We start from the raw sequence: 60,112 nt of genomic DNA, 5'->3' as shown, positions 1-60,112 counted from the left end.
CTATATGGCTTCCATTAGTTCTGTATAGCATAGTTTGAAAGTCGAGAAAGTTCGAAACTGACTCAAAATCAGATTCCTTCTGGAAGCGTAGAATAAAGTTGCATAAGAGATGAGACGTTTCTCGTGTTTCGCCTCGAATGTATTGTGAAGGGGAGGCAGGGGATAGAATAATTATTTTAAAATACATCTGTACTGAGAAACCATTATCATCACTTGTTATTTTAAAGAAGGGTTCTCCTACCAAGACAAGAAAATAGGTACAATTTAACATTGTGCATGTCACAATGACATATATAGTTCTCAAATAATTATAACAAATGCACACACTACTTCTAAAGGCCGCACTCAAATGGGCTATTGTGGGTTAGAACTAAGGGATAAGTTTAAAAGCAAGTCTTGGATTTGCAGATTGGGTGTCAGGAGACTATAAGGGTGTATTATACCTGTTAGCTTATATTGTAACTAGGTAACTGAATTTTAGTATTTTTTAAAACATATATGCACATACAGTATATATTAAGAATCAACTATTCTTTGAATCTAATTAATAAATTGTTATTAAAATATATCACTTTTTAAAAATTAAAACAACATTAAGTATAGACACATAGTTTCTATTATGATATTTAAGTTCTGAAGTAAATCTACAGTCAGGAAAAGCAATTAATGCAGTAAAGGAAAATTACAGCATTCACATTCTTTATTCACTGTGAAAATTGTGTTCGTTTAGCTAACATAGTTTCAGCTTCTTAATGAATGCTTTCAATAGGTATAACTTTAGCCTTAAATCGCTCCCTATTTATACACTCCACATTCAACTTTTTGTTTTATCAGGTGAAAGACAATGTTGAGAGTTTAGGGATAGGCACGAGTCGAGCTAAAATTCGACTTGACTCAAGTTTCGAGCAGTGTTGAATTCAGACATTTCCACCCGGGGGGAATGTGAACTCCTCGGGGGGGGGAGAGCTGTTTTTCTGTATTTTTGCAAGAAAGCAGCATATTTAACAATTCCATTTGCATGTACATCTTAGCTAATATTGAGACTAATTGCTGATAAATATTCAATGTGAGATTATAATTAAAAAAACAATCGTTTAATTTTATCTAAAACATTAAATATTTTAGACTAAACTTTAACTCCTATTTACAGTAGCTATTTTAGTTATTTTTTCCTATATTTAGTAGTTACTGTTTGTTACTAATGTAGAAGTTTTTAAAAAGATTTAAATTAACTCAAATATTTTTTGTCCTATAACAAACATACATAGGAATATCTTAACAAAAAGTAATCATTCTTTCTTACACTTCTGATTCTAAATCAAGTAGGCTATATTAGCCTTGGTTTCTTCACTGCATACACATCAATAGTTTAGTTTACGAAATCTTCATTAGGATTAGTGCGGCGGCTCGTGGAAAATCAGCGCTTGGGGCGAGAGTATACGACGGCACCCTCGAACATATGAGTGAGGTCAACAGATCAGCTGCGAAAGGTGAGAAAATTTTAAAAAGTAAACCTTGCTTCTCCTTGATCTTGAGCACTTTTTATTGCTTTTTTTTCTTTCATTTTATATATGTGCACATGCCCACATGTGCACATGCGTTTCATTCCTCTCTTTTTTCTTTCCTTCTTTTCTTTTTCCCTCCCAATCATGCGCCCCTTACTTCGGTGCCCGGGGCCGTCGCCCCGCTTGCCCCTCCTTCGTCACCTTCAATACAATCATTCACTTATATACTACTATTATATTGATAAATTCTGTATAAATCTCTAACAAAGGAGGGATAACTGTTCCTCCCTGATCCCTCTAAATGACGTCCTCTGAATCTCCCCCTTTAACTGACTTATTTTTAGTTAAAGAAAGGTGTGTTTACTTTAACAATCGTAAAGCACATTTACGTCTGTTACTTCCCATGCCAGAAATGGGATTTAGGCGCTCTATTTCAAATAATGCAAGAACTGTACATTTTCAAGAACTGAATTCTGCTGACATCAGAGATCATATGGAATGAGCGAAAGATCTTCCCTATCTTTCCTTTCCTATCTCAATCTGTGCTAGTGCTACCTACTAATATATAATATAGGGCGAGAGTATAGTACCTACTAAAATACAAACCTTTCTTCAACAGTTGACAATTTCATGTTCTGCCAAACTCGGTCATAGCCTTAAGAAATACATGTTTTATTGACTATTTTGGTATTCTATCTTAGATGTTACATTTTTAATATTTATATAGAATGGGTCTGCGTCATTTATATGTATATTGAGAGATCGGATTTCGGCTGCATGTGCACGGAAAGAAAAACAAATAATTGGGTGAAGTAATTTCTACATTTTGTGACTGAAATTTTGAGAGTTTGTCCGGGGGAATGAATTTTCTTCGGGGGGAGATTGTCCCGGGCTATTCCCTGAATTCATCCCTGGTTTCGAGTCGAGTCAAAGATAATTTTCTCGAGTCGAGTTGAGGTCGCGTTTCTAGTCGAGTTTGATAAATGGCTCGCTCCTTCAGCTTGTTTTAACTCGTTTCGAAATCATGGCTTGATAAGACTGGAAAGCGAAAGCCATGAGAAATGTAAGCAGTAATGTGGAATAATTTTAGTGTTGCTCACGAGAGGGGGGACACTGTTCGTATCTCGTCTCGTCCCGATAAAGAGACGACAATATATTCTTATAACGAGACAGCCTCAAATCTCGTGAGCACCAATATAAGTATATACTGTAGTTCTTAGCATCAAGATTGAGACCTGCACGGTCGAATTTTTTAGCTCAACCAGAAGTCCAACCCGGGTACTGATATCAATCGGCTCGCCTGAATTGAGCGAATGGTTCGAGCCAGCTCGGCTGGGATGAACCATCGGACGGAGCGAGCTCAGTTGAAACAAGTCCATTGGCTTGGTTCAACTCCTCAACTGAACCAATGGCTCCACCCGGCTCGGAGTCGAGATATCAGCTCTGTTCAGTTCGTCTCGGATAAGCCATCGGCTCGAGCCGGCTCGGATGGGTAAACTGTTGACTCGACTACTTCTCGGTTGGCTCGAGACTGAATGAACTGTGAGCCGAGCCGCTCAAGCCGTTGACAGCAATAAGCCTGGGCCGAGCAGTTTTGAACATGTTTGGCCGACGCCCTACAACTTTTAACCATTTTTGGCTCTAGCCCGAATACTTGCTCCTCCGGAACTCAAACCCAGAACCTCTTGAACGATATCCTTGCCTCCTGAAGACTTCTCAATGACTGAGATCGGCAGTGTTTAGTTTTCAGACTCAAACCGCCTATCTTTAAAGATGCACACGAGACGAGTCGAGACAGGATTTTCCTGACAGAATTCGAGTCGAGACACGGCTCTTCCAACAGTGAAATATACATTTTTCGAGTGGAGGCATCACTTTTATAGCACATTTTCGAGACGAGATAGCCACAAATCTTGTCTCTTGCGCATACCTACCTATCTTTCATAGTTATACACGTTGTAATAATAATAATAATAATAATAATAATAATAATAATAATAATAATAATAATAATAATAATAATAATAGCCTAATAATAATAATAATAATAATAATAATAATAATAATAATAATAATAATAATAATAATAATAATAATAATAAAAGTTGTAGTAGTAGTAGTAGTAGCAATATCATTGATTATTATATTGTCTATATAGGATATTTGAAAAGAGAACTTGAAACTGCACACAGGTTTTAGCTCGTTTTGGCTCGACTCGAGTCGAGTTGGAGGAAATTTTTTCGTGCCGAGTTCAAAGATGTTTTCTTTCGAATCGAGTCAAGTCGAATTTCAAAGAAAACTCGCTCAAACTCGCTCGTGCCCATTCTTATGAGAGTTCCTAAGCTGTGTTTTCAACTCGACCATGCTTCCCTTTTTTTTTTTTTTTTTATCTGAACCAAGAAAATATTTTCGCACAACTTAACAGAAATCGTGTTTACATTTCAGCAGTGGTTCACTAACCATCAGTAATATGCATATCACAGGTTGTGAAACCATGATATAGAGCATTTCTCTTTGAAACCATTTAGATGGAATAGTTTACTTCGTAGGATTTTTTTTTTTTTTGGTCTGTTTTAGCAAAAACTTCTCGGGAGAATTTGTCCATATTTCATAATACTCGTAAATATTTGATCAATAATCGTACAATTGTCATACATCATTGTCTCAAGAAAAGAAAAAGTCGCATGTAGCTTTGGTACTGAAAAAACCGAAACTTGTCAATCAATTAATCAAAAAAATGAATAAAGAATTTATTTAAACTCGTGAGGTAAGTTCTTTTTAGACAACTTTTTGTAAAATGACTATAATGATCTTCACGCCATAAATAAATATTTCATTACTAACTCAACAATACGACATAAATCTTTTCTTCAGAGAATTTCAGAAAGAATGTTATAGAGATGTCGTGAGTTTTCTTCGAAAGAATCTTTCCGTAAACATCTATAACAATTTTTGTTTATACATATTTTATCTACAGTATTGAAATTATCGGAAATGTTTTTGTCCAAAAATGGAATATGCAACAATCAATAGATCTTAGTGAGCTGAACAAAAGATATACGTAACTGTAAAATATCATGCGTAGGTTTCGAGAAAATGGACAAAAACGAATTTCTCTGTAAGCGTAAAAGTTGATGCTGTAGAGGTAGATGTGTTAGTTCTTAATTGTTTCCTTATATACCCTATTAGATTTATCAAACTATAAAACAGCTCTCACAAGGAAGAGAAAAAGTTTTAAAATTTCCATGTTGCCCAGCAACCTATGATTGAGGTGAACAAGAAGAGAAAAGAATATTTTAAAAATTGACTTTTAAGTTTTTTGTTCAGGTTTTTATGAAAACTTTAACTACAATATTCCATAAAATTATTGTTAAAATATAGACAATATTGAGCGACGTTAAGAATGTGAAAAACAACTAAAATCAAAGGAAGTCATTTTGCAGAAAAAAAGGTTTGTTCTAGTAATATGAACCCCTAATGAAAATAAAAATCAATGGTTTAGAAAATTGTATGACAATTTTTTTCATAGAAACATTTTATTCATTGCAAAACTTGAAAAGAAAGATATTATGAGATGATAAACGATCAAACAACGTTCATTTATTACAAGACAATTGAGAAAGTAATTATAAATCAAATGGAAAGGACAATTAAAATACATTGAAAGGTTCAGTCAGAAACAATTTAAAAAGTTTTATGAGATTTATTGTGTAATGTCTATTCTCAAAAAGTATGAACACTATTCTGGCTTCGAGCGCAGTCGTGTACCCACATTTCGCAGATTGCCTCATTGCACTTACAGTTCTTTTCGGTTACCTGCCGAACATTTTCGGGATATTCATTCCAATTGGTGTTTCTGAAACATATTCCTCAGAGCCAATAACTGATTCAATGATTTGTTTCCTGAATATTCCAGAAGCTTCCATTTTGCTGCTTTCCCTTCAGCTGAGCCTGCTCTCTCTGTTTTTCTTTAGCTGCCAAAGTTTTAGGAGCTCGTATACCGTATCAAGTACTTCTGGGGGTTTATATTGAAACCATTGCCATATTAGAATTGTGATACTCATAATCAATCATGTAACTTGCAAAGTTACATAATATCTACATAGGAACATTCTTTCGAACAAGCATTATGCATTACAATTAGCATGAATTTAAATGAGTAAGCACTGTAAATGAAAGCAAAGCAATAACCCTTCGATTTTTTTTTTTCAGATCGGGAAAAGAACAAGACGTTCATTCGAAAACTACAAACCACAACCGAACAAGAACACTCTGGTGGCGAAAGGGATTACTAAACTAACAGTTCAATTCATCACCGCCAAGTTGAGACCTCCTAAAGAAAAGATAATGAGGGGCTTATAAAACTTCCCTCACCTCTACGATAACCACACTATGAAAATGAAATAAACGCTCATAGTAAGCTCTTCATTATGACACCAACAAAATGACAATACATAATATATGATTAATGAGATATAGCGTTCAATTAGCATTAACTTCGAAATTTTAATCTATGTTTAACTAAAATTCAGTCGAACTATATATTTGGTCTAGGAATTAATTCGTGCGGGGGGACAAGAGATGGCGCAACGAACGGAGCGTCCCACAGTTCCGTGTATCCACACATGTGTTGCAAACCCCTGTCATCGCGTATCGTTCGTAGTATAGGGCAGTGGATTAAAGCGTCAACAACGCCAGTTTGTAGTTAAGTGAACATGGCGCAATTTGTGCCTGATAAAGTGTTTTTGCGGGGTGTCCTGCTGCATTACTTTAACATGCAGAAAAGTGCGACTGAAAGTCATCGTATTTTGGTGGAAGTGTATGGTGACCATGCTCTAGCTGAGCGAACGTGTCAGAAGTGGTTTGCACGGTTTAGAAGTGGTGATTTCGGCTTGGCAGACCAAGAGCGAGCTGGACAGCCAAAAAAATTTCAAGACGAAGCATTGCTCGAGCAGGATTCGTGTCAAACGCAGGAACAACTTGCAGCAGCATTAGGCGTTGATCAAACAACAGTCTCCAAACGCTTGAAAGCCATGGGAATGATTCAAAAGATGTCACATTGGGTTCCACATGAATTGAAAGACAGAGACGTTGAAAGACGAAAAACCATTTGCGAATTGCTGCTTCAACGACAGAGCAGAAAGGGGTTTCTGCATCGAATTATTACGGGTGATGAGAAGCGGATCCATTACGAGAACCCTAAACGAAAAAAGGCCTGGGTGAAACCAGGTGAACCAGGTCCATCACAACCAAAACGAGATATTCACTGTGCAAAGGTTATGCTGTGCATATGGTGGGATATGAAAGGTGTGGTGTACTATGAGCTGCTGCAACCGGGTGAAACTATGAATGGAGAACGTTATCGACGACAATTAATGCGTTTGAAGCAAGCTCTGGCCAGAACACGACCAGAATGGGAGAACAGACATGATAAACTTATTGTTCAACATGATAACGCTCGCCCACATGTCGCAAAACCGGTCAAAACCTATTTAGAAAATGTCGGATGGGAAGTTTTACCCCACCCGCCGTATTCAACAGACGTTGCTCCTTCGGACTACTACTTGTTCGATTGCATGAACAACAATTTGATTGGACAGCGGTTTACTTCTTCAGAAGATATCGAAACATGGGTCTCTGACTGGATCGCTTCCAAGGATGAGGACTTCTTTCGCCACGGAATCCGTACATTGCCTAACAGATGGGCGAAAGTGGTGGCTAGCGATGGACAATATTTTTCTTAAGGTATTTATGTATTTTGTGTTTGTACTACAGCTTCAATGTGTGCGTACCAACCGCACGAATTAATTCCTAGACCAAATACTAGCTACCATTCACTTGACCATATCGAGATGGATAAAATAATGTGCTAGAGGCCAAATTCTCATGCATAGTTTTTGAGAAAATAAAAATAAATACTTTTGTGGTGCTAAAATAATTTTTCCTTTTATTTTGTTGGAATAAATAAATAATAGTTTTTAAATTTATGTACTGTGTACGTAGCAAAAAAAAAAAACTGTTAACCAGCAGATTCTTGTTTGTCTTTTCCTATCTGTGACATATGTAGTATTTACGCACTTACTACTTGTAATCTATTGCAAAAAAATATAAAATAGCTATTAACCGTATCAGATTACCAATGAAAACATACTTTTTAATGGCATAAAAATTTGTTTTTATCGATTTGCTCGAAAACTGTGAAAGAGAATTTATTGTTAGGTATATCATTTTCTTCCGCACAATATGTTCTATCGATAACAGTATTGCAGTTTAAAAAAATAAAGTTTACAAGTAATTCATAATTTTGGACTATATCTTGCCAGTGTTATAATGAAATGCTTAATGAGAGTGTCTTCAGTATCAGTTTCGTGTTAATAGATGGCGTTGTTAACACACATCAATTTTTAGGTTTATAAAGAAAATTGTTTTTCTTGAAAACTACTCATAATGATATACAGTCACCAGTGGCGTATTTAGGGGAAGGGCTTCCGGGCTTAAGCCCCCCCCGAAATCTTACTTACTATAGTAAAGTATATGAAATATCTTGCTGAATTTTCACATTTTCTGGCAAAGCCCCCCCCCCCGAAAGTTAGCAAAGCCCTCCCCGAAACAAAATCGTAAATACGCCACTGACAGTCACTCATATCATTTTGGTGAGATCGATGTGATCTATCGATTGGCATTTTAGAGCTCGTCCGTGGCTAAGCGGTTAGCGTACGCGCCCTTGGCGCGAGAGACCCGCGTTGGATTCCCGGCCGGAGCTCATGTGGTTCGGATTCCACGTTAATCAGTAGGTTCACGTCTCACATAGCCTCGCTGCTGAAAGGGACCCTAAAATGAAATTGAACTCAACTCGATTGGCATTTTTTTTCGTTAAACGCTAATAATAGGTCATATTGTAGCATTTGTAATATTGGCACACAGGCCCGATCCACGGAGGACACGGGTTCCGACCCCTTAAATATTTATTGCCCCCCTAAAGTTTTCACGGTAGGTTTGCAAATGAATTATAATATGATTGGATTGGGCCCCCAACTTCTACCGGCCCCCTACATTTTTGGGCTGGCTACTGGCCTGTAGCACACAATACTGGTATTTCGTACAGAGGAAAACAATACGCAATTGTGATTAAAGTGATTATTGACATGCTTATTACTGTTTAGTAACAATTACCACATAGAACATATTTATATAGTTACCTAATGAACAATATATTGTCAAACAGTTTTCATTTTTGTACGCATTCAAATTACATAAATGCTGTACATCGAGTATAAGCCATCATTCCATAAGTAGCCTTCATACAATGCACTATTCATCTTTGCAATCCAGCCTTCGGTGCTAGACGAAGACTGTGGAATAAGTTCTTATGTAATCGCAAGAGATTCCCATCAAAAGGGCTGTTTAGAAGGATTAAGATGAATCTTTCTTAGGATATGCTGTCCCAAGTGACTGAAATTTTAGTAGAAACGTCATTAGTTTGAATGTTACCGGCGCCGAATCTAAATTTTTGCGCAACACTAATCATGACATCACTGGATTTGACAACACAGAACAAGATTTCTGAATATGGATAGCCAAGATCGAGGAGACGCCGGAACTACGACACGCAAGTCGATTAAACAATCCAGCTACTCTTAAAAGAGCGAATGTTCCACATTCTATTTATTGATTTGATCCTACCTACCTGATATGAGTTAATCTATGAGGTAACTTGGATGTGACTTACTCTGATTCATGGACCGTAGAATAAACACTATGTGCTTGGAATGGGCTAAAAAAAATTGAAGAAACAGACCATGCCTCAAGGATTAAGCTCTCAGATTGATTTGATCTAGATATTGGTGTCTCAGGTTGACAAGATTTTACAAGATACATGCGGTAAATAAGTCCACATGAAAAGATCTGTAAATTAATCTTGATCTACCTTCAGACGTTCTGCCTGATACTACTGCATATCTGTAACATGATCTCTTTGTGAGCAGTAGTGGAGCAAGGAAGTAAACATTTCTTGGTCTACAATGGAGTTTCATGTTACATCGTCTACTCCGACAGCCAAACAATCAAATTCGAATATGGATTGGGATCTCAAGAATCTGTTGCATGAAAGTTAATAATGAGTCTTGGACTACCGCATTCCTTTAATTCCGAATTCCTCCCCACCCTCTCTACTTATGACAAGGTAAAAAAAAAAAAAACTTCACATAAATGTAACTTGATGATTTATCTAGAGAAGTGCGATCAACATCCATGGTATTTCACTTTTTTGATTGTATTGGTACACTGGGTCTACTGAACAAATTTTAAAATATTGACATTTTTTAAATGAATTTACAAGTATTTGTGTAATTTTTACTTCAATAAAAAACAATTTAGTATACTTGGTGATGTTAATTATTTTACAACATGCAATATTAATTTTTTTAAGATTAGATTATGAGGCACTGGATCCAGGCATTGGGTTTTCAAAACCACCTACAAAACATATTTTAATTGCTTCTTCTAAACTAGCCATAAAGCACTGTTATTCAACAGCGAGGACACTAAACCACCAATGTGAAGTGATATATTTTCTAGATATAAAAGAAATGTATGATGCAGTAAAACCTGTCTTTAACTGAGTCGAACGGGACTCGCAAAAATTTCCGTTAAAGATGGGTTTTCTAGTTTAACGAAGGTAGAACTATGCAAAGAAGTGTATGCATAAATTGATATACTGAGATAAAATAAGGTGCTGTACGTATCTTAGCCAATTTACAGTATTTATTTCTACTACGCATTAATACACGCAAAACTTATAATGAACTGAAAAAATACTGTACACACTTTAACTTAATTTTTCCAATAATCAGGAAGGTTTTCTGTACACCGCTGCTTGTCTACTCAATTATGCATATCAGTGTAATTTCGAAGAAAGACAAATGTTGCAGTTCCTTTAAACTTTTGACAGAATATTGGTACATATTTATTCTACACTCTTCTTCCTACTCATGCTGTATTTCTCTTCTTCCTCCACCTAGTCTTTTAATTGCATACTTTCTGTATAATTCTTAACTAAAGCATTATATATTCGTCATGTCTGCTTCGATTTGCACCCCACTGTATGTTTTGCTAGAAAATAACCTCTCATAACTAACTAACTAACTAACTATATGACCTATGGAACCCGGAGGTTCAATGCCGCGTTCACAAAAGCTCTCCACTGACTTCTATCCTTAGCTAACTGCATCCAGTTTCTATTTTGTATTCCAATCTCTGCGAGATCCATCTTAATATTGTCCTCCCATCTGCGCCTAGGTCTTCCTAATGGTCGTTTTCCGATTGGCCTTCCATTCAAGACTTTAAAAGCGTTTCTACTTTGTTCCATGTTCTACATGACCCGCCAACCTAAGCCTCCTAAACTTGACGACCCTAACAATGTTGGGTAAAGCATATAACTTATGTGGTTCCTCGTTATGAAGTTTCCGCCATTCCTCATTCCCGTTCCTCTTGGGTCCGAATATTCGACTCAGGATCTTGTTCTCAAATGATTTCAGTCTATGTTCTTCCCTCAGAGTAAGTGACCATGTTTCGCAACCATACAGAACAACAGGCATGATTATAGTTTTATATATTTTAAGCTTCAAATTCCTCGACAGAATTCGCGACGACAAGAGATTTTGATCCGAATAATAACACGAATTCCCTGCTTTTAGTCGACATTTAATTTCTTCGTGAATATGATTTTCCTCTGTTAATATTGATCCTAGATATTTGAAACTATCCACTTTGTCAAAAGTATTATTTAATATTTTAACGCACCCATAATTTGCTGTATTACGGTCCCGACGCACTTCCATGTATTTAGTTTTCTCTGCATTCACTTCTAAACCCATGTCCCTGCAAGCGTTTAACAAGATCTCTGCATTTATCTCTATTGTTCTCCTATCATCCCCTATTAAATTTACATAATCAGCATATGCCATAACCTGGTGAATACCGTTCAACTCTAGGTCCTGGTTGCTATCTTATAGCGGTTTCCTTATAGCGGATTCCAGAACATAGTTAAATAATAATGGTGAAAAAGCATCTCCTTGTTTCAAGCCATTTTCGACGTGAAAGCTCGTGGACTAAAATTTTCCTACCCGGACATTACTTTAAGATTCATTTAAACAAATCTTAATTAATCTAATCAGCTTTCTCGGTACTCCAAGTTCTGTAAGAACGTTGTACAATTTGTACAATGTTGCTCTCCTAACCGAGTCGTACGCTTTTCTAAAATCAATAAATAGTTGATGTACCGGGGTATTGAATTCCCACTACTTTTCAAATATTTGTCTAATGGTAAATATTTGGTCGATAGTTGATCGATTTCGTCTAAATCCGCACTGACAATCTCCAATAATTTCATATGCGTATGGGGTCAATCTGCTAACAGAATATTTGAAAGGATTTTATAGGATGTTGACAGAAGAGATGTGCCCCGATAATTATTACAGTCAGTTTTGTCGCCTTTCTTCTGAATTGGAACAATGATTGATTCTTTCCACTCTTGTGGCAATTCTTCCTTGTTCCAGATAAGGAGAATGAGTTTGTGTATCTTGTTCCACAATTTTTCGCCTCCAGCTAAAATTAACTCAGCCGGAATTTCATCTACACCCGGAGATTTGTGTTTCTTTAATTTCTTTATAGCGGTTTCTACTTCTATTCAGTCTGGTTCTGGAATATACGGTTCTGCGGTGTGTATCTCCTTTTCCCCACGCACACTAGTTTTTGGTTGCATGTTAAGCAAATTGTCAAAGAAATCTTTCCATCTATTTAAGAGGCTATCCGTATCAGTGAGAACTTACCGTCAGATTTCTTTAATATATAAGCACGAGGTTGATAGCCTTTCTTAAATTCGCTGATCCCCTTATACATGTCCCGGATGTTTTTATTTTTACTATTATCTTCAAGTTCCTTAATTTTAGCTTTCAGAAAATCGCGTTTCTTTGTTCTAAAAGTTTTGGAAGTTTCCCGCCTGATATCTGCGAAATTTTGTGTAGTTATTTCATTCGGATTTTGTAGCCAGCGTAATTTTGCCTGTTTTCTCTTCTCTGCTAGTTTATGCATTCCTGGTCGAACCATGGTTTGTTCTTACGTATTTCCGCGTGTCCCAATTTTTCTTTTGCTGAACTTTTAATGCTATCTCTAATTTCAATCCAGGTATCCTCAACACTAGTGCATTCCGAATCTTCTAAAGCCGAGAATCTATTCGAAACTTCAATCTGGTATTCTTCTCTTACCTGGCTCTCTTCTAATTTCTTTAAATTGAATCTCTCCGTTTTCGGACAATGAATATTACCTTTATTCAACGGTAATCTCTCTCGTATTATCGCTGCTACCAGGTAGTGATCAGTGTCACAATCAGCCCCTCTAAACGACCGAACATCAATTATGCTAGATTGCCTTCTTCTATCTACTAACACGTGATCAATTTCATTATGTGTTTCTCCGTCCGGCGATGTCCAAGTGTATTTATGAACATCGCGATGTGGGAATTTTGTACTCTTCACGATTAGGTTTTTGGATGTTGCAAAGTTCACGAGTCTAACACCGTTGTCATTACTTTCCTTATGCAGACTTTCGTTCCCTATAATCGGTTTGAAAATATCCTCTCGTCCTACCTTCGCCCTAATAGAATTGAAATCCCCTAATAGAATTTTCATTTGGTATCGCGGGAGTTGGTCAAATATCCGTTCCACTTCGTCGTAAAAACTGTATTTTATATCGTCATCCTTATCTTCAGTTGGGGCATGTACATTTAAAACAATAATATCACACCACCGTCCCTTAAGAGCAATAAAAGAAAGTCTATCAGTAACAAATTCAACCCGTTTAATTGCTGGTAATATTCGTTTGTGAACGAAAAACCCTGTTCCTAACTGGTAATTTTTATTTCCTTCCCCGTAAAAGAACGTAAAATTTCCGGAACTCACAGATCCATTTCCTTCCCACCTAACTTTCTGAACTCCTACTAGGTCCATCCTGTATTTCTCTAACTCACTCGTTACGGATTTTAACGCGCCTGCCCTATAAAGACTTCTAATATTCCATGTTCCAAATCTCATGTCCATTTTCTTTTGCTGAGGTCATGCCAAGTTATCAGTCCTTGTCCAAGGCTTTTGTGAATATTTCTGAACAAGTGATTTGTTTTACAGAATGAGGTTGTTAGCCTTACCCAAACCCCCAAACTGGAGGACCACTCCTAGTCGGCTGTCCGCGACTGCTTATTCAGTATATTCGCAGCTAACCTCTATATCTAGAGGCCTTCTCCTCAATCCGCAACCTGAGGACGCGCCATGCCGTGGTGACAGGAACCCACGTTACACGAAATGGGATTTTTAAATATTTTCTAAATGCTGCACTCCGAAAATTGAAATTTTCCGTTAAGAGGTTTACTTTGATTTCCGTTGTCCGCGTAATACAGTTTCCGTTTACCGAAAGGAATTTAACACGATTTTCTCCAGTAAATTCATGGGACCGTGAAATATTTCCGTCTAACACAAGTTTCCGTTTAATTAAGGGTCCGTTAAAGACAGATAGTGGAGAAAGAAAAGGAGTTGCAGGAAGAACTTTCAAACTAAAACGACCGACTGGAAAAAATACCCAAGATGAAAATAAATAAGAAGAAAACCAAAGTGATGAAGTGGACAAGAGCAGGACAGGAAGGGGCAAACGTATGGCTAGAAGGAGAGAAAATCGAAGACATATAAGACGTAGCCCTGTTTAGGAAGTCTAATATCCTCGGACGGAAGAAGTAAAAAAGACGTAAGTTCCAGAACAGCGCAGGCTAAACAAGCATTTAATAGGAAAAGAGGGCTACTAACATCAAGAAATGTGTCGTTAGACGTTCGTAAACTATTTATGAAGACCCTGTTATGGAGCTCGGCGCATTATGGATCAAAGACGTGGATACTGGGAAAAGCTGAAATATTCTAGCTGGAAGCATTTGAAATGTGGTGTTGGCGCAGAATAGTGCGCATATCATGGACTGAAAGGAAAAGGAATGAAGACGTACTAAAGGAAACTAACAAAGGAAGGACAATGAAGATAATAGGTAAAAGAAGAAACAGCATGCTTAGCCTCTTATTCGGCACTCCGATTGGATCACCGTGTTGATAGAGGGAAAAGCAGAAGGAAAACCAGAAAGAGGAAGACCAAGGATAAAACATCTAGATCCAGTCGCGAAGAAGAGACCTTATCAAAATGTAAAACAGCTCTCCCAAGAGAGAGAAAAATTTTAGTTTCCATGTTGCCCACCAAGCTATGGTTGAGGTGAACAAGAAGAAGAAAGGCAGATTTTACTGTAGTATGTTCCACGAATCTTTATTGCAAGCACAACCTGAAAATTTGTGAAGATCAGAAAATAGATGATTTATTTTCTTATTTTCTGGCATAGTAGAGCCATCGAGTAAAACTAAGGACTGGCCTCTAAGATAAACGTACGTACGTGGGATGACTAAAAAGTTCTCGGCCTACCCATGAAATGCTTATCCTAGCCAAATATCCTTTTAGCAACTAATAGTATGTATTTTTACTAACTTAAATACCAAATTTTACATTAACATATTTTTGCTTGTTTCAGATATTGAAGATTGAAGTTGCCAAGGTGACCACATTTTGAAAAATGGATAAAGCGAGCAAACGTGAGGTCATCCAGTATCTGCTGGAAAAGAGCATGAATACACAGGAGATCTACAATGACATGGCGCAAACATTAGGGGAGGGGTGCCCCTTCCTATTCTACTGTTAAACAATGGTGGCTTTAGCCGGTAGACCGGGTAGACACAGGCCTACCCAAAAATTTTGAAAAATATATAAACGCTAAAAGATAAAGAATAATTATGTTTTCCATTATTTATATTAAAGTTAGATAATTATTTAAGAAATAGCATCAACCAGAACTGTTAAATTAATTTCCTACTGTCATTAATCATCAAATGTGTATATGTATGCATAAGCGAGGGAGCGGGCCTACCCAAGATTGAAATCCTAAGCCCGACCCTACTGTTAAAAAGTGAAAACACCCTTCCTCCCGCACCCCAAGAAGTTCAAATCAGTCCCATAAACTGGAAAGGTGATGGTCTCTGTTTTTCGGGATTTGTGGAACATTATTCTGGCTGAGTACCCGAAGAAAGGTGAAACAGTGACCGGAGCATATTATACTGCTTAACTGAAGCGTTTAAGGGATGCAATCAATTTGAAACGCCCAGAAATGTTGACAAACTGTCCTTTTCATCAAGAAAATGCATCCGCGCACACACCCACCATTGCGATGTTTGTTATAGAGTCCTGTGGCTTCAAGCTGGTTCGAATCCTCCTTATTCCCCGATTTGGCTCCCTCATACTTTCATCTTTTCCCTAACCTTAAAAAAATCTAGCAGGTACCCACTTTCCATCAAATGATGACTTCATGGCTGCGGTGGAGAACTTTTCTAAATGCAGGAAGAAACCTTCTACAAGGAGAGTATAATGGCGTTGCAGCACCGGTGGAAAAAGTGTGTGGCACTAAACGGGGAGTATGTCAAAAAAATAACCATATACATTTGGGCTACTGACAATCTTTATTGGTTAGGCCGAGAACTTTTCAGTCATCTCACGTATATACCAGGATATCGCAATGTAAACGACGTTCTTGTAGTAAAACATTGGTAAAAGTGAGGGGGAACGCGAAGGACGAAGTTCCCCCACCTCGAAAACTATGTACAGCGTTCCCCTAGTTTCTAAAAAATACAATCGACAAAGGCAGGAGGAACGGCGTGTCGTCATGCCAACCGTCCCCCCACCTTTTCATATGCATTTTACCCCTAAGTAAAACCACATAATTTACCGCTTGCCACTTTCTTTACGCATAAAATTAGGCCTAATAAAAGATTTCGTTACATTTATTGATAGCTTGACATCCGCTAAAACTTACGAGATGTGAGTGACAACCGAGAAGAAAGATTCTATCATAGTTATCAGAAAATGATATAGAGGTAATGTAGATGGGATCCTCACGTGATGGGCAACTACTTCTGGCTTTTAGTTATACAAAGTGATGCGTACGTGTATTACAAGTAAACGAAAGAACTAAGTTTTGAAATCATTGGTCAGTTTTATAATACGTTGTATATTAGCTGCATATTTTAGTAGAGTACCACTACAAACATTATAAGAACATTTTTCACAAAGATAGACTTAATGCACTAAATAAACATTGAAAAATTGTAATTTAGTTCAACATTTGATTTGTTTTAATATATTAAAGGAAATTTAACACTTTCAACCCCATGTGTATCTTTTTGATACACAGTGAGGGTTTACTGATGGACCACGTGTATCAAATAGATACACATGGGCTGACAGTGTTCATAGTAAACTGTAGTCTGGTCCCGGGATGAAATTTACTCAAACAGGGTTGGGGCTGAGAGTGTTAAAGGAGCAGTTTGACTTAGAAATGCATTATTTACAATTTATTTCCATTTGTAGAGTTGAAAATTCGAAAAGGAATGGTGTTTGTTTGATCGCGATACGTTCAGTCGTTAGCGAGTAACAGAGGAAGAAAGATTTTGTGATGACGTCATAGGTGGTCAAGGAGCGAGAGCAGGCACACAATGCCAAGCATTTCGTTTGTGAGTGGTGCGGTGGCACGCTCTAAGTGCGGTTTCCTTTTCCAGAACTGATTGCAGACTTTACAAATATCTGCATATAGAAAATGATATCTGATGGTGGGCTGTACAAACGTTTTTATAATATTATAAAACGTATCCTATAAAGCATAAGTTTAGCGTTTCAAAAAAAAAAAAAAAAAAAACGAAACCAATATCATGTAAATAGATGGCGGACGAGATTGCTGCAACACCTAAGTAGCTACATTTTCTTTAATCATTCTTCAGATTCCCAAACATAAATATGTTCATTTTCACGTTTTGTTGCAATTTTTAGCGCTGAGCCTATAATTTTGTGCTTCAAGGTATGTACAGGAGCGCAACATATGAGACAAAAATAAAATAACATCTATAAAGTTTGCCAGAATATGAAAAACACTTCACCGGTTAAATTTCTTTTATTCTCATAGCTGTACGCGGAACAACTCTCATCACCCGTTTCAGCATCATTGTCACATGATACAGAGAAATTAAACGATGAATCAATGTCTTGAGGAACAGTCATTGTCACTGATTCCTTCTACAAGCCGGTATATTTCACTTCCTAATTCACATTGTATAGCTTATTTCGAAAGCAGTATCTTCAGAATCATAAGTGACATCGTCTCTATTACCCTCTAATGCCTCGTCTTGACTACAACCATCAATTGCGTCTTGTACGATGTTTGTACGTTGGTAACTGGACATAGATCGGTGCTTGTTCAATGGCTCGGATTTTAAACCTTTCAATAAAAAAAAAAATACTTGGAACAGCATTCTTTCTCAGTTTGCGTGCAAATAATTCTCCTGGCATTAGTCAGAAGTGGATCTAGACGGTAAAAACTCAGGGGAGGTCAGAACCCAGACTATGATAGGTATATCATGTTTACTAAAAACTTCCAAAAATATCTAAATAATAGCTTAAATCAATTTTGTCACTCAAAAATTGGGGGACCTAGGCCCCCGGCCCCTAGCCTAGATCCGCCACTGGCATTAACTTTTATTTCAGTAAACTTGACTTCTCGAAGGCAGGCTCTTCAAGATGTTTGGAACACGAGTGATTTTATTTGGTACATTTTTTCCCATTGATTTTCTTGAGCCATAATTTATATCGATTTGGTGATTTCTCACGACTTGGAAACGTAAAAAAAGATACTTTATGTCCTCAGCTTTAATTGCGCAAGAATTACAACCGACAACACAGCAGGTGTTAGGCATTTCTACTTCACTTCACAGACAGCACGCGCTGTACTAACACGTGTTTTCTACTTCACACTAGTGTTTCTTTCAGGAAAAAAATCGGGGGGGGGGGACACATAGTATCCGGAGAAGCACATTATTTTTACCCAGTACTATTATATTTATTATATTATAGACGTATTATTTTGGTCTACTCTGGGGGAATCTCTCAGAGCTCGTGGAGACAGTACCGCCCTAAAAACATGTCTGCAAGAAACACTCCTTCGTACAACAAACGTAATTACTGCTCTCTCTCTACTCATTTTTTATACTAATGCTGTAGGAAAAAAAACTAACAAAAACGTCCCTCAAGAATTCAACACAGAGCAAGACTGCTAACAAATCCAAAACGCAACCTATTAAATCCAATCTATTAAACGTTTATCAGCTGCGTACAAGGGAGTGGTTGCTGACTCACATTGAGTTTCTCGCGTATCCCACCAGTGACGTCAGCATTTACGATTCATCAAAAACAAATGCCTGTGGAAGCTGAACGAGACGGCCTATCAAGATATAAAAAAAATATGGGTCTCTTATTTTTTGTTACTCTTTCTATTGCACCAAACTTGTTTTTAACTCGAACTGCTCCTTTAAGTAACTGTTTCAGAATAATTTTGAGAGAGCAAAATTAGTTTATTACGTTGTTATCATATCTGCAAAATAAATGTATTTTTAGACAAATTTCGTAGTTAAATTAATGCATTAGCTACGTAATTAAATTTTGTAACTAAAATTAATTAGAAACGATTTGTAGTTTTCGCCAGAATTTAAATCGCTTCTATCACTCAGAAACATTAAGCCTTAGAAACATGTATTTCCATTTTTGTGTTCAGGAGGGTAGATTTAGTTAAAATATCCTATTTTCGTCCATGTGGCAGACAAAAAGTTTAAAGCTGTTCACTAGTGTTATTATTATTAGAATTTAGTTCCTACATTATTATACGGGGCCTTCAAAATAAAAGGAAACTTAACAACAGCAGTAGGAATATCTTGTAAAGGCATTGCACGTTATGAACACTAAAGTTTGAAAATCACCTATCAACGGCACACTACAGCACGTGTTGTTGTACTGTATATGACGGCCATCCCGTCTAATGTATATACAACCGTAGTGGCCGTGTCCACTTCCATTTTCGTGAAATGTGGTCATACCCGTTCTGAATGAATTTCTGTAGGTGCCTTACTAAATATCTGTAAATTCCGACTACGATTCGATGATTTGTTTAACTTGATACACTTTCTAGCGCATATTGATACTTGGATATGCGATACATCTTTTTTTGTGTGTTTGATAGCTATAAGTAATTGAGCTCTACTTTCAAATATCTCTTAATTATGACCAAGATTCTATGATCTATTCGACTTGAGATATTTTAAGCGCACTTGGAAACACGGATATATGATAGATCTTTGCTCTGTCTTTGAAATAAATCATTTAATTTTGCATTCTAAGGGGGGTCAAAAGAGGTATAGGAAGAGATTCACAAACAATATCTTCTAAATACCTGTAAGGTATAACTAGGATTCTATGATCTGCTTGACCTGGATCCCTTATGAATGGATATTGATATTCGGATATATGATAGATCTTCCCTCTGTATTTGAAATAGTTCATTGAATTCTGCATTCTAAGTGGAGTCACTGAGAGTAAGAGATTCACAAAGAAATATTACATAATATCTGTAAATTATTTCTAGGACCTATGATCAATTTTGACCTTATATAATTTTGAACGTAAATTGATACTCGGACATATGATAGATCTGTCCTCGGTCTTTAATAGCAATTGAGCACTACATTCTAAAGGGGTAAAAGAGGGCCCAAGAATTAGAAAAAACAACTTTTCTAGGGGACCCAAATACGTGTATTAATGCTTGCCTCCCCCCAGAATAAATCTAAGTTACGGCGCTGGTTTTGAGACACATTGATACTCGGATATATTATAGACATATGTACTTCTCTATTATATAAGTATTTGGGCTCTGCATTGTAAGAAGAGTCACCTGATATGTAGAAAGAGATTCACAAATAAACGTTACTAAATATCTAAATAATGACGAGGATTCTATGCTGTATTACACTTGATACACTTTTGACTACACATTGATTCTCGAATATATGATAGATATGTGCTCTGTCTTTGAAATAAATCTAATGGGAATGACGTTCTGTGTTATAATGGGAATGACCTGAGAAATAGAAAGAGATTGACATGAAATGTTTCCATATATCTGTAAAATATGACTAAGGTTCTATTGTCTGTTAGATCTGATATACTTTAGAGATATAAGTTATTGAGTTCTGGATTCAAAGAGGGATCACCTGAAATATAAAAAGAAATTCGCAAAGAAATGTTACTAAATATCTGTAAGTTACGTCCAGGATTTGTGGTAAAATCGACGTGGTGAGCTAATGAGTGCACATTGATACCAATATATACTATAGATTTGTTCTTTGTCTATGTAATAATAAGGCAGTATTATTAAGAATTTTCTCTGTGTTTATAAAGGAAACCAAGAAACTTCTGTCGCTTTTTGTGGAGGTATGTGTACAATTAGCCTCACACCATGAGTTGAATGCTAATGGAGATAAGGCGAAGATCAGTTGTTGGTGTAGGTATATCCATCATACTACCTGGTTGTGGGAGTTCAGTTACATCGTCAACTTGCATGAGAACAGAGTGAACATGGGACCTCCACAGAGCTTATAAGGGCGTGTATGCTGTACGAGTTCAAACTGCGGTCAAGCACCAATGCAGCGAGGCGGAAGATATGCCAGACCTTTGGTGAGGGTGTCGTGACTTAGAGATCTGCACGGGCTCAGGTCGAGCCCGCGAGCTTAAGCCCGACGGCCCGTGGGCCGGGCTCAGGCTTACAGAGCATATATCACTTCGGGCCCGGGACGGGCTGGTCCGTGAATTTTTAAATATACAACCATATTTCTCGAGCCTTTCGGGCCTAACTTTGTAAATATACTGTACAACAATATATATTGCATCGTTCTTTCTGGAGAACCCTTAAAGCACAGCTGTAAAACTAAACGTCTAATTGCTGTAAATAAAGATACAATTTTGCGTTAATTATTAAGTTCCTGTAATTCGGCCTTATTTCGGGCTCATTTGATTATTACACGAGCTCGGGCCGGGCTCTACCTTATATGCTAAAACATATTTCGGACTCGGGTCAAACCTCACATTGTAAATTCACGGATCGGGCCTAGTGGCGTCTCGTGACATAATTTTTCGGTAGTTCACAGTCGTTAGAAAATTCTATTCTGGAATTCTTTCAGTATTCTAAATAAGAAAGTAATCATATATATATATTTACACGTAATGAAAAGTACCAATTTATAAACAGACGCTCCATTTCATTCGTAATATGAAATTACTTCCCATGTTCTTCTGGGGAATCAACTTGCCAATAACTCTTATGAAGTTTTTTTTTTTTAATTTTTTTTCTCTGTTTATACTATAGCTAATGCACTGAGACTATTTTGAGCTACGGTACTCCTTTAAATGCTTTCATATTCTTTAATATGGTCACAAAACTTTCAGTTTCTGAAACCAACTTCGATTATTTGCTATGATTTTCACCAGTTTTGTTGTATGCCATTTTCCTTCTACATACTCACCATCAATTTCACAATATACTAAATATAATCTCCATTAGTATCAAGACTGCAAACGTCTACTATCTCGTATATTTGAAGAGCTCCTTCGTGGCTAAGCGGTTAGCGTAAGTGCCTTTGGCATGGTAGACCCGGATTCGATTCCCGGCGGGAGTTCATGTGGTTTGGATACCATATTAATCAATAGGCCCCGTCTCATATAGCGTCGCTGCTGAAAGCTACGTTAAACTCAAAATTAACTCAACTCGTATATTTGAATTGCCATGTATGCTCTTTAGTGAACTGTTAACAGTATACACGAAACATGCAATGTATCAAATTATTATGATAGTTGCAGAGTCACCTTTAATTAGGAACGCTTTGTCCATGTACTTTTGCATTGTTATCTCAAGACACTTCATTACTATTCCGCCAACTCTCCCAAAGAAAAAAAAATCCGGTTACAACTGAATGTACGCTATTGCAAATCTCAATACTCGTCTTTTTTCTATTTTGCATGTGTTAAAGATGAATGTTGAAAAAAATCAATTTCAAAATTTCCTTCAGGTTCCCATAATACATAAGGTAAGATTTTACCATTGTAGCAATATTACTAAGTACAGAATGTTTTGATAAGCTATTCGCTTTTCTTACAAACATTTACTTTAATAAGGTAGAAAAAACCGTAGTCTGAACAAAAATCAAAGATTATACTTATTTAAAAAAGTCTTGAAAATAAATTAAAATTTAATTTTATTCTGCATTAATTTAAAAATCTCTGGGGAAGGGTTTTAAGCCTTCCATTCCCCTTGGTACGACCTCGGAAAACCGTAATTTTGTTTATTTCATTAGTGTATTTTCATTACAAGAAATTGAGATAAAAAGAAATGTAGATAACTGATTGAAAGAATGAATTATATAGTACTACTATATTCTTCTACATATTTTAAGTTGCAGTTTGATTCTGTTTAAAGCGTCACGTGACTGGAAATTAGTCAACAACAGCTGTCAACACAGAAGTTCATTCTTTGATTCTGTTTAAAGCGCCACATTACTGGAAATACCGTAAGTTAACAACAGTGCCGTCAACGCTGCTCGTACGAATCGAGACCGCAGTTCCTCCACTCAGCTGCCCGCGTTTCCCTTGCGTACTACGCACAGAGCAGACTATCACGCTCGCTGCTCTGTTGTGAACGTGGTGTGATAATGGAATTCATATACGCAAAGGGTAAAGCAAGCGAAGAATAGAAACGAAACGACAATATAATAATACTCTAATATTATTAAATATCTTAAGGAGCACAGCCCACGATACTTGGCGATTCACATGCTTTTGCGAACTACACAAGGCGACGCCACTGGTCGGACCTGTCTCAGGCTAAAACTTCCGGCCCGTGCAGACCTCTATCATGATTAAGCGGGCAGTGCAGCGGTGGCTTAACAAGTTTGAGGACGGTGACGAAACACTCGAAGACGCAGCATGTACCGGAAGATCAAAGCATGTACAAAATAAAGATCTTCAGGCAGCAACTGAGGCGAACAGTGGCCAGACATGTGAGGAACTCGGACTTCAATTCAGTGTGAATGGAGAAACCATTCCGCAGCACCTTCATCAACTTGGGAAGCACTACAAGTTGGGTCGATGGGTCCCACATGATTTAACTCCGGACCAGAAGGCAACGCGAGCAGACACCTGTGTTTCTTTGTTGTCTCGCTGAGAAAGGAGCCATTTCTGGATAGGGTATTGACATTTGATGAGAAGTGGGTCCTGTACGAAACTCCATGGCGACGTTATCATTGGTTAGTATCCCACGAACCGGTTCCAAAACAGCCGAAACCAGCACTGCACCAGTAGAAGGCACTCCTGTATGTTTGGTGGACTGCTCGCTGCATCGTGCATCGCGAACTGCTGCCAGCTGGTCAGAGCATCAATGCAACTGTGTACTGTAAGCAGTTGAGCCATGTTCAAGAAAAAAACAAAACTCTGGAGCCGGCACTTCTGAATCGCAAATTGGTCATCCTGTTACAGGACAACCCTAAGCCACACGTGTCTAGGATGACCCGGGATAACATTCTACGCTTTGGATTGGAAACACTATTGCATCCGTCATACTCCATGGACATTGCACCGTCCGATTATCACCTGTTCCAATCACCTTAAGAGGACGCCAGTTCAAATCCCTAATAGAGATGCAAGCTGCACTTCACATCTTCGATTTACAGCCCACCAAATTCTACCGCGATGGAATCCATGGCCTTCTAGAATGTTGGCAGAAGGTCGTCGATGCTGATGGGGACTATTTTTGATCTTCTAGTTACGTTTTAGGTGACAAATTGATGTTCGAATGTGGTGAGTAAAAGAGCGACAGAACTTTCTTGGTTACCGTTATAAAATATTTCTAAATTTTTATGAGTTGACATTTCTTTAGACTGTACGTACATTGATTCTCATGCATCTGATAGACTGACTTTCTATCAATGGAATAAGTCAACTAGTGCATTTTTCTGAAGTAGTGAGGGCACCATGATTTTTGAATTCATTTTTATGTACAGTGAGAAGAATAATTAAGTGCAGGTTGAGTTATAAGAAATCATAGCTCTTTTTTTTAGGAGAATTGTTTCGACTTGTTTCACTGTACGCCTGATAGTTGGACAACCAACGTGACAGTACAGACATGCCTCAAAACATGACATGCCAGCATATTCCTCTAGTTGGAGCAAAAAGATTAGCATCATGTAAAAAACATGAGATAAACAGGCAGAAATTCCATGTTAAGTTCTAAGAGATAAAAATTAATGTAAAGAAAAGGAAAATAATAATATGCACCATGCAGAGACAGAGAAAGCATGGAAAGAACGAAACAAGAGGAAAAGAGTAATAGAAGGAAAGAGGGCAAGTAAAAGCGAAAGACATGGAAATAAATGAAATTTTAATGATTAAGGATAAAGTCTGGATCTTTCCTCTGCCACCTCCCTTTTTCTTGTGTTTCTTCTCCCTTTATGGAATAAATCTCTTTCAATAGTAATCGCGAACATAATTTACAATGATTAATTCCTTCAAAGATAACTGGAAATCCAGCTGGGAATCAAACCAAGAACCTTTAGAACAAGAGTATCACATGCTCTAAACTTAGCTACACAGACGATACCAAATTTGTTATTAAATCAGTCATTAAACCCATTGTTATCAGCGATTACCCTCGGTTTCATTTGAAGTTTGAATTTTATTTACTGCGTTTAGGTATCTACGTCTAGCAGCGTTTCATCAAAAACATGTTCTGTAGATTAAAATCAAGAATTAATTAATCCACACTCTTGGGAACTTACTGCTGCACTAACATACATCTCAGATTAATCAAAAATTAAAAGAGTGATTTCGTAAATCTACGAAACAATTCCTAGTTCTTGAAGGAGGTGATCACACCAGTAATCCACGCGGGAATGACATCTCGTAGCATTGTTACGTAACACACGTTCAGTATAACTAAAGCTACGGAAACGCAATTTGCAAGTTGTGACGTCGATAAGTCGGTAAGAAATGAAATGAAATGAAATCTGAGTTTTACGTCCTACGCTTATGCCGGCTAAGCTAAAGGAGACGGTAATGAAGAGAAATGAATGAAATGGTGGAATGAAGAAAGTGGGAGGAAACGGGAGAATCCCGAGGAAATCCACGCACACGGTGTTTGTCCACTTGACAAAGTTCACTTGACGCGAGCTGGGATCGAACCCGGTACCCCATGCACCAGAGGTGAACGCTTTTCCACTGAGCTACCGCGATCCCGGTAAGTAGGTAAGGTGTCGGCTTGTTGAATGAAATAACTCGGGTCAAATCTCGGCTGGAACGAGTTGCCTATCTTCTTTCAAAATACATTTCTACATGTTCATATTTATTGTTAATAATTGCTTTGATGCATTTTTTGTAAATTATCTTAAATTAGTGACCACAGGTTGGTGAAGATTAGATGTGATCATGTATTTTTACACTTTTGTTTCTTTCTTTTGACAGTGTGGGTTTCCCCTCGACCGGGATGTGTTGTGGAAGGGATTATATTGTGTATAACACACAGATTTTTTACGAACTAATTGACCTGCTCTGACGCAATCTTGTCTTCTCGAACTTTCAATGCAATGGGCAAACGAATTTTTGCAAGGTCGATTCGGTGGCTAGGTCGTTAAGGCCTTGTCGTCTGGAGCAGAAGGTCAGAGGTTCGAGTCACTGCAGGGGTAACTTTTTTCTCTTTCAAATTATATTTCTATATGTTCACATATATTAATTGCTTTGTTGCATTTTTCGTAAGTTATTTTAGGTTAGTGACCATGGGTGAGGGTAACTTAGGTAAAGTTGGGTTCGGCTATGTACGTATGTTTACACTTTCGTTTCTTTCTTTCAAAATACATTTTTATCTTATCACATTTATTATTAATAATTTATTTTTTGTGACCATGGGTTAGCGGTGGTTAGGTAAGGTTAGGTTCGCACAAAAGATAGAACAAAGCTATAGGATATTCTTTACCAGCAATGCGTCAATTTTTCTTTGGCACAGAAATTTAGTGCTACTATCTGCCACTCACTCATTGTGAGTGCCGGAGGCATCAGCTATCTGGACGTAAATACTCTGTCAAATCGCGTGTTCAGACACCCATAATGTGGCTGGAGCTGTGTGAGAAATGATTTCTGCATTAATATTTCTACAAAAAAAAAAAGTATCATATGTGTGTTAAAATTTATATTGGTTTTACCTTAACATCCACAAATTTGTTACTCTACATACAATGTGAAAGCAGGCATACCACAACTGGTTTCGAATCTGGGATAGTACCACGGCTAATGTTTTGAACCATACACAGAAGTCTTTTTGGTATGTTGTTGTTCATGATGTTTATGAAACCAATGAATTTTTTTTTAGACTTTTAAACTATGCTGTGCGTAAGTGACGAAAGTCTTCTAGAACGGCTTTGTCCGTCGGCCCGTCTGAGAATATCAGAGCAAAAATGGTAAAAGATATGGAGAAGCGGTTTTTTGCAATCGGTTCAGCGTCCAAGTGTAAGGAGTCTGTCCTGGTTCGTATTTTAGTAATATTCAAAATAATTCAAAGCGTTTTAACACTTTCTTAGCTGGTTTTTAATACTCGACCATGAGAAGCGTACATAATCAACTTTTCTGCATATTCAACAAGATGTCTACACCTTTATACATACACTTATTTACTCGACAAGATGTCTACGTACATGTACATTTATTACGACGTTGCTATAGTAACAACAACTCTCTTTTTAGTTACCGATTACAAAAATAATATCTCGAAATCTCTATATGTCTTTCTTTTCTTTATACATAATATTGCTCAAATAATTCGCCTCTGATCCCTTTTTGTAAGCTGGCACAGATTGCTAATGTTACATACAACGTTATCGTTGTAGATGTCGCTCGGACGGGATTTCCATAATAGTTCTACTATGAAGGGAAGAACCCTGAGTTAAATATCATGAAACATTTACCTTTTGAATAGCCCTCGTATATTTAATATCACCTCTAATACACATATTCTACTTTTCCCTTTATATATAATATATTATAACATAACACATTTTTATATTTGTCAATATATCTCAATACTAATAACGACGAATTACAATTATCATGAATAAGGCTATTCAAAAATTAAACCTAACTGATAGTTTCCTTCTAGGGTACAAATTAACTATTCCTTCATATACAAAGAACATTATTTACAAACAAAGATCTTCATAATATTAAATATTGATAGGATCAGAAGGCAACAAAGTTAGAATATATAAACACATTGATGATTATCATTTAATACATTAATAAACTTTGAAAAATTGAGATATTCGATATTCATTATTCTTATTCTTTCCATATAATAAATTGCATCTATTTTATACGTCTGTCATTACCTTCATACGTTTACATTAAAATTATGATCTTTTATTTTTAAATATTTATAATACTCGCATGAAATTCGAATAGAATAAAAACACGAAAACAAGAATAGCTTCTTACAATAAAGCTCTTAGATAATTTCTTATCATGAAACACAAATTAACAATTCCTCAAATTAATACTATAAAAGGAAATTGCAACAAAACTATAAGGAATAAATTCAATAATATTTTCAGTTGACTGCCATAAATTAACTTCGTCAATATTCCGTAAATGATTTGCTTTTTACATATTTAACAAGATATTTCATAATTACATATGTTTTCAACGTACATTTTAATAATAAATAGACTGAAGAACATATTAACCATAGACGTAAGCAAAGGTCAATTTAATACAGATCCATCGGACGCCTTTTGGGATAGTTCAAGTTATACATTCGAAGGGCTCATTTAAGCAACATTGTATAGCACGATCTTGTGTACATGCTTGTCTTTCATAGGATGATACCATATTTTGATTCCTATTTACGAAATTTCGGCCATCTGCAAATTGATTTTGTGAAGATCGGCGGTAACTATTACTCCTACTGAAATTCCTGTTGTTATTTCTAAAATTCCTAGCTCCATTTCTATAATTAGGTTGCGTTTGATTTCCGGTACCATTATAACTACTCATACTATTATTGAAACTACGAACATTAGAATCATTTTCAGGTTGTATATCTACATTACGAACAGGAGCATATTGTGTCTGATTACGTACATAATTACCCTGACCTCTATCCTGCATTTTATTGTTATTCTGTATTGCAAACTGACTCTCATAACTCTGAATGAGCATAATTAAATGGTTGAAGTTAATGCACTGTGCCGACATTAACAACTGTTGTAGTCTAAATGGCAATGAGATCCTAATAGAAGCTATAATTCGGGATTCCGGATGGTTTGGATTTAATGATCTTAACTCATGTAGACACTACGAATTCAGTAATACTCCGGTGTAACTTTGGATTGTAGTGCTTCGTTCGCAAAACGGCATCTCTATTCGCTACCATATAATCGTTTTCATAGTTTGATAGAAGAGAATTTGAAAATCTAAATATGTATGAAGACTACTTCTAATAGCTTTAAACCATGTTAAGCAGGGTGGCAACAACATGTGCGGTAATAGTTTTAAGAAATGAGACTCATCTACACCCATGAGCTCACATTCATCCTGAAATTTTTCGAGAAATGCCCTAGCGGGGATATCTCCTGGCACACCACTAAATTTTGTAAGCGACTTAACTTCGCTGAATCGTAACTGTTTACCTGTGTACGTCTTCATACCTCTACTGGAGATGTGTTTGCGCTTGGATGTTTGCCTCACTCTTCCTTCTCTTTCACTGCTCTCTACACCACTCGAAGATCCATCAAGTTCTAAAGTTGTTCTGGGAGGACGATCAGGTACCCAACCTGTGGCTGTAGGATAATTCGTGCATTCGTTATCCTGCAATGAAGTTCCGGGAATACATCTTTCCTTGATAAAATTTACTTCGTCTCGCAGTAGTTTAATATGATTTTCATGGGCATTAACCGTTGATTCTAAACCATCCATTGATTCTTGAATTTCCGTGTTCTTTTGTACTACTTTTTCTATTTTCTCTTCATACTTCTCAAATTTTTCCACTACATGTTTGTTCACCTGATTTAACTGATGTTGAACACGGTCCCACCTGTCTTCATTGCATTGATTCAACTTCACTATTTTTTCGTCAAAGTCATTAGCTAACTGTATTATCTTCTGGTCCAATTTTTCTTCAAACTGTCGAATTTGCTCGGACTGGTTCCTCATTTGTTCGGACTGGTTTCTTATTTGTTGGGCCAACTCATCACCTTTTCGCACTTGATCCTTAATTTGCTCGGACTGGTTTCTTATTGTTGGGCCAAGTCATCACCTTTTCGTGCTTGGTCCTTAATTTGCTCGAACTGGTTCTTCATTTAACTCCTAATTTGTTCTGACTGGTTTCTTATTTGTTGGACCAAGTATTTTAAAATGTCTGTCAAATTTTCACTAGGAGTCAATTCAGGATACACACTCTGTTCACCACTTATATTATTACTTGTTGTATTCATGGCCATATTTCGATGAATTACTTTTCCACTTCTCAATAGGGTAATACTAAGGTCGCGTTGAAAGCTTGCCGTTTTTACTATCCTTCAAAACGACACTTATATAACTCCCGGTGGTGAGGCACCAATTTGTAAGGGGTCTGTCCTGGTTCGTATTTTAGTAATCTTCAAAATAATTCAAAGCGTTTTAACACTTTCTTAGCTGGTTTTTAATACTCGACCATGAGAAGCGTACATAATCAACTTTTCTGCATATTCAACAAGATGTCTACACCTTTATACATACACTTATTTACACAAGATGTCTACGTACATGTACATTTATTACGACGTTGCTATAGTAACAACAACTCTCTTTTTAGTTACCGATTACAAAAATAATATCTCGAAATCTCTATATGTCTTTCTTTTCTTTATACATAATATTGCTCAAATAATTCGCCTCTGATCCCTTTTTGTAAGCTGGCACAGATTGCTAATGTTACATACAACGTTATCGTTGTACAAGAAATAGGCTCCTGCTTCTCTGTTTATTCTCTATTCAAATCGGAAGTGGTTCAAATTTGGCATTTCCAATTTAAACATTTATTGCCATAGGACGAAAATGGTAATATAGTGAAAAGTAGCTCTTTGCAAACGAATTTGTTTATACTGTATCGTGAAGAGCAGTATTTGAAGCAACGTAAAGGCAAAATGAGGTTTATTATAACTATCAATGCAAATAACACATATTTGATTTGAAATATTTTATTAATATATTTTTTCTTCATGTGTATCTCAGAGATATTTAACATAGTTGTCAACGAAAAAGTACAAAACAAAGAACATTGACAAAATAGAATAATATAACTTTATATTAAATTATATGTTTGTAATATATTAGGCTGTTATAACTTATTCTAACGACTTTGTATTAAATAAGTTTTCATCAACACTATTTAGTTTTGTTGCATCCTGATGAGATTATCGCTACAATAAAGTTCTAATGGTGTCTTAGTTTAAAATCGGTTATTGTTGCCTTGTACTGCTGAGAAAAGTCCTTCTCAACCACAAAGTCTAAGTCTATTTTCATGTAAGCATCGTTGTCAATATTGTAGCGTGGCCACTCAGGAACTCCATTAGGTGATTCAGGTTTCCTAATGATAAAGATATAATATAATAAGATATATTTATATCATACATACAGTAATATTATAATATACGGTAATATAACTAGTTAAAATGTCCGCTCTACGCATAGGGTAGAAGAAGGGTTTATGAAAAAATTTTAACTTCTTTCCTCCTTAGGATACACCCATTAATCAATCAAACTGTCTTTCTTGAGAACGTTGCGAACGAAATTTTCAGGCTGTTTTGTGTGTTAATATGAGTTATTTTGTATGAATGGTTGTTTTACGTTTGAACGGGTTTGACTCATCTGAAGTTGTGTGCATAGATGAATGCATTCAACATCACTTATCACTTTAAGTTCTGTGTCTTGACGTGGTTGACTAGCTAACATGAGTATTTTCTTTAAGTATAGTCTGAGATTCGATTCCCTTGCATCGGATACAAATCCAAGTGATGGTTTGTATTCCACTTTCAAACGATAGGTCTCAACTTACATAGTCTCATGCTGAAAAGGTGCATTGTCAGGAATTTGTCCATAAATCGATAGTGATCCAAGAGTCCCGTTACATCCATGTACAGGATGAGATACCCTGTACTACAACAGTGAGGGACTGATTTGTCTCTCGAGTGCAAGCCGAAAGGCTTATCAATCAGGTTTTGTTTTAGCAAGATTGAGCACCAGTCCACTATTTACTTGCCATGTGAAAATATTTTAACGAAGTATTTCCTATCAGATGCATTGGACGTGGTTTTCTATAGTCACCGTACCTCTAGACTGGTCAAGCTGAAGTCCCCATTTGCCATAGTGTGATACTCCATTGTGGGATTACATTAAACAGCAGGTTTGCCAATACGCCTTTACCTTGACCTTTATCACTCTGGATTAAATTACCAGTTCTTCTCATCACATTGTATGTTTCTTCTGATCCATAAGTTTACCTCATTGCAAATACTGTACATAAACAGATAGCAGTTTTCGATCACTCTGCTGCCGTGTGTATCATATTCATATTTCGCTTAAAGCAACTTCGTACGTCGGACTTTTCTTCTGGACTCTTCTTCTCAATTTGTTTAACAATGATAGATTACCTTGTCAAATGTTGAGTAAAGCTCAGAATATTCTTAGGATTGAAAGTATATGTTGAACAAATAGATAGAGGTTAGTTCGAACAAGGTAATCATATTAATTGATTACTGAAAGTTATTTAATAAATTCTTAGATATATTTGAGAGCAAGTTCTAACTTACGAAAAATTATTCCTTACGTTTTAAAAGTATTTAGGATTTTAAACTCCCTAACCCATTGGAATCATAAACAACAGTGGTGCGCGAAGTATATAAACATTTAAATCATATTACGACCAGAACTCACGAAGTATAGACGGTCAATATGAACGAAAGTTTTACATTTTCCTGCCCATATGTGTCTCTTGGGTTCACTTTTTCTTATAGAAAAGATATATGGATCGATAATTTGCCTAGTACTATCCCTATGCGACTATTGACATTTAGACAAGTTCAAATCTGGGCCCAATTTCCAATGCAAATTTCAGCAACTAAAAGGCAGTAAAATCCTATCAGAAAAGATGTGTAGTGTGTTTCATTATTGAAAAAAGAAGTGAAAGTGATGGCAGGTAGCCTCACTGACTGATTGATTGATCAACGCAAAGGCCAAACCGCTCAAGCAAGCGAGACTATATGAAACGTGAGCCTACAATTTAATGTGTTATCCGAACCACATGAGCTCAAGTCATGAATAGAAGCCGGGTCTTTCTACGCCAAAGGCGCGTATGTTAATTCCCCTTAAAAAAAAGAAAAAGAGTGGGAGGCTTCCAACTGTTAAAATAAGATGACCATATCTCTAAATCAGTTGAAATTATAAACATAAAATTTGGTATTTAGATTTTTCATTTAAAATAATTAAAGACGTGTTTTAGCATTTTTTTAATATTACTCTTACAGGAAAGAGAAAAGGCGGGAAATGAGTGGGGTTTGCAATTAATTATTATAATAAGATGACCATACTTAGAAATCCTTTAAGATTAGATATCTATATATTAAGGATATAAGTGCAAAGCTGTAGACCAAGCAAATGTGAGGGTTTGGGAACGAAGTTCCCAACTAACCTTTGATTATTGTAAAAATAAAATATTCTAGAATAAGTAACTCTCAATCTGTACATTTGAGATTTTTACAAATGTAAATAAATATGCTGTGTAGTACCAATTATAAAATTAGTCTCAAATTATACATTACCCGTTAATAATGAAGCTTGTCCAAAGATCAACCATTTTCTTTGAAACACCTTCCTCTTCTTCAGTTAACCCTGCTTTACTCGGGAATAAGAACCTCAAGTCGCTTGAATGGTCAATTCCTAAAAAAGTTTGATTTAAGATGTTAGATTTGAAAGTAAATGTATGACTAGCTTTTTTTACAAGTATTGGGGGTCTAAAATCTATAAAAGATTCATTTATAGATGTACAAATCTGGATTGTGACGGAAGAAATTACTGTAGGCATTGTAGTTGCCTTTTCCTTACATTGGGCTTGAACAGAATTCAGAAACTACATTTTTAATTTGAGCTTAAATTAAAAGGAAATAATATTTCTGAAGTAGCCATTCTAACTTTCTCTTTGTTCAGTTTATACTTAGTCAAATAGGTACCTTCAAATAGGAAAATTGCTCTGGGATAAAACAGTTGAAAAATAATATTGGATGTACTCCTTATTTGCAAATGTTTTTAAAATAATAAAAAAATATTAATGTACATGTCTTAACAAGATTTTATGAATTATTGGTATGCTCGTACTATCAATATTTACTTAAAAAGAAAACAGAAAGATATCACTCAAACTTAACTTGATTTACATTTGGCCAGTGAAACTGTAAATATGTAAGTTCTCTTTAGATCTTGGAATAGTTATTCCCCAATAAATATTCACTTACATACATAAGACTTATACATATTCACTTACATAATCAAGTTTGATTCTTAACATACAGTAATTCTAGTGAAACTTTTCTTTCTTTACATATTATAATAACTCGATCGTGAAACCTTGCGAGGGGCTCTTCAAAACTATCACAATATCTCTAGGTTAATCTGAGTGTCTACCTTCAAAAGTTAACTTGTAAGGAATTTTTACTTCTAAAGTGTAACATTATTTTTTTTTAAAAAAAAATTACTTACCACCACTGATAGGAAATGGATCTAATGTTTCAGCTATCGTTAGTTGTTGTCGACTGCCTAGATAGTTGAAGCTATATAAGTAAGTGTCTTGACTTAGGGAGTTGTATTTTGCTTCTTTGTAGACAGGACCCTTGATAAACATATTACCACAAAACTAAAAATACAAAAGAAACACAATTAGAGTTCATTCAAATAAATAAATTAATAAACTAATAATAATAATAATAATAATAATAATAATAATAATAATAATAATAATAATAACATGAAGTCGAACAACCTCAACAACTCAAAATTCCGAGGCACGATGGCTCATTAGTAGATGGGGATAAGGAATCCTGGTTCGATCCCAGGACGTGAGTTTGTGATTTATAACATCGTATATGTGTCGGAATTTTCCCCTCTTCTTCCACATTTTCATTCCACCAATTCTTTCATTATCATTCACTTTCATTAATCACCTGTCTCTTTTGTTCTAAAGGGAATAACCGTGGAATGTTATGCAAAAGATTTCCTTTCATTTTTTCATCCATTTCCTTTCATTTTTTCTTCAAAATACATTTATTCCCTAATATTTAATGCCTCCTGGGGTAAATGTGATTTTACTTCCTCCTTGAAACAGTCCGGAATAATCTAGTCACTATGTAGAGTTGAAGCACTACCGTTTTAATATGCATACCCATATTCTTCCTTTCTTTCTGACCAAATTGGATGAAGTATTTACTTGATGTTATGAGATGAAATAAGAATATTCGTAACTATAATATTTTAATTATAATAGAAGTTTTACTTGTATAAAATCATAGTTCTACAGTAAACAAACAAGATAAGTAACACTATGGCCTATGGATCTCATAAGTTCAATGCCGCACTCACAAAAGCTCTCCACTGCATTCTATCATTGACCAACTGGATCCAGTTTTTACTTTGTATTCCTATTTCTGCGAGATCGATCTTAATATTGTCCTCCCATCTACACCTAGGTCTTCCTAATGGTCGTTTTCCTATTGGACTTACAACTAACATTTTGAAAACGTTCTTAAATTCTTCCACTCTGGCTACACGACTTGCCCCCCTGAGTCTCCTAGATTTGATGACCCTAATGTTGTTTAGTAAACCGTATAAGCTATGTAGTTCTTCGTTATGAAGTTTCTGCCATTTCCTATTCCCGTTCCTCTTGGGTCCGTATATCCGTCTCAGGATTTTATTCTCAAATACTTCCAGTTTGCGTTCTTCCCTCAGAGTAAGCGACCATGTTTCACAACCATACAGAACAACAAGAATGATTATAGTTTTTTATATATATTAAGCTTCAAATTTGTCGACGTAATAGTGTATAACGCAAAAAAGTGAATAAAGATGAGACATAGAAAATCAGTTGATAGATCTCGTTAAGCTCAACAAAACGATATGAGTAGCCTAAATTCTCGTGAGTAGCAAAATGTTTTTAAACCCTAAAGTTGATGTTTTACAATAACCACGCCACCTATGATGTTAAGATAAAAACTGACCCTAAAGTTTTCCTTCATCAAGTTTTTTATTACGACAGTAACAAAATGATAATCCACGGTATGGTTAGCTCACTCATAGCTTTAAATAATGATTACGAGTAACTCTTAAATTTTAATCTTTGTTTTAAGCATTTAATATTGCCCAAAGATGAGCCATTTATATCAATGGATAGATCATATCGAACTAAACAAAATTATATACTTGAGAGCAGGGATAGAAGTGAGGGGAACTCGGGAGGACGCCGTTCTGCCACTTCCAAAAATATCTATGGCATCCCTCCACTTCCTGAAAATTACAGTGTAGGCGCGGAGGATAGCGTGACGTCATCCTTCCCCTTACCTTTTCAGATTCACTTTTATCCTTGCATGAAGATAAATTTTCATGCGTAACTTTAGAAATAATTAAGAAAATCTAATTTTCGTGGTCTTAAAAAGTGTTTTCTTTGTTGCTAATAATCATGATAATCCAGAGCTTTTTATTCTAATGAACTGAAACTCTAGTATCAACTGAAGATACTTGTCACACACAACAAGAATATCAGATACAGTATCATGTGTTTGATAGTCTCGAGTACTGCGAAGGATAGAAGCTCTTACACATTATATATATATATATATATATATATATATATATATATATATATATATATATATATATATATATATATATATATATATATATATATATATATATATATATATATATATATTGAATAATCTTTGAAATTTTAAAAGATTTTGTTATGAACCTTTTCATTCATGTGTAGGCCTAATTGTTATATAAAAACTAATCAATTAAGCGGAATGGTGCTGTTGGAAAAGTAAGAATGTGGCCTAACATGTTAATTAGATCACACACACACAAATACAAAAAATCACATTTGTTGTACTTACATCAATAAGACCTGGCCACATTGCTGTTAAATTTCCGATTTGATTTGGCTCAAAGTACTTCTCCAGTAAAGCGTACACCACAACGTGATAGGTATCATTGGTTCCTTTAAACAGTAAAAGCAATAAATATTAGTAAATAATGGTTTTCCAATACAAAAGTCATATATAAAGATGAATGTATGTTTGTATGCAGTAGCGGATCATGGGGGAAGCCAAATCCGTTAAATTCGTAATTTTATTGCTACAAGCAAAGTTTTGAAAACTTTTCTAATGTCGTAACTCTTGTATACAAAAGTTATAACGTTAGACAAAAATTAGCTTCTAGTAATACAGTCTAAATTTAACGAATGTTACCTAGGTACTTCTTTTACGAGCCGCCATTGATGCTTTGTTCGTATGTTTTTCTGTTACAAGTAATTGAACACCGTCGACCCGGCATACTATTCTATGATAGATAGAACTGTTTTGTTCATTCTGCTGTGTACTATTGTTGCTCTTTTTAGTATTTGATGCTTTATGTTATATTTTTAATGTACTAAAGAGTTTGGTTTATTAGTTCGTTTTAACCAATCACTACCAAATTTGGTGAAAATGTAGAGGGGTCAAAAGTTAGCAAATGAATTTGCTTTTGGAGCCGATCAAACCGGAAGTGGTATACGTGTAAAGTAATCATTTCCGGTTTTAACGTTGATTGCTATAGAGCAAAAGCGGTAGTGGATAGAAAGATGCGATTTTCTGCAATCAGTTACGCCTTCCATGAATATATTACATCTCAATCCTTAACTTTCTAGTAAACCCGAAAGGGCCAGTAATTCAGTATAACTTACAGTTTTAATATTGATTTACATAAAGCCGAAACGATTACAGATAGTGAAATACGTTTTCTTCTTAGAATTGATATAGCGTTTCCAGGAATAAGTACTATTTTTTCTCTTAACCTTCTATTCAAACCGGAAGTGGTAAAAATCAACCACTTCTGGTTTTAACATTAATCGCCTTTAATAGATAGAATAATAACTTTAATAGATAGCGAAAAGCGATTTTCCTCAATCAATAACGTACCAAAAAATGTATTCCATCTCTTATCTTAATATCTCTACTAAAAACGGAAGTGGTACAAATTTACTACCATTTCCGGTTAAAATAATAACTGAGTAAATATCACATCATAGAAACCAGACTTCTTCGTGTGGTATACAAGTGAAACTGCAACTTATTCTTTCTACATAAACTTTAACATAAAAAAAATCATTTTGTAATTCTACTTATTTTTAGTGGATAGGTTGTATTTTTTTTTTTTTTTCAAAAAATCTGCCTGATACAAATTTATTCAATACCAATAAACTTTTCTAATGACACTAACTTATACAATTAAAAAGTTTTCTTTACAATGTACAAAAAAATTATAATCGTAGCGAGCATCAAAATATAGGGCGAAATGTAAAATTTAAAGACAAATGTACATGTGTTTCAGTTCAACTATAATATGCCGATTAAACACTGTCCCTCTCATAATTGCTGTAGTTGTTCGTTTGGAATTTAACGTTACTTTTCGTAATAAAACTATATGGAGCGTTAGGAACACAAGGGAATCAAATCCAATTACCAAAGTTATAGAAGATGAAAAGATATGAAGTTTAAAAGTACTTGAGGAAAAGTTAACAGTGGGTTCTTAAACAATAAGAGTTATTTACAATATGTGGACATGAATCTTTTAAGCTGTGGAAGGAGCTTCAAATAGAGATCTTAAATATGAAATACGTCCAAAATGAAAAAGAGAGAGAGAGACTCAATTCCACTGTGCATCGAACTTACGATATCAAAAATAGAACCGAGCTTAATACAAGATTTGAAATACATGAAGTCATACTTGGAATTGAAACCAGATCCCCCTTATCAAAGGTAAGAAAGCTTATGATTTAGCCACACTATGCAGAAGCTCACATACTAATACTAATACTAATAATAATAATATGTTTAGAAACCTTTTATTTTGTAAATTCTCGTTAAGGATAAATTATTGTCATTATCTAATACCATTTTCCTATAATTTTGTCTTTTATTACCAAATTAAGATATTTTACTTACCAAACAACCGAAGGAGATCTCCAAGAAATTGATGTTTTAGAAATTCTGTGTCATTCAGAACCTTGTTTACCGTCAAATATGTTCTATGGATCACTATAATTAATGAAAAATGTATCTTTTAGTAACAATGAACTACGTAGTATGTTCCCTTTATCTATCTTTAGAAACTATTAATCCACAATTAGTTCTATGATGGAACGAACAGCCAATGCTGTAGTCCTAACATTTTCACAAGGTAAACGCTGTTTTGTGAATATCTATGACTAGCATGACATACATAGAATACTATGACAATAGAGAAAAATCAATCCATTAAGAATATTGTAATGTAGTACGTGCTTTTGTGTACAATGTTATATGCTTCTGTTTGTAAACGTCACCACAACCGTCGGAGTACTACACGCCACGTGGAATTACTACAAAAAGCAGTCGACAGAGTAACAGCACTTTTTACAAATCACATAACAATATGGCAGCAGCAGCGCCACCACCGCCAGGGCGCCCTGCCTAAATGAATCCAACTTCAAAGCTTCTAGTCTGCTTCGGGACTCTTGGCTATTCGTTTCCTCCTGGCTTAGCCTGCTTCGGGACTCTGTAACTTTTTATCCCCTTCACTGCTTGCTGCGGATCATTGGGGATACCTACAACACTCTACTTAGCCTACATCGGGGCTCTGTAACCACGACCGCATGATCATGGGCTACCTAGTTTCTACCTCACAATAGAAAATGATATACTAAAGTATTTCTGTAAATACTATTGTTATTAAAGAATTTTTATAAATAAATCAATATTGAAAATCAATTCCAGACTCTAATTTCATCAACCTAGCTCTACCTAGCAGAACTTTTACAATGTATATGTTTGTAGGTACGTAGAAGGAACCAACCTACTACGAGAAGGAACAGAGAAAGTCGCACCCGATGTACGTACCAGAAGATTTTTTTAAAAAATGTGGTGAAGAGTAGGTTGGAAATACAAATGCTACAGTTAAACAAAGCTTTTGTACTGATATTCACTGATCAAAACAACATAACTTGGACAAAGATAGAGCTGACGTAATATTTCCATTTGTCTTTCTTTCCCCCTCTATTGCTCTTTGTGATCGCAAGGTAAGAAAAAACGATTTCTTTTCACATGAAAGCAGCGGCTACTAAGAACAGCGTAAAAAAAAGTGATATAATAACTTTATCACTAGAGTCATGTCCCGATTACATAAATAAACAAACATAAACGAAACAAAAGTACTATATGCCTTCAAGTATCAATTATACACTAATGACTAAGTTCAAGCAGAGGGCTTACGGCGTATACCACTGTATATACCATAGACTACAATCCTGCGAACAGCGCTTTCAAAGACTAAGGGTTTGGACCAAACTAATATGTTCCAGTGAATGTTCCCCTCAAGATTCAGCGGGAGTATTATAAAGAATGGTATCCTACGCACAAAACTCAAATGTTACCCAAATGTTATAAATTGAAAGTTTTTCCAAGCAACCAGATATTGATTTAAAGACAATGTAAAGGCAGAAGTATTTCTAAAGGCTATTCTGGCTCATTTAAACACTTCTTAATTAAATGCTTGTTCCTCTGAAGACTGAAATGTGATTGATTGGATTATTTTATGGAGACACCGGGATTGAGTCTCTTGTAAAACTTACACCAAAGTTAGAATTGTTATTTAAAATATATTCTTAGAGTTATTATGTAATCCTTTCGTTCGTTTCCAGAAACTTGACTTAATCTGACAATGTGAATGTAATTATCCTAAAGGTAATTCACCTCTGAAAGGTAACTAAGAAGGAGTGAACACTAATTTATAGGGCAGAAAAGAAGTCAAATAGGACACAATAAATAATACAAATAATTATTTTACGAATTGATATTCATCTTATGTTCAAAGTCATATTTCTTTCATTAAACAATGTAGAACTCATCTTGTCTCGTGTTTGTCAATGGAGTGTTTTGCCACGGATGTTAGCAATAAATATCTCTTCGGAGTAGATAGAGGAGATATGCCGTTGTTTATTTCATACAAATTATTTTTCCGTAATATAGATGGTTTAGTTCAGTGGTTCTCAACCTAATTCCTATCACGACCCCCATTTTATCACATCTTCTTGCCAGCAACTCCCTTATAATTTCTGGCTTGTAATAAACTTGTGTTGGATTTTTAATATCGTACCTATTGCGGAGATGTCACGATATCCACCTATTCCTATAATAGTAGAATCCATTTCTTGTTATATAGTGGATACAGTAATTGCTCTAAAAGCGAATGGATTAAAACCAGATTTCGTCAGTTCATTCATATTACAAATATCGAATCCGATCCGTCATATGTTTCAAAATGGAGGTCATTTGAAAATTTTAAAAATTCATAATTCCCTTAATTTTGAATCAAATGATAAAAAAAAAAGTGATTTCTAATTTTGGTTAAAAAGACTTGGACACTTGTTTAAAATGTTATTGAATATTTTAATTTTCGAGAGGGTGCTGCTTTGAGTTACCTCATATTGTTGTGAATTTGGTATATTGTTGTATATGTGTTCAGTATCACCAAAAACTGTTAAAGACAACTTGTTTACATTTAAAATTTAGGAAAAATAAAATCCCACACCAAAAAGCTGTCTTCATTAAGCCAACTTGCTGGAAAAAAGACTACTCTCTCACATATATATGCGTACAGTTTTGCAAAGAACAACAAAGGATTCTAAACGAAAGCAATCCCTTTTATTGCCGGCAGGATAAGTTATCCATTGTTGATTTATCAACAAACGCTACACAGCTATTTGTAACAAAATCAATACAGGTATCTCATTAGCTTTCAATTTTAATTGTATTTCAATATGCAGGGTTAGTTGGATTTGTATTTTTCTTGTATTTTAATATGCAATTCTCATTAGTTTCATATCCTACCTTTTTCGTTTAAATTGAGTTTTAAACAACTCTGCACCTGTTGAAAATGTTTAGTAGGCCTAATTTTTGTTGTTCTTAATAGTATGTATAAAAATAAAAACATGGCTATCAGAATAAAATTCAAAATAATATTTAAAAATATTTTCCGGAATTAGATTTTAATTATATTTATCTCTTCCGCTTATCTTCGCGACTCGCAGGTTGAAAAACCCTAATTTAGATGGTAGTAACCTTGTTCCTATCTTGAATTTTTACATCAATGACACTCCAATCTAAACCAAATAAAAATATTACTATTAATTATATGCTCATATCTAGTTGAAGTACTTCGATAAATCAGTGACGTACACAGAATGTAATCGGAGGCTCAAAATACTCTATCTCACATCCTTTCAGGATACTCGTGCTTCATATACAATTCCATTTACCTCAGTGGCATGCACAGTAGGGGTTTCCTATATTCCTCAAGGGGAAACCACCATTGTGTATGCCACTGAAGTAAATGGAATTGTACATCATTGTTAGATACATATTTGACACATTATAGCACATTCTGTCTTGAATTTAACGTAACTAATGTGACAAATAAGGTGTCAAAAGTGTATTCTGAATGCAGAAGTTCTCGCGTCAGTGTTATTGCTTCCCCTCTCCCCGTATAAAAGTACTTACATTGTGTCACAAATATTCCTTCGTTTTCAACAGCTCCAAGTAACATAGGAACACTTGTAAGTTCCGCATTTGCCAATACTATGTCCTGTGGATTCCTGTCTAAGTATTTGGTTCCAGCCACTTGAACAATAGGTAGAGCTCCACTCAAACCAAGTTTACCCTTGGCCATGGCTCCCAACTATAAGAGAAATGACTACTGTACTCAATGTAACAAAGAAAAAAGAAAACAGGAAGAGAAGTAAGTTATATTAGTGATGCCGTGCAATGTTGAAATGAGCTATTGTCTCTCTCACTAATTTCAACCTCCAACAAAATGTGAAGGAGGAAAGGAGAATGAAAAGGTAGGAGAGTGAGTCCATTATTTTATTCTTTACTTATTTTAACTCCCTGCAGACGGGGAGACTGGGACGCCTCAAAGAAAATATATAACATTACTTCAAAATCAAGCGTTTTATAACAATTGTCGTGCAACATACTTTTGAAATTAAAGGAAGGGGGTTAATCCAGACTTTCATTCTTGGCAGATTTTAACCCTAAGCTCTGTAAATATTCCCAATGGCATAAAGAATATATATATATATATATATATATATATATATATATATATATATATATATATATATATATATATATATATATATATATATATATATATATATATATATTGTCATATTTGAAATTTTTATGTGGTGTATATTAGATTTTGATTTGGAGTTTAGCGTCCCGTTCAGACGCGAGGCTATATGAAACGTGGATCTACAGATTAACGTGGGATCCAAACCAATAATAAATTAACAGTGTCGTGCGTTACTGATTATAGAGTATGCATGGACTTCTATGGAGTTCATTCAATGAGAACTGCTATGTGCCATCACCTTCTAAACATATCATCTACAGACTTTTGTAATGGAAAGTGTTTAAGGAGTATCCCCAATATTTTCTAGAACATCCTTGTCTATTTTTTTCTTTTTAATAAATCAATATTGCTTTTGCATAAATAACATTTTGAGAAAATTTTAATATTAACAAGTTTATCAGAACTTGAAGAAAGGTAACTTACTGCTGTTAGGCCAAATCCCATAGTGAATTGGTTAGGTTTCTTGGTTTTCAAGCAACTAACAAGTTCTGCTACATCAGTCTGGCGACAGAATGCCCACTTTGCTATGGAGCGAGCAGCTTCAACGGGATCAAGAGTATCGATAGCCCAAGGTGCCATGGCTGAACCGCTATGAGCGATTATTCGATGGAATAATCCTGAAAGTGAAAATATGTACTTAAGCATATTTGATATATTTACCATACAGATATGTACTCTTTTAGAAGAACTTTATTTTTATTTTTTTATTTATTTATTTTTTCATTTTAAACTAAAGAATTTACTTTTCTTTTAAAGATCTCTCTGCTAACCTGTAGTTAGGATTGCAGCAGACATGGACATATAGAGTGTACCTTTAAAACTTATCTTGGAAGCCTATTTATCGAAACAGATTATCTTTGGGTACGGCTTGAGAGCTGTCAATATTATTTCAATAATACTGTGAGGTTTTCGACGTGGCATTATGAACTTTGTAAATAAATAAATGTATAATATTATAATATTAGTATAATTAGTATATTTCACAGTATATTGCTTTATATTATGAAAACGTAGAAATCCAATATTTATTATTGTTGAACCAGGTAACTTGTTTTCGAAAATTTATCATAAATCTGTAATCTACCATATATTTACAATTATTTACTAAATGACAAGACTTATAAATAAACAATACTTTGGAATACTAAGAAAACAATTAGATATCAAGAAATTTACTAATATTGTAATACCAATCAATATACTTGTAAGTTATATCATTTTATATTACTTTTTTTTAAAAGAGTTTGGAAAGGTAAGTTTAAACTTGAAGATAGGCAGTTGTGTAAGATGCTGTATGCGTAAAGTCATACTGTATTTCCATATGCCTTCTCACAGTCTTATTACATGTTATTGAAAATGCACAGTGTGTCTAATGTTTGAGAGACCATTGCCACAATTTTAAATCCAACTCGTACTTTTATTAAAAAGCTTACATTTATTTAACTCATCTCATTGTACTCTTAGCTGATAACAGATCCTTGAAAGTTTACTTCATGCTATGTTGTGTAAAAATTAAGTCTTACATTTAAAACGTCTCTTCATTAATTTATTTATCACCAATGCAAGTTTCAAAAGATACAATGAGCTTAGTCGTCTTAGATCAAATATCATCTATAACTTTAACATTAGAATTTTTACTTGAATTCATATATATATATATATATATATATATATATATATATATATATATATATATATATATATATATATATATGTGTGTGTGTGTGTAAACAAATTTGAATTTTGTTTCTTGTTTTTGAATAAGTCATTGTAAATTTTCTCGAATACAAATCTAATAAATAGTAAATAATAAATAATTGTGTACATTTAAAAACAGTATCAAGTTAAGAATAGTTTAAAATTTGTTTCGAGGAAATATTCGAGATGTTCGTAGAGTTAAGTGTTTACTTTTGCAATTTGTGCATCTTCTTTATAACTGGAAAACCGAAAAGCTGATGTCCACCTTTTTGCAGAATGAAAGTAAAAAAGTGATGATAACGTTAAAGATTATGCGTTTCATTACAAATGTGACTCTTTTGACTTTGAAAGTAGAGTTTCGAAATCTTTCCCACTTGATTTGCATTCCTGAAATTCGCTATTTACACTTAATCAACACTCCTAGGAAATCACGAATACACAAGTGTATTGTAGAATTGCATAAAAGCTGGATGTTTATATACAGTCAGATATATTTGATAACATAATTTTAAAATTTGTACATATTTTCTTTTCAACGAGAGATCAGGATTCGAATATCTGTTTATTATTCCATGTTGCAGTGTTACTAGGAAAGAAAATAAGAATACTGTACGTATATGGTATGACGATGTTTCCCCGACTGAAATATTCGAATATGATTTGGTTGCTTCCACATGTTGTCAGCAAATAGCTGATTAGAAGATTAGAAGATTAGAAGATTAGAAGATTAAAGAATAGAACGAGAAAGAACTGTTTGTATCCGTGATAGGTAAATTTTTCATAGTAGCCTTTACCGTGAAGTATTATAAACTGATTTGTATTGTCTACTGTTTTTTACTTTTGTTTAGCCATTCGTCGGAAAAAAGAAAGAAATTGAAAACATCGTTTCTATAAACCAAAATGTATTAAATGTATGTCTAATTTCATCCTCTTTATCTTGAAACACTCTTACCTTTAGCTAATGGAGTGTACTTCATAAGGCTAACACTGGCACCACCAGCGCTTTGTCCACCGATTGTCACTTGTGCGGGATCACCTCCAAAATATTGAATATTATCTTTAACCCATTGAAGAGCCAAGATTTGATCCAAAAGACCATAGTTGCCAGCCAAGTCATCCACATTGAGAGAAAGGAAACCTGTAAGATGGTTAATAAATTGTTGAATGTTAATTATTATTTATTTTTTTTTACTCCATTCGCTTTCTTGAATGTACACAGTGTACTATCTATCAAGAAAAAAATACATCTCTTGATGATTCTGACATTCCTGTACTGAATGGTGTAGCTAATATGAGAATTAAATTAATCAAAACTATAGTTTTATTGGGAGGGTAATGAAGGTTTTGAATACATTACGTAAGAGAGAAGAAGTTGTAAATACAAGTAATATATAGTGTAGATAAGTGACATGTAAATGCAAATAACATATAATGTAGATAAATGACAACAATATAAGAGAAATACGAAAGTATCTATGAAACAAAGAAAAATAATTTAACCAAATCTTGAGCCTATTTCCTACTTCATTCTACTAATAGCTGTGGCTAAGAACGTCTTCAAGTAACCCTTAACAGTAGCTTCAGACAGTATCAAGTGTTCAGTTAGACTTTGGGGCTGTGTTGCCGCATTCACAATAACAGAAAGAGCGATATGACGGAACTGGTTCATTTCCTCGTCTTAAATCGAAATTATAACTGTTTTGTTTTTCACTCTGTTTCAAAAAATAATTCTTATAAGGAGATCAACTGGTCTGGGATTTAGGTTTAGAATATTCTGTCATGTGGAGGTGGTACAACTTCTCAGGTATTTAAAAATATGCTTTGCACTACAAAACCAATTACCATAGAACAAGACTTGAAGTTTAATCACTTAAAATATACTAAACAGATCCCTTTGTGTTAGCCGAGCGCATTCAAAGGCAATAACGTTTTGATTTGTGAGATTCGGGCCTACAACTTATTTTTACTAAAATAACTCTCATAGGCATTATGTTATGTGTCGGTTAAAAAATATATGAGAAATTGGAAATCTCTATACAAGGAAAGAAGCAAACAACGGATATAAATCTACTGTATATTTGCCACCTGTCTACAAGTAATTTTAAATTAACTTTCAACTAACTGTATGTTCCTGAACTTTCAACCAACTGCATGTTCCTGTTTAAAATATAATACTTATCTGATGTTTATAATCAGTTAATAAATGAGTTGTCACAACTCCTTGTGGACTTTTAAGTTGTGTAAAACACTGTTCGATCCACCAAGTAGTTTATATAAAGCAACCCCTTAAATTTCGAAACAAACCCAATGTTGTAACACGTTTCCATGCCACAATTGGTGTGCCTGGTCCCGACTTCGATTCCAGGTTGGATTCGACTGGTTTAGAACCCACGTTAAATTATGATCCCCGTCCTTATGTAACCTTGGTGCAGGAAAGGTCCTAAAAAAATGCAATTATACCAAAGTTTGTAACTATCAATTGGAAATGTTTTGAGAGTCCACATTGCAAGAGACATTAAATATTGCCGTATTAGTGATTATATAAACGTAATTTTCATCGTCAACTACAAACATGTCTATCTTACTTTAGCATTGGCAACTGTCTATTAAACAGCGCAAAAATTATCAACTTAAAAAAAAATCTCTATTGGACGAACGGATTTGTAGTTTGTTGCCTTACCCATCAGATATTGACCATTTCACAGTGAAAACGTTGTAATTGGTGTCTATAGGCAATTTCAATCTGTGTCCTTGCTTCTAATCTTTTACATTTCTTTTCTTCATAGATTTTTTCGTATTTATTTTATGTTGTATCTTATCTCTACTATGTATAATTTGTATTTTCAACGTCTGCTCCTCCTAAGCATGTGCTTCAGATTTTCATCGCCTCACCTCATCAAACTACAAACTTGACTGATTTAATTATCATTTACTTCAGACCAGTTGGTGCAGGTATGGCAGAATCACAAACAGGTGTACATTCACTTTCTTGACAGATAATATTAGTAGAATATTGATTAGATATATTAGTTTACAATTGCTATCTTCCTATATACAAACAATATTAAATTCACATGACAACTTGATTTCTGTGAAGAGCTGAGAGCTTGAATTGGACAACTGCACTCGCGTTCGATAACATTGTTATATTACTATGCTCTTGTATGTTCAACTCTAATTATTCATGTTCTAAATATTCAAAATAAGAATTCATTTTCAATTCTTTCTCGAAATTTAGTTTCTGCATGTGATAGTAAAATCAAACTATAGTTATTAATGTAATTTGAAATTATTTAGAGCGAATGGTCCAATTGCGTCATCCAAATGCAAATTGAGTCAACACAACGCACAATTTTCATTTTACTTTGCGATAATCGGGATAACACTTATATTCTACGTAATTGCTTATTACAATCTGTGCCTTGTATTCCGTTTCATTGCGATCTGCAAATTTTTCGAAGATTGATAAATATTGTCTGTTTATAAAAGTTGTTTGCCTTTATATTAATCACTTGCCATATGAATTCGGACTTAGCAGAACTTCTATAACTTATACAAAATGAACCATCTTTGTTAGTGTATATTAGAAGGAATGAGGAATTAACATTAGTTTAAGCTATAGCAATTAGAGATGTAAAGAACAAAAAAATAAATAGACAATTTTCACCAATATCAGAAAGGAATTAAAAATGAATTATATAATAGAAAGTACTAATTGACTAATTTCTTCAAATATTTTCTATGAAAATTCTAAGAGCTTCTTATTGTAATAATTAGATTGGTTTTCGTTACCTATATAATTTTAAAAAAAATGAACACCCTGAAACTGAATCTGAATTGATATATTTTGAATATGGGAAACAACTCACCAAGAGGCCCCAGTCGATATTGAGGAACAACTAACACAATATCCTTGTCTAGCAGGTAGTCGGGTTTGTATTCATGAGATGATCCAAATAGAAAAGCACCTCCATGGAAATATACATACACTGGCAATTTGGCATCTGAATTCAACTAAAATATAAGGAAGTTCATGTTCAACTAAAATGAATATGTACATTTAAAATATTTTAATAGTGTATTTATGTGTCTCTCTTTTATTGGTAGTTAATCTTTTTAATTGGCTGCACATAGTTCTGGAGTTGTAAATTTACTTATGCCAATAATCTTGATCAATTGACTTTATATTTTTAAATCGAGAATGTAAAATATTCGGATGGACTACAGTGTGTTTATAAAGCTTAAAATTGCAATTCATAAAAAGAAAATATTTTTTATACTTATTATTAAACTTACAAAGCCCTTTTCCTTTCTTTATCAGTCTACTGTCACTTTACATCTTGAATAAGCATATATACGTTTACACTTTTGCTCTCCTCTCCCATTATGCATGACACAATATTTAAAATTAAACCCTTACTAAAAATTATAGCAAATTTAGTCGCTATGAACCTTTACAAAACACTTTTTGAAACAAAATAATTGTTCTCGAACAGGTGTTTTTTTTAAATAAAGATTGGAATCTCAGACTAAGTTTAAGTAATAAGTTGTGTAGAATTTAAAAACACAAGTTTCTCATCAAGATGAGAAAGACAGTCAACAAGCTGACTTTAGATTTGGCAAATATAATCAAGTGTTCAATGTAGAAGAGACGTCATGAAATCATCTTAGTAAAACATTATGGTATTCGACTAAAATTTTAACGAAAATTTGAATTTGAAACTGATAAATTGCCTTCAAGATTAATTCCATGCAAGATGACTTAACTATTTTTGTTGCTCATTTTTTTTAAGTAAGAACATGGTTATACTCGGCTAAAATCATACTAAGCTGAAATAGTTTTATAGTATAAACTGAAGTTAGTGACTTCCAGAGTAGAAATAAATGCGAAGTTTCTATCCTTACCTGTGGTGTGAAGACATTGAGATTTAAGCAGTCTTCTGGGTCGTCTGTTATTCGTGTTGTTAGTTGCTCAAGGGGAGCATCAGGGTCATATCTGAAGTACGGCCATCCATATTGAGCGGGGAGACTAATTTCAGGGCATCTTTGACCAAGGGCTGTTGCGTCGAAAGTAGAGTTAAATTGTTCTATGCGCTTTGGAGGCTGAAAGTTATTAATTAAAATAGAATTGTAACGTATATTTCCATAAAATTGAATAAATGAATTGTACAAAATGTATTAATGAAAATCGTTATCAGTATTATATATATATATACATATTAACGAATTCTTTTTGTTCAAATAGTATCATCGAAAAAGTAAAACACGAATAATTGTTAAGAAATTAAAAGTTAATTTACAACTATTATAATTATTTGAACTTTTAACCATCGTAGTGTCTTAAATATTGACAAACATTCATTGCTACAAAATCCTAAATTTCAACCTGTTAGATTTTCATTAAATTAACTTTAAGGAGTTTCTAATGTCAGGTATTAGATGATTAAATGAAAGAGGCAGTGATATATAATAAAACTATTTCTCCCCTCGACTGGAGAAACTGAACTTCAAGTGTCAGAAATTGGCACTGTAAAGTCGTAGTTGAACATCTGAAATTCCTATGATTATGTTAACAGGCTATGTTTTTTCCGTGAGTGCAATAAGTATTTGCCAACAAAGCAAACCATCTACAAATCGTTATGTAACCCTTCTTAAGACGAAAAAGATAAATTTAAATTTCTCATAACCTATGACTTTGTAATCTACGAGACAACACGAGGAGTGGATACAGATCAGAAGTATAAGAGCGACTTTTTTTCTAAATGTAAAGAGTACTAATATCCAGCTATAAAAGATCGTAATAATTTATTCCTAAAAATGTATTAGGTTTATTGTGAAAATATTGAAATATCGTATGTTATGAATTCATTCAGAATCACCGCGCAATACTAAAATTCCAGAATAAATATGAAACGAAATCTTTTAGCTTAACGTCCTACGATTATATAAAAATGAATGAAATTATTTTTTTTATAGTATTTGCTGATACAATTTTTTAACTTCTGAGCAATGATCAGAGAGAAGAAAGTAGAACAGAAGATCGTAATAAATCGATATTTCAACGGATTTACACGTTTCATGACTCCTGCATACATGAAAAAGGGATGTTTGGATGCCTATCCATCTGCTCGTTCCGCTGTATGTATATACGCCTAGATGCCACACTGTTCAATGTACCCAGACTAAATTTTAAAGTTTTTATTGAGGATCTGCAGAGGGAGGTTCAAATTTTCTTCTTACTTCAAAAATAAAGATAATTTCCTGGAGGGTGAAAATCAATAATTCAGATTTTCTTCGAAGCGGTTCTAAAGTTTTCGTTTACACTTTATAAATCAATATTTTACTAACAACTCTATAATGTACGTAACATCAGTTTTGTTTATAGGAAAAGTCCAGAAGGGATGCTGTAGTTTATCCTTAGGTAAGTTTGTTTAGACGATTTTCTTAAAAAATACTCAGGATATTTTGTTCACATGATTTCAATAATAATCCTATAATTTAGCATAAGTCATTTCTTCTTAAAAATCTATAAGGGATACTTTACTAATTTTTTAAAGATTTCTCTCTCTCTCTCTCTCTCTCTCGCTCTCTGAATGTATGTACGTATGTATGTTTATATATATAAAATATATAGGTATACGAAAAGTAAAATTGCCAATATTAATAACACTATAATGTGGGCAGTAATTAGTTCCTCATTTTAAAAAACCCACACGAGGTAGTTTACTCTTGTGCAAAGTCTTGCAAGTTTCCCGAAAACTACGGCTATTGTATTTATTTCGTATTTCATATTTGTTATTATTTTGTACTTCGAATTTTGTTCATGCTTCGTAAATGTTTCAGTAATAACTGCAGCACGGCCTGATATTATATATATATATAAGAAAATAAAGTATAACAGTTTAGTGCGACTGTTCTTTTCTTTCAATGAAAATGTAACATCGTTATCATTACAAATTCTATTCTAATACAAAATATAGAAGAAAAAGTATTTACTATCATAAATTCTACAATATTACCAGCGTTTAATGTGAAAAAATGTCCAGAGATAAGACATATACAAGTCGATAGATCTTACTAAGCAGAACAAAATTATATGATTAAATTACTACTAGCTGAACCTGCGCTGTCTACTCAGCGTATCGTTCTGTTATAACCATGAATCTCCTTCCCACTGTGCATGTCTCCTTACTCACACAAGTAAAGGACAGAAGACTCACAAAGGAAGTGAACTGCTATGTATAGATGTTGAAGTGAGTTTGTAGCAAATTGTAGAAGTAACACGATATCAAGTGGAAATATTTTTTTTTAATAAATCCATATCTGTCCGAGTACGCCTCATTGCGTCTCTCGAGGCCTTTGAAGTTGCCAGCATACAATAGGTTTTGCAATTCAGATTTAAGCAAAACGCCTGCAATGCCCGTCAACCCGCCATACGTAACTTCTCTACTGGTTGCTTAACACCATAGCTTCGAAATGCAACAATGTTAATTTTATGGGCTCAAAACTAACCCTAAAATGTTGAACAGAACAACAACGACGCGGTTTTTGAAAATTTAAATGAGAACTGAACAATCTACACAAAATTTGAAATCGATTAGTTAGAGCAGCACGTTTCTAGCACTTATGGTTTTCGAGATCTCATTGTCGAAAGGATTGCGGACAAACATATAAACTTAGCATTTTAATACATAGACTAGCTGAACCTTTGCTTTCTACACAGCGCATCATTCACATATGAGTATGAATCCCCTTGTCACTCCTCACATGTGTACATGTTTCTTTACAGACACAAGTGAAGAACGTCTTGATAGAAATCAGCAAGGGGGTATCATAAAGGGGGAGATTTTTTCAATATTGCAAGATTTGAGCCTACTTCCGGTTGGAGTATCATTCATATATGACCAGTGTTTTCTTTCTCCTTGCATGCAGTATGTAATAAGCAAATACATTACAAATACGATTAATTATAATGTCAGTTATATATGGTGTTCATTGACAAAAAACTCCAAAAATAAAGATTCATCTTAGAATTGAGAAATGGTTGTCCTTCCTTTTTCATTATTATTTGGCCATGAAATAAACGCCTGATGCATATGCAACCCCTATATACAACAATGTGGTATTAAAATGTATAATGCATAGTATATGATGCTTTAGTTTTTTTTTTTTTTTTTTAATTTCAACACTTCCAGTGTACTGTTGAAAATGTAATAAAGAAATAATGGCCATGTTCTTTAAATATTCAATTAGAACTGGACAATCTACGCAAAATTTGCAATCTATCAGTTAAAACGTCATCTTTCTATAGCCTGTAGTTTCAGAAATCTCATTGTCAAAAGGATTGGCCACAAACATATAAACGTCCACAAACATATAGTTGAAAAGAACTCCGAAAATGGCAGCACAATCCATTTGCATTGATTTTGGAGAAGGCTAATTAAAATACAAAGGCTTTGAACAATAATTTTAAAAAATAAACTTTATAAAAAAAGATCTATTTAAATAATTTATTTAAAGTACACATACTTTAAAATATTTGTATTTGTTAAACGTGAAATCACATATAACCGTAAATCAAACCTTTGAAATCCAAAGTTAGAAGTTGGGGTTCAGGCATTTTCATTGCTATTGTAGCATTTTAATAGATAGATAAGAGCTCGTACATGATTTTCGGGATTTTTTTTACCCTAAAAATTAATGCTGTAGAAGAACCATGCCACTTATTAAGGTGAAACTGACTAAACTGCTTAGCCTCTTCATTATGATACTAGGAATATGACAGAGTACATAGAATGGTTATTGACATATAGTTCAAGATTATCAATAACACGTAAACTTTAATTTCTGTTGAAATAGATAAAATGTATATAACAGTTGATGGATCTCAGTAACTAAGCAAAGTGTCATGCTTGAGGATAAACTCTCATGCGTAGGTTTCGAGAAAATAAGAAAAACGAGTTTCAATACCGTTAAAAAGAATGTCGTTCGTTGCCTATCTGCTGCAATGAATAGTTTTTATTCCACTCGAATAGATTATTTATTTATTTATTTATGTGTTATATATGAAAAATATACGCTGGAATAGATTATTTATTTATTTATTTGTGTGTTATATATGAAAAGTATACACTATTAACTATCAGATTGCATCTATTGTTTGATTTTTCCTAATAATGAGGCACATACTATTTGCAACTTTTAACAAAATAAATGTGTAAGTAAGAGCATGGCTTAAGAAATCCAGAGTTTCTTCGCCCAATTACTGGATCCTATTCCGTATGAAACTAATGCAGTCGGTTTAAAGTTATAGACAACGCAAAGGCCAGTGCAAAGTTAAACCGATAACGAAGAAACCAAAAGAGAGAAAAGAGAAACTTCGCAGGAAGCAACTATAAGGAGGGGAACATCTTTGTACGTATTAAACAGAAACACTCAACAAATAGTGTTGCCAACCGAATATAAAGTTGTACTTTTCCAATAGTACTACGTCAGATTATTATGCATTTCAAATCAACATGTCAAACGAAAACTTAAAGTATCATATATATTATTCAGCATTACAAACTAAGGATGTAATAGTATCACAAACATCCAAAGTTTGGAAGCCTCTATGCACACATACAGCACAACGGAGACGAACAGGATAATATGCATCGAAAGTATCTTAACGTTGAACGTCATGGTCATGCTATGATTTGTTTAGATTGAATATGAACAAAATTACAAGAGCTTGAAAATATAAACTTTTTCGAAAGGTTTTATTTCAAAAACATACTTACCTTCTTAGATAAGTATCATTTACCTATCTATTTACCTATATGATTTACAATCGGGAGAACAAATCATTTTGCCATTTACAGCATTTCGGAATCTCAAACCGTTCCGTAGATATAATCGACATTCATAAAGTTCGCAACACTGATGAAAATGACTTATTTGTGGAAAATATTTGAAATGGTTGTTTCCTTCTCTTTTATAGGTAGGGATGCGCACGAGTCGAGTCGAGTCGACATTTAAGCCTGTCTCGACTCTTCTCGAGAAAATGTCTCGACTCGAAAATGTTTCTGTCTCGACTTGACACGAATTCGAGACAAGACGTCTCGAAATTCGAGTCGAGACAAAATATACGAGTTAAAATATACGCACACATCAGCCGGAACATTATGACTACCAACCTAATTGTCACCACCTTTGACACGGATAACAACGGCGACACGTCTTGGCATGGACTCAATGATCCTTGGTAGGTCGCTGGAGAAAGTTGGGACCACATGTGCACACACAGGTCACCTAATTTTCGTAAATTCCGAGGAGGGGGACGATGCGTTCTGACGTCACGTTCAATCACATCTCATATGTGTTCGATTGGGTTCACATCCGGCGAGTTGGGAAGCAGGCACATCACTTGGAACTCGCCTCTGTGTTCCTCGAACCCCTCCATCACACTCCTGGCCTTGTGACATGATGCATTATCTTGTCGAAAAATGCCATTACCATTGGGAAACATGGTCGTCATGAAGGGGTGAACATAGTCTGCAAGCAGTGTTCGTTACGCCTCGGCCGTCATGGTGCCTTGCTCGTCCTCCACTAGGCACATGGACGCTCACGTGAATGTTGCCCAGAGCATAATTAAGCCGCCGCCAGCTTGACTTCGTCCCGCAGTACATGTGTCAAGGAGCTGTTCCTTTGGAACACGAGAGATTCGTACCCTCCCATCGTCATGATGAAGAAGGTATCGGGATTCATCAGACAATGCTACACTCTGCCACTGCGCCAAGGTCCAGTGGCGATGGTCACGTGTTCATTTCAGTCCTGGTGTTAACATTCGCATATGGATGGGTCGTCGGTTGCGAAGGCCCATCGTTAGGAGTGTTCGGTGTACTGTGTGTTCAAACACACTTGTACTTTGCCCAGCATTAAAGTCTAATGTTAGTTCCGCCACAGTTCGTTGCCTGTCCTGTTTTACCAGTCTGCCCACCTACGACGTCCGACATCTGTAATGAGGTGGGGTGCGCCCAACCCCTCGACGTTTTCACGCCGTCTGCCCTTGCTTTCGCCACTTGTTGAAGACACTCACCACAGCACTCCTCGAACACCCGACAAGTCTTGCAGTTTCCGAAATTCTTATGCCGATTCTACGGGCCATTACAACCTGCCCTGTGTCAAACTCAGATAGATTGCGCGCCTTCCCCATTCTACACACAGCCAGCACTCTCACTGATACTTCATGCATCGTACGTGTGAGTGACTAGCAGGCATTCCTCACCAGGTGACGCTGCTATCGCCTGGACGGGTTTATATCGATAGTATTTCGGTCTCGAAGCAATAGAAGTTATGTAGCCCTATTGCGTTCATGGGAACGAAAAAACAATAATTATAACTATGCTAAATTACTATAGACTGCCAATTGCTCATTCAGAGAATTTGCGAAGTTCACTTTATCATGATAGTTTTATACAAACTAGATAATCTATTATTATTATTATTATTATTATTATTATTATTATTATTATTATTATTATTATTATTATTATTATTATTATTATATTTGAAGTACAATCAAATATCACGACATTAATTATTAGTTTTGATTAACTGAATTGAGCTGAAAATTAAATCTTGATCACGAAAGATTAACTATTAAGTTTGTGCGTTCTGTACCTTTTTGAAGTAATGAATTCTGGAATTGATTTCAATGCTGTTTCTGAGTGAATACTTTCTTCAAAATATTATTAAAAATCATAGAAAGATTTTCGAGACATTCGAGTCGAGTCGAGATTTTTACGAGCAATCTCGACTCGAAAATATCTAGTCGAGAAATACGTTTGTCTCGACTCGTCTCGAATTTTACAAAGTGTGTCTCGACTTGAATCTCGAATCTCAACATGTCTCGACTCGTGTGCATCTCTATCAGCGTTGCCAGATCTAGCATAATGATACTAGATCTAGCATAATTTGCATGTCTTTAGCATCTAACATCTTGCTTTTAGCATCCTGCCCAAATCTAGCATAATTTCAGCAAGTTTATTAAAAAGCCGTAAAACCTGGAGATGAGAAAGAAGTTGGTCGTGGAAAGGAAAAGTACGGCAGAAATGTATCCTCTTCGATTGATTCATACAGTCGGTAAACAATACAGCCAGTCTTATTTTCCGAAGTAAGTGAGAAACGGCTTTGGGCTTTTTTGGTGTCTCCACCCAGGGTTTTCTAATCCTTTAACTGCGAGGCATATGCGGAGCTATGGGGGCCATTCTCCCCCCCCCCCCAACTTTTTGACAACTTTGCCATCTTTATTTCTGACTTCATGACCATCTTTATTCCTGAAATGAAAGGTCCGAGACCGACCAAAAATCTTCCGCTCCCCGCAGATAATTCCCAACTCCCCTTATGCTGCGAGATAATTTTCTTTCAAAATATGTAAACAAACACTTTGCATTCATTTATACGATATATACGGCACTGATTCTGGCAACGACTGCACTAGTTTAGTTGAGTTAAAGCTTTGGTGCGTGAAGTATTGAGTTCTATCGACGCATTCTTGCGTTCTGCGTATTTTAAGTTACGTTATCGTATCTCAACTTCGTTTTTTCTCTTTTCAAACTCCTGAATTAGTAATTATGAGGATCTAGCATAATTTGACCGAATCTAGCATAACTTCCAACAAGTTTTGGAATAATTCCGAGCTGTGAGTCTGGCAACGCTGATCTCTATTTATAGCATTACAGCAATAGCTTTTAGTACCCGTAGCTACAGCAATTTCCCACGATTACATGGTTTAAGCAGTGTTGCAAACTTCAGTAATTTAAATATTAGATTACTTACCTGAAATCTTCCCTCACCACCAACAGAATGTGCAAAAGGAATCCCCAGAAACTGATGGACTGTTCTTCCTCCTCGTGTTACCGTGGTGGAGCCTACAATACTTCCTAAATTAGGAATGTCAACCTGTGATGAGCTTCTGGGTAATGCATATCCAACCGCAAAAGTCACAAACAACACAAACCACTTCATAGTGACAAGATTCGTGTAGCTTTGTGCTTTTTTTCTGGCTGATGTTGGTGGTGTGCCTGAGTGATTTTAAACCAGTAAAGTTTCACAACCACTACTGCTTCTTTTATACTATTCTTAAAGGAATCTGTAGTTAATGTATTCAACATAATCAATTATGATTCATGATTTTTTTTTTATAAAGTCACCATACGTTGCATTTTCTCCGAAAGTCTGTACATTTTAGTTTACTCATAATGTTATCCTTTAATAACTTCAGTTTGAGAACGGCTATAAATTATCACTTTTATGGATTATAAATCGATTTCTAAAGTGATTCATTTGTCAGAAAGGATTTTTCTAGAAGCTCAAGTTAGATTTCTCTTTGAGATAAAGAACTATACGATGGATTATCTATAAATATTCTGATTAAGATTAAAGTACTGAAAAAAATTGGCAAATGTATGATTGATTTTACGTGCCCAGACACACGATTTTTGTACTGTTGAAAGTTTACATTACAAAAATATGTAGCTTAAGACTATGAAATGAAAAGTTTATTAATGTTGTGCTCAGTTTAAAATAATTATAATAAATGATAATACCGTAGAAAGAAGTCCAGATATACATTTTGTTGAGGAAATAGGAACAATTTTTAATAGTTTATAGAATAAGGCAAAATGAAACAAATTCTTTAACTTGCCACTTTCATGAATTTTGAATCCAAGAAGATTAATGATGAAGCAATTCCTGCAACAAACTGAGAGCGGCTCTAGAGAGAAACCTACAGAAACCAATTGGTGTGACTATCCGCCGAGTTTGATACCCTCCATAATAGACAGTAACACTGCAACTTAGAACAGCGACCCTCAAAAGAAATATAAAAACACTAGAGTTAATATTTTGTATTTGACATTGTATTAAAAAAGATATGCAAAGCTCACTTGTATTAGGGCGTGTCGATTTTTTCAATTTTCAAAATCCTAAAATGAGGGGTGCTAAAAAGTTGAGACCTGACATTGTATTTCGGAACATATATTTACAAATGCGATATAATGTTGTTTTGCTAGGTAAATATCAGTCCAAAGTTTTGTCATTTTCGTTCTTTTTTTTTTTTTACAAATTTACTTTTATTGTACATAGATGGCGCCAGCGTTGTATTTCATTTATTGAGCAGAAATACATCCTTGTTAAGATCAGTTTTATCTATTTGCACATTGCTGAATTACAGTTTTAATATTATGTCAAATTTATATTCTATTTATACAATCATTAAATTAGATACATTTTCAATTTTAAACGGGTGCTAAAGTTTTCACATTTATTACATAATAACTCCAAGGGTATAAGAGTGAGAGCTTCAAATTTGAGTGTCTATATCACGAAACGCTTTGATTTACGACACCCCATGCTTCAGGATATACTACGATATGACCGAGACAATGATGCACCGCCACGATACGTCGACACTCCGCTCCATCACTATCTTACACTGTATCACTTGCAAATGGATCCTGCCGATTGAGACCCAGAAGTATTTGCTATATATCATCCACGCCATTTGTCATCTTCCATCTATCCATCATATGCACAGTAATAACCGACTAACATGGGCCTCCTCTGTCTACATCAGTTCCTGAATAGCCCCAGGAACAGAAGATAACAGCATCCGTTCACTAACAGAACCTAGTGTTGTGGCGTCCAGTACAATTCATCCTCATTTTCATCATCATTTCTAAATATTATTTCGTTAAGTTATAATTTCTGTTCCTGTTTCTCTTATTTGTTATTATATTCACGCACTTAGCCTTCATGCACTGACAGTTTGTTATTTTCTTGTTTCATATTTCTAATAGCCTCCATGCACATATTACCTTTATGTTATTATTATTATTACGTTTTTGTGTCACCTGTTTCAACTTATCTCTATTGTGTATATATGTATATATGTTAATTACTTAAAATAATGAATGAATAAAGGAAAGCCCCTTAGACCAACCACAATTTCTGTAGTCTCAACATTCCTAATACAACACTTCCCCGAAGAAAGGGCGCAACCCTTTAACCGGGTAGACGACAAAAAAAAAATTGAGTGTGTAAACTTTTTCAACTAGTCCTTATACTAACATCGTGGTTTCTTAATGTTTCTTTACAATGACTTCTAAGACAAAAACAAAACGTAATACATTTACACATAGGAGTAATTTGATTGGAACCGGCAGAGAATTGTTACCCTCTGAACTTCCCGTCATTAAGCTATGTTGTCATGCAGATCATTTGGTATGGTGTCGGCTTGCGTGCCATAGCTGCCATATCTACTACTTCTCTTATGGATGTTGGCTTGATGACCGAAAAAATAATGAAATCCGTGGACCAAGAATTTG

At 34.9% G+C, this 60,112-nt stretch overlaps 1 protein-coding gene across 1 annotated transcript; it reads right to left on the bottom strand.

Moving 5' to 3' along the window:
- Positions 1-30,894: 30,894 nt before the first annotated feature.
- On the bottom strand, positions 30,895-57,812 carry LOC145691844 (cocaine esterase-like). Its single transcript, XM_081767159.1, has 11 exons — positions 57,564-57,812; positions 49,647-49,844; positions 48,611-48,755; positions 45,694-45,879; positions 43,467-43,660; positions 42,407-42,584; positions 38,816-38,908; positions 36,728-36,831; positions 34,323-34,476; positions 33,389-33,506; positions 30,895-31,158 (listed from the first exon to the last, which is right to left on the bottom strand). Exons 1-11 carry the CDS (start codon positions 57,750-57,752, stop codon positions 31,005-31,007), a joined length of 1,713 nt encoding a protein of 570 aa, XP_081623285.1. The 5' UTR covers positions 57,753-57,812; the 3' UTR covers positions 30,895-31,004.
- Positions 57,813-60,112: the final 2,300 nt, after the last annotated feature.

Source organism: Thermobia domestica, chromosome 8 (genome assembly GCF_964235325.1).
Source record: "Thermobia domestica chromosome 8, izTheDome1.hap1.1, whole genome shotgun sequence".
Lineage (NCBI taxonomy): Eukaryota > Metazoa > Arthropoda > Insecta > Zygentoma > Lepismatidae > Thermobia > Thermobia domestica.
Note: the sequence above shows the minus strand (reverse complement) of the source record. Positions and strands in the feature narration are given on the sequence as shown.

What these genes read in the sequence shown, in the direction of transcription:
- LOC145691844 (XM_081767159.1), bottom strand. Translation starts at nt 57,752, where the DNA reads ATGAAGTGGTTTGTGTTGTTTGTGACTTTTGCGGTTGGATATGCATTA. An exon ending in GTACACTCCATTAGCTAAAG is followed by an intron (nt 43,661 to 45,693) that starts GTAAGAGTGTTT and finishes TTTCACTTTCAG; the next exon opens with GATTATTCCATCGAATAATC. An exon ending in TCCATTTCCTATCAGTGGTG is followed by an intron (nt 33,507 to 34,322) that starts GTAAGTAATTTT and finishes AAACTTTTTTAG; the next exon opens with GAATTGACCATTCAAGCGAC.